Raw genomic sequence first — 72,089 nt, 5'->3', positions numbered from 1 at the left:
AACTAGTTACTTTTAAAAGTATGAATTATTAATAAGCAACAATTTTTTTATAATATAGGACAAACAAAATCAAGTGTGATTTAAAAACCTCATTTTATTTAGTATTTCCTTAACAATTTTCAAAAATTTATCTTGGGTTTTTAATTAAGTGAAAAATTCACGTCTTCCCCCCACACTTAAAATCATGCAATGTCCTCACTTGCATGAATTTATACTACAACGATAAAATAAAGGAAGATAAAATGTAAATAGGGAGAAGAAGATGTTACTTGGAAGTAGATTGTAGTTACAGGATAGTTACAGTAGTTGAATTTGAAGAACACTCGCTCAATCACCCAATTTATTCAAATAATCACAAATAAAAAGGAAATAAATACATTCTTCTTTATTAACGAGTCATAAGCTTGACTCGACCCCATTTAAATTTTTCCTTAGTGGGGTTTAACTTCCCCCACACTTATCGGACGACATATAAAATTGGTGGAGAATGTTCCACGAATCAGTAAGGTTAACCAATCATTAACACCTCGGGTTGAATATATGTACTTCGGAAATTTTCCTTTCTCTTTCACGTAGAACGCTTGTACAACCCTACTTTTGGAATTTGTATCATACTTAAAATCTGACTGGGACACCCGAATGTACCCCTCGGTTATGCTAATATCGAATGGATCACAACAAACCATCTTCTCCGAACTATATACCTTGTGATACCCACTCGCATACAAACAATCATTTATCTCAACATCGGGAACCTCAAAATGTGCAGTTGATTCGCTATAAATTTCTTTAATGTTGTGGGAGTCAACCTCTATCCTTAATTCAGCTAGTTCCTCAGTTGTCAGCTCATAACCATTAGCAATCAAAATAGCTAACAAATCCTCTTCTTTATTATCTCTACCATTAAGTGATCAAGTTTGTAACTCGGGAAATTCTTGTAATTGTTCAGAAAGTGGATCTAAATGAGTAGTTTCTTTAACAACCGGTGAATCTGTCCTTAACATGGCAGCATTTTCCACTAACCTAGTGTTTTTTAGCAATCCGTACACCTCAAAATTAAGATAAGAATCATCTTCTTCATCATCAGAAGAATCCCATTTTATTGGATGGAACTCATCATTATCTTCGGTATCTGAAGGATCCCAATCTATACCCGGTGATTCTTCATCTAAAATTTCATCACAAAATATACTATCTGGTTCTACTAACATAGGTGGTGGAATGGTAGGTTATGGTATTGGAATAGATTCTGTGTTACTTAATTGTTCTATGTATGAATTGGTAGGTAATTGTGTATTAGATGGGGTACATGAATGTTTTACGTCTGGATTTGTGGAACATTGAAAAGGTCCATAAAAACAAGGGCAAAATCCTTCGGCTATCATCATCTCTTCTATCGACATGTTTCTAACACTAACCCCAATCTCCTCTACCTCTTCTTTGACTGGTTCGAACTCCTCATTAACCAACTCTTCCACATCATTAGTCCAATAATACGCATTGGAAAGATATTGTTCGATAGTTATCGTATGTTGAGTTTGAGCATTTTCTTCTTTTTCTTTTATTTGTCTCATGTATTCATTCCATTCTAACATCGATTGTATTTGTTTTGGTGTATATGGATTAGCCTTATATTCATCCTTATTCTCTTTAAACATTTCCATAAAATTTATATCTTCTTCTCTCTTTGTTGTTGTTCCATATTTTTAAATAAGATTTGAGATTTAGATTTTAATATGGAGATTTTAATTATAGGAGGAATTAACATTTGAATAAGAAAATAATTTAAGTAATTAACTAATAACTAAATAGATTAAATTTGAAGTAATAAAATAAAAATAACTTATAAATAAATTAAATAACAACTTTTATCGCATAATAACGAATAGTCAAACATACACGGCCTATTGAATCTTTCAATACTTAAGTGACCCGTCATCGTCTAGGTTTGAGCAGGAGCCTTTAAATCGGAACCCCTAGCAACCCTCCCCTAAAGGAAGATAGTCATCACCCATTTTCAAGAAATATCAATAACTAAAGTATATCTAACTTCCGTATTTACCGCACTCCCCGACAACGGCGCCAAAAAGTTGATGTGCAAAGTGTGCAGTGCTTAATTTGCCTTTCAAACTTTTAAATTTATAAAACCTTTATTAATACACTTTTAACACTCTAACGAGCAATAAAACCCGGTCAGCTGTAGTATTTTAGGTTATCGTCCCAAGAGAGCGTGGAAGCAGATAAGAGTTGTTTATTATATAGCTTAGCTCTTATTAAAGAACTAAAGATAGATTTTTATGTGTTTTTAGGTTGTTGGTTTTTATCTCTTAGGAAAGAGATGATTAAAGATAAATAAAATAACAAAATATAAAGAAGGAAATAAAGATTTAAAATAAAGAATTATAAAAGAGAAGTGATTACAAGGACATGTGAATCATAAGGGAAATATATTAATTATTTCATAACTTATATTAACAAATAGCAAGATAACAATCATAGACCAATCATTATTCATAAAAGGTTAAGCTAAATGTCACATATCATTCATAAGGTAGGACCTAAAGCATACATTAACTAATTGATGTTCATAGCTAATGTCTTCATTCATGACATTCAAATAATCACATGATAAATATTACCTAAACCTGATGTGGATCCAAGGCAACATTTAATTAGACTGACAAATTATATACGCTAATAAACTTAATCAGATCAACTTAAGTTACTAGCTGAAAGTTAATCTTAATCAGGTTCTCATGCAATTGACAATTAAACACACATAAACAAAGGTTCTTTGATTAAGCCTAACAATAATGAATTCTATTATATAAGTGTGATTCAAGTTCAACTAGTTGTATAACTACCGATGATATTTACCTAATTTGCATGCAATCCAAACACTATATTTGATGGACAAGATCTAAACAAGTGATATGAATCGAATATAAGATCATAGAATCAATGACTAATTAATCCTAGATTCATAATATTTAATCATTAAGCATGGCAAACAAGTTATTTAATCATGGCAGATATAAATAGTTTAAATAATCATCACAGAAATATAAACATACAGATCTGGAAAAGAACCAAAAACTATACGGACTGAAGCACGAAGCCGACAGCTTGGCTTAGTCAAGCCGGGGGCTTGGACTGAGGAAGCCGGCGGCTTCATCTGTTTTCCCAAATGTTCACATTTTTCGTCCAAGTAACCACTATGATCGTTTAGTTCATAGTTGGAGACGAACAGAAAGAGATAACAGTAAATAAAAACATAATTAAAAAGATGCGATAAAGTAAATAAGATTATAACTTACAAAGTAATACAGAGGAATAAGAAAACTGCATTAATCTTGAATTTAAACTTGAATCCAATGCAAGATAGTAACTTCACATTGAAAATAAAACCTAAACTAACCCTAAACTAACCCTAAACTACAGAATTTCATAAGTTGAGAGTGAAATAATGAAAAAGTACATTGAAAACTGTAGGATTCGGCCAGTATTTATAGACCTCGAAAACCGTGCCAAGCTGGCGGCTTCGTACAAAGCCCCTTGGCTTCCTTAGGCGGTGAATTTTTCTCCACTCAATACTTGATCGTTACGCTCAACAAAATGCATTTTAGCTCCAAGCCAGCGGCTTCGGATGTCAAGCCGGCGGCTTCCCTTAGCCAAGCCGGCGGCTTCCCATTTAACCAGGTCAGAGGCTTCCTCCATATTATTGTAGAATTTTCTGTTACGGTAGTTTTGACAGGTGGCTCGTCGAAAACGGAGTCCGGATGCTCAAGATATGGCCAAAACGGTGACAGCGCGCAGATTTTCGGCATTGCTTCAACACTTACTTCCTTTTTCCTGTTTTTAATCCTGTTTTAACACATTTCTCAAACAAAACATTAAAATATATTTTTCCCGTTTTTAGCCATTTTTGTGTGTTTTAGTATCAAAATGACTATAAAATACCAAAATAACTCCTCAAAATGTATTCAAAAACATGTATAATTTAGGAGTTATCACAGACCAATTTCAATGTGTTTTCAAATGGGAACTTCTAAAATATCCTTCACAGAGGAATCTTCCCTCCTACACACCTCTACCACAAAAACAATTTTCAATGAAGACACTTCACTTATTGCAGCCTGCAGTTTAGCCTCAGCATCAGGCTTGATGTGTTTTGAAATTATGGTAGGTAAGGGATCTGGTTTGTCAGGAAGGGCATTTAAAATCTCTTCAGTAGCATCTAAAAGGTCCTTCTCAATGGAAGCCTCCAGATACTTGTGGAAAGTTTGGCCAACAAGCCCAGAACTCAACACCCTCTACACAAGGGCAGGAATACCAACCTTCAGATCAATAAAATTCTTTTTAAAGGCAGGAGCAGTAATAGTATTTTATTCAACAACACGCTTCTCAATCTCCAGCATTTTCTTTAGGTCTTCATTTTCTTTCAGCAGAACTTCCTTTTCATCCATCAACTTTTCTTTTTCCACCTTCTCTGAAACACATTTTGCTTTAACAAGATGCATCATTTCATCCTTTTTCTGCGCCACTTCCACTGCAGTTTTCAACCTCAAATTTGAATCTTGCAAGTTGATTTCAAGCTTTTTTAGCCTCGAGGAATTGTGGACAGCATTGACTACAATAGACTCTTGAGCCTCCTACATTTTTAGACCATGAACCTCATGCTCAGATAGAAGTATCAAGGCTACAATGGTAGATTGACAACTCTCCTTATGAGTCATGGTGGAAAGAGAGGAAGATAATTCAGCAACTGTGTTAGCCTATACAAAAAGCATATAAAAGACATGTGTTATTTATGGGGAATCTGATGATAAGTTTCAGTGTTTTAAGTAAAAGATATACCTTTATGAGATCAACAAATTTATCAAACTTATTTAGGGGGTCTTCAAGAAATGTTTTCAAACCAGCCAGGGGAATTACAGATGGTGGTTGGGAAGAGGATGAAGATTGAGTGGTACCAATACCCTTAGATAATAGTGGGTTGGTAAAAGGTGGTATTTTAAAAGTATCATCATCCTAGGTTTCTTCATCATTTGTTTCATCATCATCATCATCATTATCATCATCATCATCATCTTCAATATCAACGGCCTTATTGCCTTCATCAGCAGTAGTTTCAACATTTTCTTCTTGTAAAATCATTCCTTTGAAATAAAGGAACGAATAAGTATGCAACATAGCATCAACATAAATTGACAGTATTATTTACAAAAGTACAGATGAGAAACATACTTCTCCTTTTTGGCTTCTTAGTAGCTTCACTCACTGGGCGCTTCCCTTCACGTTTTGAGCACCTGACAGACTTCTTGGTGCTGGACGGTCGAGGGGTAGTTTCAATAATCTCGACATCAGAAGATGGCTGAGTAGCACCACCATCTCCACCCTCAGCAGGCCACTCTGGGCTCTTCAACTGTTGTTCAAATTCAGCATCCTTTGCTTTGTCAGCTTCAACTTCTGCAGGAGTTTTTGGCCGCTCAGACACAACAAGGGGATCCAAGTTGGTTTTCTTAAAGGTGATGTAAACCTGCATCTCTCCTTCTACAACAGATAACATACACATAAGTGAAAAAAAAAGTATATAAGGATACATATAACTCATGATAACATAATTCAAACATAGTATATTCATAAAGGTGCCTACCAAGGCCTTCCCAGCGTAGCACCGGCACATATCCAATACGCCAGTTGTCACTCATTTTGCAGAGGACTAAGATGGCTTCATATTCACCATATGACCTTTGTGGAAGTTCCAGTGCCTTTCAGTCTTTAACCGTTGCCCTCTCATCATCAGATAAAGTGATCGACTTACTCCCTCCTATTTTTATTTTCCTCCACTTCATCTTTAATGACCCTTTCATTAACAAATAAGTAGGGCTTTTTCTAATTTTTTAAAGAAGATTCCTTCGTCTTAGTAAAAGCCTTATTTGGCTTGCAGTCAAATGTATACCAACACTTGCAAACTAATCGGGTTCTAAACAACTCATGGAAAATATTTACATTCGGTATTTCCTATACGGCATTACAATATATTTCAAAAAGTATATACCCTAGGGGATGAACTTGACTAAGACCTATTTCTTAATGGGTAAGAATTTTTTGAAGAAAGGAAGAAAGAGGAATACTTAGATTATCTTTTACCGTTTATTATTTAACGTCCGTTAATTTTTATTCATGCCACGTCATTTCTATGACTTATATTATTATTTTAGTAATAATATATTATTTACTATGTGTTATATGAATATTTGTATTCGTATTTAAAATTGTGCGTTTCTACGTGTCGTGGATTTCTATCCGGCGAATCATTTCGGTTTTCAAACAAATGATCAGACTTTTGAGATTTTTAAATCTAAATTATTTTATTTATGATATTTTTATATCATATGAATATATATAGCATTTCTATATTTTATTTTCCGCGCGTGCGTATTTCCTTTGAAGATTTAATCGCGTAACCGTGTTTTCGCGAATCGGGCTTTGTTAGGACTTTCGGGCCACAAACTTTTTATCAAATAATAAATTTGGGTTTTGGGGCCAACTCCCCATGGAAAATTAGTCCAAGTACCCCCCACATAGCCCGTCTATTTCATATTTGGTACATAAACTTCATTTTACACTCATTTGATCACTTTTCCTTTTCCAAACCCTAGCAAAAACTCTCTCCTTTTTCCCTCCCCACTTGTGGACGACTTTATACTCTTCCACCTTCAAAATACAGCCAACAACAATCATCATACAATTATTCTTCATCTCTCAAAATTAATTGCATAAACGGATTCTCCTTTTCGCGATCTACAAGCTTCATCTTCTTGATTCTTGATTAGGGTATAATCAAAAACCCTGGATTTTTCATTTTAATCTATTTTTACTAATTTTGATGTTTAATATGATTGTATAGTGCTTGTATGTTGTTGGATTATTGATTGTATGCATAGAATCACTCGTTATTACATGTTTTCGGTTTGATTGATTGTGGACAGCAGACTATTCGACCATTTCAGTACCTTTAACTGATGTTTTTGATAAAATAAAGTATTTATATGAGTTCCTCTCATCTAGAAATTGATTTTAGACTCCGGATTCATGTTATTTCGATTCCCGGAACATAAGATATGATTAAAATGGTGTTTTCATGAAATTAAAATGTAAAAACGAATGTGTTCAGGTTTGGTCCGACTTTGTGACCATTTTTGGAGTCTCTAGGGTGTACTAGTGTTTTAGAATTGATGATTGGATAAACATTCATGTTCGGGTCATCGAAATCCAGGCCACGGATCACCCGTTATGACTAAAACATGTTTTTGAACGGATTAAAGGTCCAAGTTGAATGGTGGCTATTGGTCATGATTTGGTGGCTGTTCTTGGGGTGTTCTTAAGTACACTAATATTTCAGGTGGGTCAGTTAGGCGAAGATATATATAAGACTCGCCGAAAACTGATTCCCGGGGCTCAAGTTATGACCCGATGAACCTTTAATTAGAACTTATGGTTATTTAATAAGACTTATGATATAAATAATGAATTTCATTATTAATAAATTACTTATAATATAAAAAGTAATTATTTTACTTTAAGACTTATGATATACATATTTATTATATCATTTAGTAATTAATTATGATTAATTAGACTTTAATCAAACTTATGATTAATAATACTTTTATTATTAATGAAAAATACTTATGGTAAGTATTAAAATTATATTATGAGATTATTTTAGTAAGACTTATAATAAGGATTAATTAATTATTTAATTATTATAAGGCTTAGTTATTATTTAATTATAATTTAATTATTAAATACTTATGATTTAATGATTATAATTGGAAACTTATGATATGATTAATAATTCATTATTAATTAATAATACTTATGATATGATTAAAATTTATTATTAATTAATAATACCTATATTATGATTAATATTTAATTAATTAAATACTTATACTATATTAATTATATCATTTAAACTTATGTTAACTTTAATAATTCATTTTAATTTAATTAAACTTATGTTATGACATAATTATACATATATTACTTTAAATAACATTATAACTTATATTATTATTATGACTTACACTTTTAAAATTAATGTTGACTATGTTTGACCAAGGTTGACTTTTGAGTTGACTTTGACTTTCAGTTGATTTTTGTTGACTTTCTAATTAAGGAAACTTTCATAACTTAAAAACTTTTCAAAAATAGCAACTTTCTAAATATCAAAACTTTCTAAAAATAGAAACTTTCTAAAAATAGAAACTTTCCTAAAATAGAAACTTTCCAAAAATAGAAACTTTCCAAAAATGGAACCCTGCTAAAAATAGAAACTTTCTAAAAATAGAAAGTATGTGTCCTTACGCTGTTCCGATCAAACCGAAGCATACTGAGTGTTGTTCTATGTCTACTTGCAACAAGTACTATAGCTATCATACTAAGACTTGACCTAAGTTAGTTATTTATATCGACCTGCTTTATTTATAGGTCGGCGTTGTGATCATTCTTAATCACTTTACTTCACTTGCTGTTCACATATTTGTCTGGTTACTTCATTTGCTTTAAGGTGAGTTATAGTCCCATTTTTCTATTTCACATCTTTTGGGATGAGAATACATGCAATTTATTTTATATTTTGGACACAAGTGGAAGTTGGTTTAAATTATTCATTGTGAGTCGAACAAAAATATTCCCTAATCTGGTAATTGTAATCACTAGTTTCTACTGGTGAACGCGAATCCTATGGATAGATCTATCGGGTTTGACAACCCCATTTCGAGCTAGTCGAGCTAGCAATTTATAATCGGAATGTTTAGTACTTCGTATTTAGTTGAAGATACACTTGTTCAGTGTATATTATTTATTGTGTTTGGCAAGGGTAAATAAAGGGTTAAGTGGTTACCAGGTGGCTCACAGAAAATAGAATAATATTTTTATATGTTTTTGAGCATATAATTTTGTGGTCCAAAAAGGGGTTTTTATGTTTTCAAACATAAATTTTTATGTTTTAAATTAAATATTGTTTGCAATATTAAACCTATAATTCACTCAATATTTTTGTTGACAGTTACTCGCATATTTTATTCTCAGGTTCTTGATTGATTGCTTCCGCTATGCTTAGAGAGTCTGCATATTTATGATGACAGCTTTTATTATACATTAACTTATATTCTATTTTGATACATTAAATAGTGGGTGTTGTTGACTTTGTTTTGGTCAACTTTTGATTAAGTAATAATGTATGATTTTTCTAAACTTACATATTTTGGTAGGTTTCCTTTATAGGAAATCATTTTTAAATAAAGAATGCAAGGTTATTTATCAAATTCATATAGAGTTATGATCAAGCTGTGGGACCAAAATAACGATGGTCGTCAAGTGTACTTTGACGGGTCGTTTCAGTTGGTATCAGAGCGTTGGTTGTAGGGAATTAGGCTGCATTGATGTCGTTACCCGAGTCAATAGGGTACATTAGTGAGTCTACTCTACAGCCCGGCCTTTAATATATTATTATATGTAATTATTTGTATCGTATTGGTATGTATATTGTTATCATACATACATCTCTATTATGTTCTGAATCCGGGAGGAACTCCCATTCCGATTAAACGTATTCTCCGACTCATGCAAATTTATCCTTATAGGAACACCTCGGGTAGTGAAACCGAGGGATGTCATTCTTGACTTCTGAAATTCTCTACATTTCTATGTCATCCATTATAGTTATGTATATAACGTTTGAGTTATATTACGCGAGATGTCATTCTTGACTTCTAAATGCTCGGCATTTCAATGTCAGCTATTATGTTTTGGTATATAACATTCTTGTTATATTACGTGCCTTTGAGCCGTTGTGCCTATGTGCTTTGGTTTTTGAACCAGAAAACGTCATTCTTGACTTTTAGAGATTCTTGGTACTTCGAAGACATTTCTATGTCATCGTTACTGCTATTCATTACTTTGGATATTTTGTCTCTTGTGCTATCCTTAGTATACTGGTTAAGAAATTGTTAGAGAAATTGTGTGGAAATTTGAGGTTGATCGCGTGTCCTGACCTCATGTAGTGCTATTGGAATGGAACTATGAATTAGTGAAATATAATTGCGTCAGGCCAACGTGATTATATTACGCTAATTCAGAAAGAAGTCCCAATATTGTGACATGAGGAATAGAAAGCGAGTCAAAGAAAATCTTTACACTATTCATTAAGGAATTCCGATGTATTACATGGGTAAGGAAAATATTCATTATCTTATTTGTCGATATACGAGAAACTCGTTTTAGCCAGATTATCTATCTCATGCTCTATCATTCATAACTCGCTTGTTAGTAATAGCTTTGCTCGGGAACAGTTTTGGCCCAAGGACTTATGTCCTGATAATAGTCAAAACAATATTTAACTCATTGGTTTTCATGACCTCGTAACATTTGTTGGTCAAATGTCGCACGATGATTCAAGTCCTTTACTCAATCTTCCACGATCTTACTTCAACTTGTAACCTCTGAAATACAGATGCTCTGTTATCATCGAGAGTTTTACACATTTGTTTATTTGGGCGGTTCTCACGAGATTATGGGCGAATAGAAGTAATGAAATATTTTTTCATGTATACAATTTATAAAATCATATATATACGTATGGATTCAAATGAATAAATTTACCCTTACCTATTTTGGCTAGTATATACTAAATCATACCTTCAAATTTTTTTTTTTAAACCACTAAATTATTGAGCTGTTTGACTAAGTCAATTTCTTTTATATAAAATGGTACACTTTGTACATACTTCTAAATTTACTAAGAACTTCGTTCTGTTTATGTTGTCACATCAAACGTTTAAAGCTTTTTCAAAACTCCTTTGATTGATTTTATCAAATTTTCGCATTACCCTACAGAGTATTTGGATCACAGTTCTTCTCATCCTCCGTTTAAGGATGAAACTTATCATTAAGTTCATTGATAGAAACTCTTACAACACTTTGGGTGCCGGTTTTATAAAATTTGTTGGAAAGTCCTGGCACTCATAAAATTTCCCCTCTTATGGTTGGACATGGCCGAAACGTGGACCGATAAATCAGTTTTCTGAGATACGTATAGTGGTCACCCTATTCTCAGGAAAGGTGCTAGGTGGGTTTCTACCCCAACTGTCGTTATAGTGGGTATCATGGATATATATTACACTAGACCGTTTAAGGAGTTTCTACACTCAATATTCGCTGTTAACCGCAACACCCTCATAAACATCAATCCTAGGATACAATACTTTGAGGTACACGAAATTAGTTTTGAAGATTCATCTCACCTGGTGTCGACCATTCTTTATAACCCATGATTCGCGTTCTTTTCATCCACACATAAACTTAAGATTATGGATGAATCCAAGATTTCCTCGCTCATTGTATAAGGAATTTCACTCTCGTTGAAATATCACACGTTTCGTACGTCTTCCTTTCCAAAATGTAATGAAAATTTATTTTGAAGTCCATGATCCTCGTTATCTCCTTTGAGAGAATTGCCTTATATATCTATGCCACCGATGTGACTACTCCATATATTTCTTCCTTCATTGTTACAACTATATTTCATTCGTCCCAGTTCGTCCCCTTGAGGAGCTCCTGTTTTGTTCGTTAAGAAGAAAGGTGGTTCGTTTCGATTGTGTATTGGTTATCCCGAGTTGAACAAGCTTACTGTTAAGAATTGTTATCCTCTTCTGAGAATTGATGATCTGTTCGGTCAACCCTAAGGTTCGCCCATTTATTCTAAGATTGATCTTCATTCCGGTTATCACCAACTGCAGGCTAAAGAAACTGATATTCCGAAAACCGCTTTCCGTACCCGTTATGGTCACTGCGAATTTCTTGTTATGCCGTCCGGATTGACTAACACATCTGATGTGTTCATGGACCTCATGAATCGGGTGTGTAAACCTTATCTGGACAAGTTCGTTATCGTTTTCATCAGTGATATTCTTATCTATTCCAAGAGTGATCAAAAACACGAAGAAAATTTGAAGACGGTCCTTGATTTGTTGAGGACGAAAGAGCTGTACGCTAAGTTCTCTAAGTGCGTGTTCTGGTTAAAAGAAGTTTAATTCCTTGGACACGTTGTTGGTAAGAAGGGAATTCAAACTGATCCTGCTAAGAATGAGGTGATTGAGAAATGGGAAATTCTGAAAACTCCTACTCAGATTCGTCAGTTCCTAGGTTTAGCAGGCTATTATAGAAGGTTCATTCAAGATTTTTCATGAGTAGCGAAACCTCTGACTGCTTTAACGCATAAGGGGAAGAAGTATGAGTGGAAGGATGAGCAGGGGACTGCTTTTCAAGCTCTGAAGAAGAAGTTGACTACCGCTCTGATATTATCACTACCTAAGGGTAATGATGATTTTGTTGTTTATTGTGAGGCATCGCGTCAGGGCTTTGGCTGTGTTTTGATGCAGTGAAAGAAAGTTATTGCGTACGCGTCACGTCAGTTAAAGATCTAGAATTATACAACCCATGATTTAGAATTGGGAGCTGTTGTGTTTGCGCTTAAGATTTGGAGACATTATCGGTATGGGGTCAAAAGTACAGTGTACACTGATCACAAAAGTCTTCAACATATCCTTGATCAGAAACACTTAAATTGAGGCAGCGTAGATGGGTTGAGACGTTGAATGATTATGATTACGAACTTCTGTATCATCCGGGGAAGGCCAATGTTGTGGCCGATACGTTAAGTCGTAAAGATAGGACTGAACCTCATAGGTTTAGGGCCTTAAATATGACCATTCGAACAAACCTCGCAAGGAAGATTCTTGCAGCTCAACAAGAAGCCTTGAAGGAGGAGAATTTCGTAACATGAAGGTCCGAGGCTTGAGTAAACAGTTAGAGGTACGAACCGATGGTACTCGGTATTTTGCGGGGCGTCTTTAGGTTTCGAAATTTGGTGATTGACGACAACTTGTTTAGATGAAGCTCATAAGTCAAGATACTCTATTCACCCTGGTTCAGGGAAGATGTATCATGATCTTAAAGAGTTATATTGGTGGCCTAATTTGATAACTGATGTGGCTATATGTGGCTAAGTGTTTGACATGTGCTAAGGTTAAAGCTGAACATCAGAAATCGTCCGGACTTTTGGTGTAACCCGAAATTCCCGAGTGGAAGTGGGAAGGTATTACGATGGATTTTATTACGAAATTATCGAGAATAGTGGGTGGTTATGAAACCATTTGGGTGATTGCTGACCGACTCACAAAGTCAGCTCATTTCTTGCTGGTTAAGGAAACAGATTCGATGGAGAAGCTTACTCGTTTGTATTGGAAGGAAATTGTTCCAAGACATGGTGTTCCTGCATCTATTATTTCAGCCCGAGACCGTCGATTTACATCGAGGTTTTGGCAATCCTTACAGGAAGCTTTGGGAACAAAAATGGATATGAGCACTGCTTATCATCCACAGTCAAATGGTCAGAGTGAAAGGACCATTCAAATGTTAGAAGACATGTTGAGAGCGTGCGTGATTGATTTTGGTAATGGTTGGGATAGATATTTGCCAGTAGCTGAATTTTCTTATAATAACAGCTATCATGCAAGTATTAAGCCGCATCGTTTGAAGCTCTGTATGGTAGAAAGTGTAGGTCTCATATCTATTGGAATGAGATTGGGGATGCTCAACTCAAAGGCCCAGAAATTATTCATGGGACTACCTAGAAGATCGTACAGATTAAAGAGAGAGTGAGAACCGCCAGAAGTAGGCAAAAGAGTTATGCCAATAAGAGAAGGAACGATATTGAATTTCAGGTCGATGATCGTGTTATGTTGAAGGTATCACCTTGGAAAGCTGTGATACATTTTGGTAAAAGGGAAAAGTTGAATCCTCAATTTATTGGACCTTTTGAGATTATTGAGAGAGTTGGACCCGTGGCTTATCTTCTAAAGTCTCCACAAGAACTCAGTGCTGTTCATGACGTTTTTCATGTGTCGAATTTGAAGAAGTGTTTGGCCGAGGCCGATGATACCATTCCTTTGGAGGAGCTTCATGTTGATAAACAACTCCATTTTATTGAGGAACCTGTTGAGATTATGGATCGAGAGGTTAAGGCTCTCAAGCAAGTAGAATTCCTAACGTCTGAGTGAGATGGAATGCAGACGCGGACCCGAGTTCACTTGGGAACGTGAAGATCAGATGAGACAGAAGTACCCGCATTTGTTTCCAGATATCGAGTCAACCTCTACACCTGCTTAAATTTCAGGACGAAATTTCCGTATCGGGAAGGTACTGTCACGACCCAACTTTTTCCGTTATCTTTTACCATTTATTATTTAACATCCATTAATTTTTATTCGTGCCACTTCATTTCTATGACTTATATTATTATTTCAGTAATAATATATTATTTACTATGTGTTATATGAATATTTGTATTCGTATTTAAAATTGTGCGTTTCTACGTGTCGTGGATTTCTATCCGGCGAATCATTTCGGTTTTCAAACCAATGGTCAGACTTTTGAGATTTTTAAATCAAAATTATTTTATTTATGATATTTTTATATCATATGACTATATATAGTATTTCTATATTTTATTTTCCGCGCGTGCGTATTTTCTTTGAAGATTTAATCGCGTAACCGTGTTTTCGCGAATCGGGCTTTGTTAGGACTTTCGGGCCACAAAATTTTTATCAAATAATAAATTTGGGTTTTGGGGCCCACTCCCCATGAAAAATTCATCCAAGTACCCCCACATAGCCCATCTATTTCATATTTGGTACATAAACTTCATTTTACACTCATTTGATCACTTTTCCTTTTCCAAACCCTAGCAAAAACTCTCTCCTTCTTCCCTCCCCACTTGTGGCTGACTTTATACTCTTCCACCTTCAAAATACAGCCAACAACAATCATCATACAATTATTCTTCATCTCTCAAAATTAATTGCATAAACGGATTCTCCTTTTCGCGATCTACAAGCTTCATCTTCTTGATTCTTGATTAGGGTATAATCACAAACCCTAGATTTTTCATTTTAATCTATTTTTACTGATTTTGATGTTTAATATGATTGTATAGTGCTTGTATGTTGTTGGATTATTGATTGTATGCATAGAATCACTCGTTATTACATGTTTTTGTTTTGATTGATTGTGGACAGCAGACTATTCGACCATTTCAGTACCTTTAACTGATGTTTTTGATAAAAAAAAAAAAGTATTTAGATGAGTTCCTCTCATCAAGACATTGATTTTAGACTCCGGATTCATGTTATTTCGATTCCCGGAACATAAGATATGATTAAAATGGTGTTTTCATGAAATTAAAATGTAAAAACGATTGTGTTCAGGTTTGGTCCAACTTTGTAACCATTTTTGGAGTCTCTAGGGTGTACTAGTGTGTTAGGATTGATGATTGGATAAACATTCATGTTCGGGTCATCGAAATCCGGGCCACGGATCACCCGTTATGACTAAAACATGTTTTTGAACGGATTAAAGCTCCAAGTTGAATGGTGGCTATTGGTCACCACTTGGTGGCTGTTCTTGGGGTGTTCTTGAGTACACTAATGTGTCAGGTGGATCGGTTATGACCCGGGGCTCAAGTTATGACCCGATGAACCATTAATTAAAACTTATGGTTATTTAATAAGACTTATGATATAAATAATGAATTTCATTATTAATTAATTAATTATGATATAAAAAGTAATTATTTTACTTTAAGACTTATGATATACATATTTATTATATCATTTAGTAATTAATTATGATTAATTAGGCTTTAATCAAACTTATGATTAATAATACTTTTATTATTAATGAAAAATACTTATGGTAAGTATTAAACTTATATTATGAGATTATTTTAATAATACTTATAATAAGAATTAATTAATTATTTAATTATTATAAGACTTATTTATTATTTAATTATAATTTAATTATTAAATACTTATGATTTAATGATTATAATTAGAAACTTATGATATGATTAATAATTCATTATTAATTAATAATACTTATGATATGATTAAAATTTATTATTAATTAATAATACATATATTATGATTAATATTTAATTAATTAATTAAATACTTATGCTATATTAATTATATCATTTAAACTTATGTTAACTTTAATAATTCATTTTAATTTAATTAAACTTATGTTATGACATAATTATACATATATTACTTTAAATAACATTATAACTTATATTATTATTATGACTTACACTTTTAAAATTAATGTTGACTATGTTTGACCAAGGTTGACTTTTGAGTTGACTTTCAGTTGACTTTTGAGTTGACTTTCGGTTGACTTTGACTTTCAGTTGACTTTTGTTGACTTTCTAATTAAGGAAACTTTCCTAACTTAAAAACTTTCCAAAAATAGCAACTTTCTAAATATGGAAACTTTCTAAAAATAGAAACTTTCTAAAAATAGAAACTTTCCTAAAATAGAAACTTTCCTAAAATAGAAACTTTCCTAAAATAGAAACTTTCCAAAAATAGAAACTTTCCAAAAATGGAACCCTACTAAAAATAGAAACTTTCTAAAAATAGAAAGTACGTGTCCTTACGCTGTTCTGATCAAACCGAAGCATACTGAGTGTTGTTCTATGTCTACTTGCAACAAGTACTATAGCTATCACACTAAGACTTGACCTAAGTTAGTTATTTATATCGACCAGGTCGGCGTGGTGATCATTCTTGATCACTTTACTTCACTTGCTGTTCACATATTTGTCTAGTTACTTCATTTGCTTTAAGGTGAGTTATAGTCCCATTTTTCTATTTTACATCTTTTGGGATGAGAATACATGCAATTTATTTTATATTTTGGACACAAGTGGAAGTTGGTTTAAATTATTCATTGTGAGTCAAACAAAAATATTCCCTAATCTGGTAATTGTAATCACTGGTTTTTACTGGTGAACACGAATCCTATGGATAGATCTATCGGGTTTGACAACCCCATTTCGAGCTAGTCGCGCTAGCAATTTATAATCGAAATGTTTAGTACTTCGTATTTAGTTGAAGATACACTTGTTCGGTGTATATTATTTATTGTGCTTGTGTCATAACCCGTCCTTAACCATAAGAACGAGTTAGATAACGTATGATTTCATTGCGAGGTATTGACCTCTATATGTGACATTTTTAAAAGAACAACTGCATTTATTTTACATTACAAACCATAACTCTTATTTTAATACAAGCTTTAGACAATAAAAAGATGATTATCGTTTAGCGATAATCTTAGACTTACAAACTTTACATGTGATGATAACAATACGATTTCTAGCATATTTTACATTACAAATCCTCCGGTATGCAGTTTTATTTTTGACACAAATATACATACTCAAGATCTTGTTTAAATTCAACATGTTGCAGCGGAAGCTTCTAATTATCACCTGAGAATGAACATGCTTAAAACGTCAACATAAAGTTGGTGAGATATAGGTTTAATGCCGGCAGCAATATATATATAGACCACAAGATTTCATATATAAACATTTTAATAAAAATATTCTAAGTGGTTGAGCACTTGGTAACCATACTTAACATTTAATCACGTCGCATATTCCCTTTATTATGAAATCTTACTACACCGTACCAAGTGTAGTCACGAAACGAAGTACTGTACAACCGTTGAATACTGGTCGTCCAGTCCGGTTGGGGTTGTCAGGCCCGATAGATCTATCAACAGGATTCGCGTTTACAATACCGCTGTAAATAGTAGTTACCAAGCTACAGGGAAGTATGCCAGTGGTACAACTCAACGTAGAATATATTTTTCAGTTACTTGTGTCCATATCGTAAAACATAAAATACATGTATTCTCATCCCGAAATATTTAGAGTTTAAAAGTGGGACTATATACTCACTTTTGCCTTGAAGATATATATATATTTTGACTTGGTCTCCGGTTGATATCACGAACCTATCCATATATAATATATATCAATATATTTTCCTTTTAAACAATCGTCACGTATATATACTTGTAATACTTTTAATGTCTTCTTAGTCCGTAGTTAGCAATTCAATTTTAATGGTTCATATTTAGGTGTTAAATAAATAAATAAACCCCCAATGAAATAAATAAAACCCCCATCGTATTCGTATTGGTCGGGATTAATCTTGACCCACGGTACCGGTGTTGTCAAATGACGTGTTGCGTACATAAAGTACCGGTGTTGTCAAATGACGTGTTGCGTACAATCATGGGATCTTATGATTAATCTTCTCGTATTGTTTACGGGTGATCCTGAAATATATAAAATTAAATTATGAGTACATATATATAAAATATCATGTTATTTTAGAAAGATGTGATTTATTAAATTTTTCTCCAATTATTTTCGTGGCTAAACTAGTTTTGGATATCCGATTTTGTTTTGGTCATAGTTTCTTCGTTACAACTCCGTTTTCGTTGGTTCAACTTGCCACTTCCTTGGATCGAGTCCCTCTTTAAGAATATGAACTGTAAATACCTTAGTTTGTATTCAAAATCACAGGTCATAGGTCAAACTTTGGTGAAACTTATGAAGTTAATCATTTTCCATCATATAAACAACCTTAAATGATTATTTTTCTAAAAATACTTATACTTTGAGTTAAATCATGAAATTTTTATGTGTTATCATATTCATAGTAAATATCAATTTTCCAGAAAATAAGCCTCCAACTCAAAGTTCAAGATAGTTTTTAATTATCCAACCCAAAACAGCCCCCGGTTGCACTCCGACGTCGTAAATTCAGTTTTTAAGGTGTTCTTTGAAAAACCAAGTTTTACCTTGTTAAGTTAGCATATATTTATGATATATTACAGGTCTTGAAGTATTTTAAAAGTTAAGTTAGAAGGATCTATTTAGTTTGCAAACAAGTTTGAAGTCATTCAAACTATGTTCTTGTTGTTAAAATTTTATACCATATAATAAGATAGCTATATATATATATGAATCGAATAAGGTTATGAACAAAGTTACTACCTCAAGTTACTTGGACAATATTGCTGTAAAAGAGGAGTAAAAACCTAGAACCAAAAGAGTGGTGGAGTTGGATGAAAGATTGGAAGTAAACTTGTGTTCTTGGAAGGATTCTTGAAGTGTTTTTGTAAGGGTTTTCTTATGGTGTTTAAGTGATGTTCTTGAAGCTAGATTTTCATGGTGATGGGCTGAGATGGTTAAGGTGTTTAAGGGTTATGAAATGGTGTTCCTAACAAGCAAAATGATGTAGCAAAGTTGAAGATGGATGGAGTACTTAAGGTGGTGGTGGTGGCGTGAATGATGAGGAACAAAGACATGATCTTTGTTGTATTTTTGTGTAATAATTCATGCATGCATCCAAACTCTAATTACCTCTCATCTAGGGCAGTAATAATGGCTAGTTAGGTGGTGATTTGATGTGTATATACTAATAGTAGATACGTATAGAAGCTAGGTATGATACGAGTACATATACTCTAGATATACGTATAGAAATCTTGTGAAAAATGGAATGAGAATTCAAATATAGCTATCTTTTATGAATACACTTATATTGTTTTATGTATTTAAGTCCTTAAAAAGTGATTAAATACATTATATATACGATATATGTATAAACATTATAGGTCATAAGTATTTATATCAAAAAACGTTACGTATGGTTATTGTTTTGAAAACTTAAGTTAGTAGTTTCAAAATATACTTATAACTTATTGTTATTAATACAAAATGAGATATTAAAACATCCATAAATCATGTTAAATATGTATATATACATATATATACACAAACGTATAATTATCATATATTATATAGTTCGTGATATCATCGGTCAAACTAGACGGTCAAACGTTGTGTAAAACTCTTTTCAAAAACATAAGTCTCAACAATTTGGATTGCTTATCATGTTGGTAAGGTTTAATTTATGTAAATATTAATCTTATAAGTATAAATTGATCGAAAAAGTCCGGGTCATTATAGTACCTACCCGTTAAATAAATTTCGTCCCGAAATTTTAAAATCGTACCTATTTTGCGTCACCGGGAAACAAATGCGGGTATTTTTGTTTCATTTGATCCTCTCGCTCCCAAGTAAACTCGGGACCTCTTCGTACATTCCAATGAACTTTAACGATCGGTATGTTGCTCTGCTTGAGCCGTTTAACTTCACGGTCCATGATCTCGATTGGTTCTTCTATGAATTGTAGTTTCTCGTCAACTTGAATTTCTTCAAGAGGAATGGTGAGGTCTTCCTTTGCAAGACACTTTTTAAGGTTTGAGACGTGAAATGTATTATGTACTCCGGCGAGTTGTTGCGGTCGAGTCGATAAGCTACCGGTCCGATGCGTTCGATAATTTTGAACGGGCCTACATACCTTGGGTTTAGTTTACCCCTTTTTCCAAAACGTATTACACCTTTCCAAGGTGACACCTTTAGCATAACCATGTCCCCGATCTGAAACTCTAATGGTTTCCTTCGGACATCGGCGTAGCTCTTTTGGCGACTACGGGCTGTTTTCAATCTCTCCTTGATTTGTACTATCTTCTCAGTCGTTTCGTGTATGATCTCGGGACCAGTTAATTGTCGATCTCCTACTTCATTCCAACAAATAGGAGATCTACACTTCCTTCCGTACAATGCTTCGAATGGCGCAGCTTTAATGCTCGCATGATAACTATTATTATACGAGAATTCTGCTAATGGTAGATATTTATCCCATCCGTTTCCAAAATCGATCACACATGCCCTGAGCATGTCTTCAAGAGTCTGAATTGTTCTTTCACTCTGCCCGTCGGTTTGCGGATGATATGCGGTACTCATATCCAAACGAGTTCCTAGTGCCTCCTGTAGTGATTGCCAGAACTTTGAGGTAAATCTACTATCACGATCAGATATAATGGAAATAGGTATTCCATGCCTTGAAACTATTTCCTTTATATATAATCGTAATAATTTCTCCATTCTATCTGTTTCCTTTATAGGCAAGAAATGTGCAGATTTGGTAAGACGATCAACAATTACCCAAATGGTGTCGTATCCCCAGGCAGTCTTTGGTAACTTCGTGATGAAATCCATGGTAATACTGTCCCATTTCCATTATGGAATTTCTGGTTGTTGAAGTAACCCTGACAGCTTCTGGTGTTCTGCTTTGACTTTGGAACAAGTTAAACATTCCCCAACATATGTTGCAACGTCTGTCTTTAAATTAGGCCACCAATAATGCGTCTTAAGATCTTGATACATCTTTCCAACTCCAGGATGTATCGAGTATCTTGTCTTATGTGCCTCATTCAATATCAACTTCCTTAATCCACCCAACTTTGGTACCCAAATACGGTTTGCAAAATATCGAATTCCATCTTCCCGTATAACGAGTTGTTTCCCATACTTCTTCATTATTTCATTTCCTATGTTTTCTTTAGTAAGAGCTTCTCGTTGAGCCTCTTTGATTTGTGAGTTGAGATTCATGCGAATTTTTATGTTCATCGCTCGAACTCGAATTGGTTCTCGTTCCTTTCTGCTTAAAGCATCGGCCACCACGTTCGCCTTCCCGGGATGATAACGAATTTCACAATCATAGTCGTTTATTAGCTCGACCCACCTACATTGCCTCATGTTCAACTGTTTCTGATCAAAAATATGTTGAAGACTTTTATGATCAGTAAACACAGTGCATCTAACCCCATATAAGTAGTGTCTCCATATCTTCAACGCAAACACGACTGCTCCCAGTTCTAGATCATGCGTCGTATAATTCCGCTCGTGAATCTTCAATTGTCGGGATGCGTATGCAATAACTTTCTTTCGTTGCATAAGAACACAACCAAAACCTTGTCGTGAAGCGTCACAATATATTTCAAAATCATCGTTCCCTTCAGGTAACGATAAAATAGGTGCCGTGGTCAACTTCTTCTTGAGTAATTGAAATGCACTCTCCTGCTCAAAGGTCCATTCGTACTTCTTCCCTTTTTGTGTTAACGATGTCAATGGTTTAGCTATTCGGGAAAAATCTTGAATAAACCTTCTATAATAACCGGCTAAACCTAAAAATTGGCGTATCTGCGTTGGTGTCTTAGGAGTCTCCCATTTTTCAATGGCCTCAATTTTAGCCGGATCAACCTGAATTCCTTTGCTACTAACAACGTGACCAAGAAATTGCACTTCTTTTAACCAGAAAGCACACTTAGAAAATTTAGCGTATAGCTGTTCTTTTCTCAACAACTCTAATATTAACCTTAAATGCTGCTCATGCTCTTGCTCACTCTTGGAATAGATAAGAATGTCATCAATGAAAACAATAACAAACTTATCTAAATATGGACTACAAACTCGATTCATGAGGTCCATGAATACAGCTGGCGCATTCGTCAATCCAAACGGCATGACCAAAAATTCGTAATGACCGTAACGTGTCCGAAAAGCAGTTTTCGGTATATCTTCTTCTTTGACGCGTAATTGATGATAGCCCGATCTTAGGTCAATTTTCGAGTACACACATGATCCTTGGAGTTGATCAAATAAGTCGTCAATTCTCGGTAGTGGATACCGATTCTTGATAGTTAACTTATTTAATTCACGATAATCTATACACATCCTAAAAGATCCATCTTTCTTTTTAACAAATAGAATCGGAGCTCCCCACGGTGAAGTACTTGGTCGTATGAATCCACGATCCAGTAATTCTTTTAACTGACTCTGAAGTTCTTTTAACTCGGACGGTGCAAGTCTGTATGGAGCACGGGCCACTGGTGCAGCTCCTGGTACTAAATCTATTTGAAATTCTACAGATCTAAATGGAGGTAATCCCGGCAACTCTTCCAGAAAAACTTCAGGAAAATCTCTTGCCACAGGCACGTCGTTGATGCACTTCTCTTTTTCTTTCTTTTCGACTTTATTAACATGTGCTAAGATAGCATAGCACTCTTTCTTCAAGCACTTTTGAGCTTTCAAATAACTAATGAGTTTTAGCTTTGAGTTACCCTTCTCTCCATAAATCATTACTGGCGTTTTATCCTTACGAGGAATGCGAATTGCCTTCTTGGCGCACACAACTTCAGCTCCTATTTTGGACATCCAGTCCATGCCGACTATTACATCAAAACTTCCTAATTCTACGGGTATCAAATCAATCTTAAATGTTTCTCTGGCTAAATTTATTTTACAATCACGGCAAATTTTATCGGCTTTAATTAGTTTACCATTAGCTAACTCAATCATGTACTTAGCATCTAGAGGTAATGATGAACAATTCAATTTAGCGTAAAAGTCTCTACTCACGTAACTTCTATCGGCACCAGTATCAAATATAATAGATGCGGATAAGTTATTAATGGTAAACGTACCCGTAACAAGCTCCGGGTCTTCACACGCCTCTCTAGTATTAATAACAAATGCTCTTCCACGTGCAGATCCATTATTCTTCTCTGGATTCGGGCACTGGCTCTTATAGTGACCTTGTTTTCCACACCCATAACAAGTAATGTTAGCCAAAGCAGTTCTATTTGCATTGGTGGCAGGAGTCTTGGTACCATTTGTATTTGTAACGAGAGCCCTACAATCTTCAGCAAGATGACCCTTTCGATTACATTTGTTGCATACCACATTACAGTAGCCAGAGTGATGTTTGTGGCATCGGTTACATAAAGGATTTTGTCCTTTGTAACCAAAGCTTAAACCACTACCCGCACCTTGCGTGATTTCTTGTTTCTTAAAAGATTGTTGTTGGTTACCTCGATCATAATTTCCATTCCACTTTCTTTTGTTACCTGATACCTTCACATCAGTATTGGATACTTTCTTATCCATGATGACCTGATCCATTAGCTCATTTGCCATGGTTATAGCTTCATGAATTGTCTTAGGTTTCGATGCTGTAACATTTGCCTTGACCTTTTTGGGCAAACCATCTTTGTACATTTCAATCTTCCGTTCTTCGGTTGGAACCAATTCAGGACATAGCAAAACTAATTCCATGAATCGCTGATTGTAGTTGGTGATTTCAGTACCAACAACCTTCAGGCTTCGTAATTCATCTTCCAACTTCCTAACCTCGTTCCTTGGACAATACTCGTTGATTAACATTATTTTGAATTCTTCCCATGGAGTATCATAAGCTACATCTCCTCCTACAGCCTTCACATAATTTTTCCACCACGTGAGTGCACTATCTTGTAAAGTACATGATGCATACTTGGTCATGTCCTTTTCAACACAACCACTGATTTTAAATACAGTCTCCATCTTTTCTATCCACCGGGTTAAACCGATCGGTCCTTCTGTTCCACTGAATGATGAGGGCTTGCAAGCTTGAAAAGTTTTGTAGGTGCATCCTACACGAGGATTTGGGTTAACTGCAGCAGCTCTTGCAGCCTCGACCCATAACATTCTGTCGTTCACTCGCTGGTTGATGAATTCCTCGACTTCTTGTTCCGTCATTCGATTCAATCGCTCCATATTCTTCTATAAGAATGAAAAGAAAATAATTATTCACATGGAATATTATAGATGTAGTGTATATTTACAGTACATTATAGCTTATTAATAATATGAACTAGGTATTATTATAAAAGCCTTTTCTTCTTATTAGCGTTTTATAATTATATCTAGGGTAGTACCTACCCGTTAATGTCCATACTTAATAGCTTAGTACAGAACCAATTACTACCATCTAAATAATACTTAACCATGGAAAATTATTGCATTTCATACTTCACTATTTTACATATGCTTATCTTACATCGAACATTAAGTGTAACGACCCGGAAATTTCTGACCAAATTTAAACCCTAATCTTTATATGTTTCCGACACGATAAGCAAAATCTGTAATGTTAAGTCTAGAAAGTTGAAATCTATTTTCGGATAATCAGTTACCCTTTGACCAAGCCTGACGATTCACGAACCATTAATTATAAATAAAAAATGTAAATATATAAATAACAATATATGTAAATAAATATACATATAAAGATATGGTTATACAAATAGAAATATAAACATATATATATATACAAGAGTAGATATAGTTAATTTTAAAATATGGGAGTTTTCAAACGACTTTTATTCCGCCACTGAGTAACAAAGGAGCATGAAGTCTAGTCCGTGAAAGAAATAGTTGTGCAATAATTCACGGCTGCTAAAATTTTGCACATGTTTTCCTTTCTTAATTATTATTATTGTTACTTAATATTATATTAATTATATTACTATTTTGTTTGAATTCTGTAAACTTCACTTAATTATGATTATGAGATTATATAGATACATTCATTGAACCACCACCTAAACCACTAACTATACGAGATATATGAAATCTCTTTTTGTCTGATACATCCAATCTATCTTAATCTATTCTATTTAGTCTATATTCCTATCTAATATATATATACCTAATACATATGGATGAAGGATACAACTATCATTTTTTTTAAAACAAACTCACCACCCTCGCCATTACTCTCTAATTTTTCCTCTCCTTAAAAATCGAAGACTATGAACACCCATCAACCCCTTATCTCCATCCGTTTGACACCCCAACTCTCCATCACCGCCACCTCTTTCTTTCTCTCCATCTCTCCCTCTATTCTCTTTATTTTTAGGCGTGAGCAACCAAACAAAGATCACCATAACCATTGTGTTGTTACTACTATTCGGTTGTTATGAACGCCAAGAACACCACCCTTGTTAACCACCTACGATAACCATGGTAACCTACCACCTTATACCATCGAAACCCCACCATCGACTACTCAAACCCACTACAAACCATCACCACAACCACCACGATCACCATATCTTTCTCCCTCGTTAACAACCCATCATCACCTTCTTTCGTTACCATTAATCACCACTGCACAATCACCTCCATGAACACCACCTTGAGATAACCTCTACCGAATCTTGGTTGCTCCGGTTACTGTTATCTGGTCTCAGTTACAATCGCTAACAAACGCACACATCTATCGAATGTGTATTTTTTTTTAAAAACATGGAAGGTTATAATAATAAGATGATGGAACAAGTGAGGGACATATTGGCCGACAAAAGAAAAAGCTTAACCAGTCGTTGTACCTAACGCTGTATTGCAAATCTTTTTCATATATATGATTTCATTTTTTTAAACCCCACTTGCGAATAAACTATCATATATATCCCATACATGTACTCGAATGGTTGGGCCAGAGATCACAAAATTTGTTTGATGACGGGCTTGAGTTAATTGTTGGGCCGATTGAAGAATATAATTGGGCCGTGAACCGAAGGCCTGTTTAGGTGTTTGTTTTGGCCGAGAGTTCTGTTCAAGTAGAGCAACGTGTGTATTTTTTTTAGATGATGGTGTTAGCGAGATCGTGATAATGGTTTCTGTTAATTTAAAACACCAAAACCAGGATTTAACCACTTCTGTTTAATACTTAAACTCAATGATTAAATTCAAAAATATAATCGCTTTGGCCTCTGGATGAATTAAACTATGAAGAAGATGAAGTAATGATTAAATGAGTTAAATTTAAATGGTATGGGAGTAAAACAGAAAAACTGAAATGGCGTATGGGTTTAGAGTGTTGATGGGTTATCAGGAGGTCTCGGGTTCGAGACCCGGTTGAGACATCTCTTTTTATTTTTAATATTGGAGGTAGTTCTCATATTTCAATTTGATTATTATTATTATTATTAAAATTATTATTATTATTATTATTAAGATTATTATTATTATTATTAAAATTATTATTATTATTATTGAGATTATTATTATTATTATTAAAATTATTATTATTATTAAAATTTTCATTATTATTAAATTATCATTTTAATTATTATTATTATTAACAATATTTCTAAATACATATGAAAATAATTGATACATAATACTACATAAAATATTAAATAGACATTAACATTTATTATATAAGTATTATATAATTAATAGGTGAAATTATTTGACTTCAATTATGTGTTAATATATATATACGTGATATAGGTTCGTGAATCCGAGGTCAACCCTACACTTGTTCAATGATGTTATATGTATTTTTACTACAAAATACAGTATGGTGAGTATATAGTCCCTTTTAAACTTTAAATATTTTGGGCTGAGAATACATGCGCTGTTTTTATAAATGATTTACGTTATGGACACAAGTGATTAAAAATGATATTCTGCGGATTGATGTGCTAGGTAATTTAGTTATATGTTATAATAGCATGTAAGCGCGAATCCTAAAGATAGATCTATCGGGTTTAACACCCCCATCCAGTAGGCTGCACTAGACATAAGAACTAGTGGGCGGATGTTTAGTACTTCGAGGATTATTTATACACTTGCGAGTGTACATATCCATCTTTGCGAAGATGACTTATTATATTATTGTTAAGGTTGGTTACTGAGGCCTCAACATAAGCAGAATGATTTTATACACTTGCGGGTGTATTATATTTTTATATATGAAATCTTGTGGTCCATAGTTATAACACTGCTAGCATCAAACCTATATATCTCACCAACTTTATGTTGACATTTTAAAGCATGTTATTCTCAGGTACGAATTAAGCCTTCCGCTGTGCATAAACTCATGTTAAGGACATTACTTGGATTCGATCATCGCGATGGGACCAACTGTTGAAGATTCCGTCCGGGAGGATTAGTCGCGGACGCTTCAGTTGGTATCAGAGCGTTGGTCTTAGTGAACCAGGTCTTGCATTAGTGTGTCTGACTAGTAGTTGTTGGGATACATTAGTGAGTCTGGACTTTGACCGTGTCTGCATGATGAAAAGTTTTGCTTATCATTCCTAGTCGGAAACTATCTGCTTATCATCTTTAGGAATTGCCTGCTTAAGTCTAGACACGTCTTATTGCATTTACTGCATTGATAATGTATAGACAAATTCATATCCTAGCGTATCTATTACGGTAAACTTTGCCTAATATTTTCCGTAAATTTCTCCGTAATTTAAGGAATCCTAGTACTATATATATTTATGCATATTATGCATTGAGTCTACCATCCAACTCTCATTGCTCTCACTAAGCTTTTCATACCAAAAATCTTTCTGTGATCGCGTACGATGGCCCCCACGAATCGACAAAGTTCCTCTGACTCCGAAGATAGTGTGACGGGAGCACATCAACCGATCAACTATCGAGATTTCTTTAGAAAGTGGGGATGGGTTCGCGAAATACTTACTCTATGGAGAAATGAAGAAGGTACTCTATATCATGAGCCGAATCTACCGCCCAATGTCGGAGTACTCGACCCGCTCACCGGCGAACCTGTTCGCAATACTGTTTATACCCTCGTTGCAAGAATTTTTTGTCTTGAGGCTACCATTAACGGAACTAGAGAAGATATCCAACCTCCATCTCACACTAATAACCGGCCAGGGTTAGTAGAAGAAGTCAACGAACTTCGCGCTCGAGTAGTAGTTTTGGAGAATATGGTGCAAAACTTAACAGCTCCAGCAACATCACTGGCACCAACATCAACACCAGTACCACCAACAACCCAAGTTTCAACATCACCTGCCTCAACATCTCATTCTGTACCTCGAGCCTAATCATCGTTTTACGTATCGTTCTATCTACTTTATCTTCGTTCTACCTATCGTTCTACATCGATTATCTTCGCTGTACGTATCATTCTACCTCATGTATCTTCGTTCGACATGGCAATTATGTAATCTCTAATGTTTTAGAGATCATGTAATCAAGTGCTAACAATAAATCAAATGAGTATAATATTTTACTGACTCATTAAATCCATAATTACATCTGAAGAAAATATATATGCAAGTATATTTTCATAAAGATTGTAATTAAAAATTCTTTTGTACAAACTGTTAATGATGAAAATATTTTAACGGGTGGGTAGTACCCGAGGAATATTTAGAATTCACATTAATAAGTTACACTGTACATTCTTCGAATCTGATTCAACGATGATTTACTATCCTACTTACAACTACCGATATACGTATCCGTTCACCACAGAATAACCATTTCTATTCAAATTTCATATTTGGATTTTGACCTATCAGAATCCAACAAGTGGCATAACGAAGAAAATATTGGACAAAAATAAAAAGTGTTAGAAACAAACGATTTAATTAATTGAAATTGTGATAGGATTTCACGCTAACTGTTCCGGCTAACTGTTCCCAGCTAACTGATTAACATTTAATTTATCGCAATTTACATTCTCGCACTTTTATTTATTGTCATTTAATTTCTGTTATTTACTTTTACGCACTTTAAATAACGGGACACGTATGCAAGGTTTCGACTTATCATATCGACTCATCTATATATATATATTTCGGAACAACCGTAGACACTTTATATGTGAAGGTGGGAGTTGGCTATACAGGGTCGGAGTTGATTCCAAAATATATATATACTTTGAGTGTGATCGACACCGAGACCGGTACACGGGTCACGATACGTATTATTTAATTCGAATATTATATATTAAATTATATATGAATCATTGAACCATCGGACTATTGGACTGCTAACTTTGGACAATTAAAATGAATAAAATTAAAATGTTGATTATAACATATGAAACTAAAAAAAAAAAAAATTCTTCAAGTTTGCCACTTGATTCTATTTTAAACCTCATTCGTATCTTGACGATTACAATTCGCATTCACAATTTTTCATGATTCTTGAAAACACCTCGATCGGAAAGACGAACCAATCGCATTTCATCTACGGAAGAAAAGATTTATGTACCTGAAGAACTCCCGAACCTAAATTTATAGTTTAACACATACCGTGTTGAATCTTTTGCCAATTATTAGCAAAAACAACCCTACAATTCCTTTTCAAGAAGCTAATTTTGTCAGAGCTCCACTTCGACTTCTCAGTGAAACTACTCCTATTATAATCTCGATATTTATACCTTGTCCTTTCGCCGTCGTTACCGGAGAACCTTTTATATTTCACAACATCATCAGCAGACGTACCAGCAACTCGGCGAAATCCGCAATCAGTATTTTGAAAATCTCGCAAAACTTCTTCCGTTATACCAAAAACGTCTATCTCTAAGAGTTACATATTTTGAACGTGAAGTTTCTGAAAAACACCCTGGACTATGAAGTAGTTCTTGAAATGCTGATGAAGTAGCAAAAACTGTAAACGACTTTAACGGTCAAAAGTTTGATGATAAAGTACAGTGTATTGGTAAAGCTCCGAAAAAGAAGGTTGAGGACTGGAAAAAGGTTTGAGCAAAGTATGAAGGAGGCTGTGAACAAACCGTGAAAACAGAACCTGTCTTCAAAGGATCCAAATAATTCAGTGCCTGCTGAAACCGTTAGTAAGAACTCTACTCCTTATTCTAAACTTTTCAAGACGATATTCTTCATCATCATCTTATCTTAGATATTATAAGATATCTTTATATCTTTCGTTATACATATTCTCCATATTTCTGGAAATATTCACACAACTAATCTTATTTGAGAACATTCATCTCTCTGCAAAATCTGCGTTACAACATAAAAGAAACTGTGTTCGTTTCTAATTTCTGAAACCTTCAGGTTTAAAATAGGAATGTTCTGAAGCAGTGTTGGGAATTGATGCATGAATTATTATAATATAATGAAACTTGATCAACTTCATTATATTACAGTAAGTCATGTTGAGTTTCTAATGGGATGTGATGATTTACAGTACCATCATCATATGCCATGATACACGGCTCTTACAATCTATCCAATCTCTAAACATATCAAGAAAATATTTCCTTGATGATTCGGTCTTTTCCCAAGATATTCTGGTAATTTGACAGATCAGAATCGTGTCATTACCATTTCCTTCTAAGAACATTAGCTATGTGCATTCTGAATTACATACCTACGATTTCCGGACCATTACAAAAGATGCTTAGTTGAAAAGGATGAAAAGAAAAAGAATGAAGCTCTGAAATAAAAATTGTAGTAAAGATCGCAGCAATTAGGAAAGAACATTAACTGTGGATGACATTGATTATAGAAAACAAAAGCAAGGACATCGAAGTATAAGGGAAGATATAAAACCCAATAATCATCCAGAAACTACAAACCGTGTATATCAATACGTATTGCGACGTAAAGACACGGGAAAATTAGAAACATTATAATTCCAAAGAAATCATAAAAGTGAATAGATTTTTCTGGCGGCAAATGAAAAAGAAGAATGAAAGATATGAAAGTTAGAAGTATAATAAGAATCAGGATTGGATGGAGCATATTAAGAATGAGTAGAGGAAGAAAGAATAAAAGGTGTGGAGAATAAGGAAACGAAGGGGGTGGATTTATAGCAAATGTCCGACAGAGAAATCGAAACAGATTGTCATATTAAAACAAAGAAGATCCTGATCGCCGAAAAACCAAATCTTATTACGTAAGATTTTCTTAAAATTCCATAAATTTCGGAAATCAAACCTAACCACGTCATCGGTTAAGAACAATTCCATATTTACTCATTTCACTCTTTTGTGATAGTTTCACTCGTGCGCTTCACATGATCGAATCGTTTTAATCATATCTTCCGATAATAATAAAACTCTATTATTACCTCATATTCGTCATGAAAACATTCTTATTGTTATTTATGACAACCTCTACCAAATTTCGGGGACGAAATTTCTTTAACGGGTGGGTACTGTAACGACCCGGAAATTTCCGACCAAATTTAAACCCTAATCTTTATATGTTTCCGACACGATAAGCAAAATCTGTAATGTTAAGTCTAGAAAATTGAAATCTATTTTCGGATAATCAGTTACCCTTTGACCAAGCCTGACGATTCACGAACCATTAATTATAAATAAAAAATGTAAATATATAAATAACAATATATGTAAATAAATATACATATAAAGATATGGTTATACAAATAGAAATATAAACATATATATATATATATACAAGAGTAGATATAGTTAATTTTAAAATATGGGATTTTTCAAACGACTTTTATTCCGCCACTGAGTAACAAAGGAGCATGAAGTCTAGTCCGTGAAAGAAATAGTTGTGCAATAATTCACGGCTGCTAAAATTTTGCACATGTTTTCCTTTATTAGTTATTATTATTGTTACTTAATATTATATTAATTATATTACTATTTTTTTTGAATTCTGTAAACTTCACTTAATTATGATTATGAGATTATATAGATACATTCATTGAACCACCACCTAAACCACTAACTATACGAGATATATGAAATCTCTTTTTGTCTGATACATCCAATCTATCTTAATCTATTCTATTTAGTCTATATTCCTATCTAATATATATATACCTAATACATATGGATGAAGGATACAACTATCATTTTTTTTAAAACAAACTCACCACCCTCGCCATTACTCTCTAATTTTTCCTCTCCTTAAAAATCGAAGACTATGAACACCCATCAACCCCTTATCTCCATCCGTTTGACACCCCAACTCTCCATCACCGCCACCTCTTTCTTTCTCTCCATCTCTCCCTCTTTTCTCTTTATTTTTAGGCGTGAGCAACCAAACAAAGATCACCATAACCATTGTGTTGTTACTACTATTCAGTTGTTATGAACGCCAAGAACACCACCCTTGTTAACCACCTACGACAACCACGGAAACCTACCACCTTATACCATCGAAACCCCACCATCGACTACTCAAACCCACTACAAACCATCACCACAACCACCACGATCACCATATCTTTCTCCCTCGTTAACAACCCATCATCACCTTCTTTCGTTACCATTAATCACCACTGCACAATCACCTCCATGAACACCACCTTGAGATAACCTCTACCGAATCTTGGTTGCTCCAGTTACTGTTATCTGGTCTCAGTTACAATCGCTAACAAACGCACACATCTATCGAATGTGTATTTTTTTTTAAAAACATGGAAGGTTATAATAATAAGATGATGGAACAAGTGAGGGACATATTGGCCGACAAAAGAAAAAGCTTAACCAGTCGTTGTACCTAACGCTGTATTGCAAATCTTTTTCATATATATGATTTCATTTTTTTAAACCCCACTTGCGAATAAACTATCATATATATCCCATACATGTACTCGAATGGTTGGGCCAGAGATCACAAAATTTGTTTGATGACGGGCTTGAGTTAATTGTTGGGCCGATTGAAGAATATAATTGGGCCGTGAACCGAAGGCCTGTTTAGGTGTTTGTTTTGGCCGAGAGTTCTGTTCAAGTAGAGCAACGTGTGTATTTTTTTTAGATGATGGTGTTAGCGAGATCGTGATAATGGTTTCTGTTAATTTAAAACACCAAAACCAGGATTTAACCACTTCTGTTTAATACTTAAACTCAATGATTAAATTCAAAAATATAATCGCTTTGGCCTCTGGATGAATTAAACTATGAAGAAGATGAAATAATGATTAAATGAGTTAAATTTAAATGGTATGGGAGTAAAACAGAAAAACTGAAATGGCGTATGGGTTTAGAGTGTTGATGGGTTATCAGGAGGTCTCGGGTTCGAGACCCGGTTGAGACATCTCTTTTTATTCTTAATATTGGAGGTAGTTCTCATATTTCAATTTGATTATTATTATTATTATTATTATTAAAATTATTATTATTATTATTAAGATTATTATTATTATTAAAATTATTATTATTATTATTGAGATTATTATTATTATTATTAAAATTATTATTATTATTAAAATTTTCATTATTATTAAATTATCATTTTAATTATTATTATTATTATTAACAATATTTCTAAATACATATGAAAATAATTGATACATAATACTACATAAAATATTAAATAGACATTAACATTTATTATATAAGTATTATATAATTAATAGGTGAAATTATTTGACTTCAATTATGTGTTAATATATATATACGTGATATAGGTTCGTGAATCCGAGGTCAACCCTACACTTGTTCAATGATGTTATATGTATTTTTACTACAAAATACAGTATGGTGAGTATATAGTCCCTTTTAAACTTTAAATATTTTGGGCTGAGAATACATGCGCTGTTTTTATAAATGATTTACGTTATGGACACAAGTGATTAAAAATGATATTCTGCGGATTGATGTGCTAGGTAATTTAGTTATATGTTATAATAGCATGTAAGCGCGAATCCTAAAGATAGATCTATCGGGTTTAACACCCCCATCCAGTAGGCTGCACTAGACATAAGAACTAGTGGGCGGATGTTTAGTACTTCGAGGATTATTTATACACTTGCGAGTGTACATATCCATCTTTGCGAAGATGACTTATTATATTATTGTTAAGGTTGGTTACTGAGGCCTCAACATAAGCAGAATGATTTTATACACTTGCGGGTGTATTATATTTTTATATATGAAATCTTGTGGTCCATAGTTATAACACTGCTAGCATCAAACCTATATATCTCACCAACTTTATGTTGACATTTTAAAGCATGTTATTCTCAGGTACGAATTAAGCCTTCCGCTGTGCATAAACTCATGTTAAGGACATTACTTGGATTCGATCATCGCGATGGGACCAACTGTTGAAGATTCCATCCGGGAGGATTAGTCGCGGACGCTTCATTAAGCAAACCACACTAATAATATTATACAAAACATTATATGATCCCATGGTTTAATACGGCAGCGCATCGTTTGGTCTATTTTCTAGGACGTTTAGGTTCAAAGAATCGCTTAACGCTTATCCTGGCTGTCTGCCTATATTTTGGCGGTGTCTTCCTATATTTTGGCTGTGGGGCTGAAGAACTGGATGCCGGGATAGAACGAATAGGAATAGCGGGAATAGGGGTGGTAGTGTCTAGTGGAGTTGGTGCCACATCATCCTCACTAAACTCGGGATTTGAATTTTCTAATTCATTAGCCTTTCGTTTCTTTCCTAGTTCGAACTTGTCTTTTGTAATTTCCTGTATTTCTTCCTCGGGTTCACTTTCCTCCTCGAGTTCACTTTCCTCCTCGGGTTCACTTTCCTCCTCGGGTTCACTTTCCGTGTTCTCTATAGTCGGTTCATCCGGAATTTGTGAGTCTTCCCCAAAGATATTATTTTCGTCATCGGATAGGTTAATGACTGGAACACCATCTGAAGATTCTGGTTCGGAGTCGCTGAATGTGATAACAAGTTTTGAGCCCGACATCTATCACACAACAACTAACCCATTAGTACTACATAATATTTACATATAAATTTTAACCAACAATGATAAGCAATGGTTTTTAAATCAGACCCGGTCAAAGTCCAGACTTACTAATGTATCCTAACGACTTATCAGTTAGACACACTAATGCAAACCTGGTTCGCTAAGACCACTGCTCTGATACCACATGTCATAACCCGTCCTTAACCATAAGAACGAGTTAGATAACGTATGATTTCATTGCGAGGTATTGACCTCTATATGCGACATTTTTAAAAGAACAACTGCATTTATTTTACATTACAAACCATAACTCTTATTTTAATACAAGCTTTAGACAATAAAAAGATGATTATCGTTTAGCGATAATCTTAGACTTACAAACATTACATGTGATGATAACAATACGATTTCTAGCATATTTTACATTACAAATCCTCCGGTATGCAGTTTTATTTTTGACACAAATATGCATACTCAAGATCTTGTTTAAATTCAACATGTTGCAGCGGAAGCTTCTAATTATCACCTGAGAATGAACATGCTTAAAACGTCAACATAAAGTTGGTGAGATATAGGTTTAATGCCGGCAGCAATATATATATATAGACCACAAGATTTCATATATAAACATTTTAATAAAAATATTCTAAGTGGTTGAGCACTTGGTAACCATACTTAACATTTAATCACGTCGCATATTCCCTTTATTATGAAATCTTACTACACCGTACCAAGTGTAGTCACGAAACGAAGTACTGTGCAACCGTTGAATACTGGTCGTCCAGTCCGGTTGGGGTTGTCAGGCCCGATAGATCTATCAACAGGATTCGCGTTTACAATACCGCGGTAAATAGTAGTTACCAAGCTACAGGGAAGTATGCCAGTGGTACAACTCAACGTAGAATATATTTTTCAGTTACTTGTGTCCATATCGGAAAACATAAAATACATGTATTCTCATCCCGAAATATTTAGAGTTTAAAAGTGGGACTATATACTCACTTTTGCCTTGAAGATATATATATATTTTGACTTGGTCTCCGGTTGATATCACGAACCTATCCATATATAATATATATCAATATATTTTCATTTTAAACAATCGTCACGTATATATACTTGTAATACTTTTAATGTCTTCTTAGTCCGTAGTTAGCAATTCAATTTTAATGGTTCATATTTAGGTGTTAAATAAATAAATAAACCCCCAATGAAATAAATAAAACCCCCATCGTATTCGTATTGGTCGGGATTAATCTTGACCCACGGTACCGGTGTTGTCAAATGACGTGTTGCGTACATAAAGTACCGGTGTTGTCAAATGACGTGTTGCGTACAATCGTGGGATCTTATGATTAATCTTCTCGTATTGTTTACGGGTGATCCTGAAATATATAAAATTAAATTATGAGTACATATATATAAAATATCATGTTATTTTAGAAAGATGTGATTTATTAAATTTTTCTCCAATTATTTTCGTGGCTAAACTAGTTTTGGATATCCGATTTTGTTTTGGTCATAGTTTCTTCGTTACAACTCCGTTTTCGTTGGTTCAACTTGCCACTTCCTTGGATCGAGTCCCTCTTTAAGAATATGAACTGTAAATACCTTAGTTTGTATTCGAAATCACAGGTCATAGGTCAAACTTTGGTGAAACTTATGAAGTTAATCATTTTCCATCATATAAACAACCTTAAATGATTATTTTTCTAAAAATACTTATACTTTGAGTTAAATCATGAAATTTTTATGTGTTATCATATTCATAGTAAATATCAATTTTCCAGAAAATAAGCCTCCAACTCAAAGTTCAAGATAGTTTTTAATTATCCAACCCAAAACAGCCCCCGGTTGCACTCCGACGTCGTAAATTCAGTTTTTAAGGTGTTCTTTGAAAAACCAAGTTTTACCTTGTTAAGTTAGCATATATTTATGATATATTACAGGTCTTGAAGTATTTTAAAAGTTAAGTTAGAAGGATCTATTTAGTTTGCAAACAAGTTTGAAATCATTCAAACTATGTTCTTGTTGTTAAAATTTTATACCATATAATAAGATAGCTATATATATATGAATCGAATAAGGTTATGAACAAAGTTACTACCTCAAGTTACTTGGACAAGATTGCTGTAAAAGAGGAGTAAAAACCTAGAACCAAAAGAGTGGTGGAGTTGGATGAAAGATTGGAAGTAAACTTGTGTTCTTGGAAGGATTCTTGAAGTGTTTTTGTAAGGGTTTTCTTATGGTGTTTAAGTGATGTTCTTGAAGCTAGATTTTCATGGTGATGGGCTGAGATGGTTAAGGTGTTTAAGGGTTATGAAAGGGTGTTCCTAACAAGCAAAATGATGTAGCAAAGTTGAAGATGGATGGAGTACTTAAGGTGGTGGTGGTGGCGTGAATGATGAGGAACAAAGACATGATCTTTGTTGTATTTTTGTGTAATAATTCATGCATGCATCCAAACTCTAATTACCTCTCATCTAGGGCAGTAATAATGGCTAGTTAGGTGGTGATTTGATGTGTATATAATAATAGTAGATACGTATAGAAGCTAGGTATGATACGAGTACATATACTCTAGATATACGTATAGAAATCTTGTGAAAAATGGAATGAGAATTCAAATATAGCTATCTTTTATGAATACACTTATATTGTTTTATGTATTTAAGTCCTTAAAAAGTGATTAAATACATTATATATACGATATATGTATAAACATTATAGGTCATAAGTATTTATATCAAAAAACGTTACGTATGGTTATTGTTTTGAAAACTTAAGTTAGTAGTTTCAAAATATACTTATAACTTATTGTTATTAATACAAAATGAGATATTAAAACATCCATAAATCATGTTAAATATGTATATATACATATATATACACAAACGTATAATTATCATATATTATATAGTTCGTGATATCATCGGTCAAACTAGACGGTCAAACGTTGTGTAAAACTCTTTTCAAAAACATAAGCCTCAACAATTTGGATTGCTTATCATGTTGGTAAGGTTTAATTTATGTAAATATTAATCTTATAAGTATAAATTGATCGAAAAAGTCCGGGTCATTACAGTTTGGCAAGGGTAAATAAAGGGTTAAGTGGTTACCAGGTGGCTCACGGAAAATGGAATAATATTTTTATATGTTTTCGAGCATATAATTTTGTGGTCCAAAAAGGGGGTTTTTATGTTTTCAAACATAAATTTTTATGGTTTAAATTAAATATTGTTTGCAATATTAAACCTATAATTCACTCAACATTTTTGTTGACAGTTACTCGCATGTTTTATTCTCATGTTCTTGATTGATTGCTTCCGCTGTGCTTAGAGAGTCTGCATATTTATGATGGCAACTTTTGTTATACATTAACTTGCATTCTATTTTGATACATTTAATAGTGGGTGTTGTTGACCTTGTTTTGGTCAACTTTTGATTAAGTAATAATGTATGATTTTTCTAAACTTACATATTTTGGTAGGTTTCCTTTATAGGAAATCATTTTTAAATAAATAATGCAAGGTTATTTATCAAATTCATATAGAGTTATGATCAAGCTGTGGGACCAAGATAACGATGGTCGTCAAGTGTACTTTGACGGGTCGTTTCAGTAATCATCTTCTCAGGAGGATTATTGGCCCTATCACTAGAGGAAGGAACCATCGGATAATCTATGATTTCTATGCTCTCTGCATAACTGGTCTATTTCAGCTTCGGTGATGCTGGAAGGAATATTACTCACATCGCGATTATCTTTCTGGGAAGAAGTGCTGCTGGATTCGGCCATGGTAGTGCACCAAATAAAACAATACAGACAGAGAAGAAGAATAAGTGAGAACTGACCTTGCATAAATTAATCGCTATACGAGTAATTGTAGATATCTTCAAAGCAAATGATCAGTTTTAGAAAAAGGAAAATTGAAAGGGGAACGGATTATTTATAATCAAATTGGTGGACGAGGAAAGGATGTGATCGAGCCACGTGTATAAACCAGATTATTTGGGCAACAATTTAAATTTCAAAAACAAATCAAAAAGGTTTTTTGGGGAAAATTCATAATTAGGAACATGATGTCAACACAGAAAAACAGACGGCTACAGCAGTTTTTTGTCTTCGAGGAAAAATGCATCTTTTATTTTTAGTTTAATGACTTTATTTTTTATAAAAATAAAGACATTAAACTGGGGGGACTTAATGGTGTATCATAGAGGATACACGTATAATAACACTATTTTATACAGAAAAATGGATCAAAGAGCACAAAAAATAACAATATTTGGCAATTTTTAGCATTTGTCGCTCAGCGTTCAGTAGGCCATCCAGCGTCATGCATAAGCCCTGTAGGTAGCTTCTATGCTTAAGCCCTTATACTAGGTGCGTGAGTAGCACGCAGCCACATCAGCCACCTCAAAGTCGGTTCCGGATATCTCGCACAAAAATTTAATCAGTGATTGACACGTGTACTGTGATGACCCGGGAATTTCTGACCAAATTTAAACCTGAATCTTATTTGATTTCGATACGATAAGCAAAGTCTGTAATGTTGAGTATCAAAAACTTTTGAACTTTGTTCATGTAATAATTTAAACCTTTGACAATTCCCGACGATTCACGAACAATTGTGTGTAAATAAATATGTAAATATAAATGTAAGTATATATATAATAATAATTGGAAAGAATAAAATATAATATAAACATTTAAGTTAAATATGTAAAATAAGATATAAAATAATTAAACTGATTCTAAATATGTATATAGGACTTTTTATACATAGCTGATATTGTATGTATATACTAATAAATATAAAATATATAAATATTGACAAATCAAATATAAATTCTATGGATAATTATTATTATATTGTTGTAAGATATAAATTAAATGCTCAAAATATGTTGTTATGTATATATGTATATATATATATCTTAAAGAGGACATATGTAATATTATTATATTAAATTTAATTACAAGTTGAATATAATTGTTATATTAATGTTATTATATTACTTTCATTATCAATTTTGATATCTGTATTATTAATAGATTAGTTTAATATATAATTTTATATATATATATATATATATATATATATATATATATATATATATATATATATATATATATATATATGAAATTCGATATGTATAAATTGTTATATCAATATTATTATAGTAATGTTAATATCAATATACAATTATTTAATATAATAGATAAGTTAATACATTTAATTTATCATTAAAATTAGTAGTAAAATTATAATTTTAAGTTATTATGATTATTTGTTATTATTATCTTTATCAACAATATTATTATTATTATTAATATTAATAGTATTATTATTATCATTAATATAATTATTATTAATTAGTATTATTATTATTAATAATTTAATATTATATATATTATATGTAAATAAATAAACGAGTATATACTTCATATCAGCTTTGTTTTCTTCTTCTATTTCTTTCTGATTCGTGACTCTAGGTAGACCTATACATCAACTCCACAACAAACAAATCAATCATCTATTATTCTCTACTTCTATCCTTCGATTCTTCCATCTTTAATATCAATTATCATTTATAATCGCTATTGTCGAGGGAATTAAACAGAAAAGAGGTAGAAACATTTGCGTACGTGATGGGTTCCAAGCAATAGCTCAACTTTCGATCAATTATTAAAATCTAAGAACGCGGAGGTGTTAGGAATTACATACTTAAACTACCTGTAAGTTTTCAAACATTAATTCTTTCAATTAAGCTTAAATTTTGAAGTCAAAGTTAATTACAAAAAAAGTCAACAGAATGATTATTCATGAAATTTGAATTCTAGTTGATGTTTTCGGATTAATTAAAGATTTATAAAGATTCTAGGAACGATTTTGAGTCTATCTCATGTTGTAATTATTAACTATTACGGTCTAGAATTCAAAATCAAATGTTGAGTTGTCTTCGCGTTTTCAACTACACAGACACTTCTGTATTTTTTTATTTATTTACTTATTTATCTGTTAATTTAAATCCTCATGAATCCATTGTGTTTTGATTAATTATCCTAAAACCGTTTAGATGGTCAGTAGTTGTGTTGAACTGACAATTGGGTCGTGAGGTTTGGGTGAAGAAGAAGAAGAAATAGGAACAAAAAAATAAGAAGGATTGAATATATGAGAGTTCTGATAAAATTTAGAAAATAAGCAGCAGAGCAGTGGTCGTGGGTGTTGGGGTGGTAGCAAGAGGTCACGGGTTCGAGCCCGATATGGGGCTATTCTTTTTACAGAAGTTCTTAAAAGGGTATAAAGCTTTTATTTTGTTATGTCTATTATTATTATTATGATTATTATTGTTATTAGTATCATACTTACAATTATTATTATTATTACCATATTAAGCATTATAATTATTACTATCATTAATATTAATATTAGTATTTAGTATAAGTATTAATTATATATGTATAATTATTATTAATTTTATCATTTAAAGTATCGTTATTAATATGATTATTAAGATTGTTGTTATTACTAGTATTATAATTATTATTGTTAATAACATCATATTTATATTTACAAGTAATAGAAATGTCATTAACATTAGTATTTTGTAAGTATTATTGAGATTGTTATAAATTGTACCCTTTAAATATTATTATTATTATTATTATTATTATTATTATTATTATTATTATTATTATTATTATTATTATTATTATTATTATTATTATTATTATTATTATTATTATTATTATTATTATTATTATGATTATGATTATGAATATTAATATTAGTACTATTATGAAAATAATAAAACTTATTAGTTTTTTCGTTAATATTAGTATTAGTATCATTTTAAAATTTTTAGTATTATTAATATTGACGTAAGTATTATTATTAATATTGGGATTTCCGTTAATATGAATATCAGTAACAAGTACTATTATTATTAAAAATTAATATAATTATTACTAAAAGTATCATTTCTTTAAATCTATATTTTTATAAAAACTATTATAAATACTATCAATAATATTATTAGTACTATGAAAATTATTATTATTACGAGTATAATTATTCTAGTGTTATTATAATTAGTATTTTTGTAAACAAAAGAGTAATTACATAAAAGTATATTTAATATACATAACTCAACTATATTAATATTTTTTATATACAAAATGAATACATTTGATTAAATAATGAAATATATATAAGTTAATAATATAAAAGTTAAATCACTAATAGTAAATACATATATATTTGTTCGATTACAATTATGTATATTAATAAATATACAAATGATATAGGTTCATAAATCCGAGGCCAACCCTGCATTGTTCAATATAGTCATATGTATTTTTACTACAAAATACATTAGGTGAGTTTCATTTGCCTTTTTACCCTTTATATTTTTGGGCTGCGAATACATGCGCAATTTTTATAAATGTTTTACGAAATAGACACAAGTAATCGAAACTGCATTATATGGTGGAATGATCGAAGCCGAATATGCCCCTTTTAGCTTGGTAGTCTATGAATTAGGGAACATCACTAATTTTGAGAATTAGTGCACGCCTAATTGACGCGAATCCTAAAGATAGATCTATGGGCCCGACGAACCCCATCCAAAGTACCGGATGCTTTAGTACTTTGATGTTGTTTTATATCATGTCCGAAGGATTTCCCGGAATGATAGGGGATATTATTATATGCATCTTGTTAATGTCAGTTACCAGGTGTTCAATCCATATGAATGATATTTTTGTCTCTATGCATGGGACGTATATTTATGAGAAATGAAAATCTTGTGGTTTATTAAAATGATGCAAATGATTATTTATGTTAAACTAATGAACTCACCAACCTTTTGGTTGACACTTTAAATCATGTTTATTCTCAGGTATGAAAGAAATCTTTCACTGTGCATTTGCTCACTTTAAAGATATTACTTGGAGTCATTCATGGCATATTTTAAAAGACGTTGCATTCGAGTCGTTGAGTTCATCAAGATTATTATTAAGTCAATTATAGTTAGATATATTATGAAATGGTATGCATGCCGTCAACTTTCGATGTAATGAAAGATTGTCTTTTCAAAAATGAATGCAATGTTTATAAAATGTATCATATAGAGGTCAAGTACCTCGTGATGTAATCAACTGTTGTGAATTGTTTATAATCGATATGGACTTCGTACGGATGGATTAGGAAGGGTCGCTTTAGTTGGTATCAGAGCGGTGGTCTTAGCGAACCAGGTCTGCATTAGTGCGTCTAACTGATAAGTCGATAGGATGCATTAGTGAGTCTGGACTTCGACCGTATCTGCATGTCAAAAGTTTTGCTTAACATTTCTAGTCGGAAATCATCTGCTTATCATCCTTAGAAAATTACCTGCTTATCATTATTAGTTTAGACATGTCTTGCTACATTAATTGCATGAGTAGTGTATAGACAAAAATTCATATCTTAGCGTATCTGCTAAATCATATCTTATCGTATCTGTTACTTTAAACTTTGCCTGACATATCCCGCAAATTCCTCCGTAATCTACAAAATCGTTTGATCTATATATATAGATATCCTATGTAAATAGAATACCACCCGATAGCTGGAAAAATCACTTTATATCGAAAAGTCCTTTATCCAATTGTACGAAATGGAATTCGTCGTTAGTTCAAGTCACTCGAATTCCGAAATAGAATCTCACTCAAGCGCCGAAAGCAGTGTGACCGGAATGGATCAACCAATCAGTCATCACCTATTCTGGATGAATTGGGGATGGGTTCGTAGCCTCCTCAATCATTGGAGACAAGAAGAAGGCAATCCTTTCCATCCACCACATTGCCCTCTTGACAAAGAACCTGAAGCACTTACCGGCGAACCTGTCTGAAACACCATTTTCTCTCTCATTTCCAGAGTATCTACTCACGATTATATAATACATCAAATTCTAGATTTTATTTATCCGCTCGTACGAACCGACAATCACCCCGGTGTAATAGAAGAAGTCCACGAGCTTCGGGATAGGGTAGTGGCTTTGGAGAATATGGTGCAATGGTTACAAACACCAGCACCAGCACCAGCAGCATAACCAGTACCATCATCATCAATGCCAACAGTACCATTACCCCCTCCAACCACAACCGCGTCGTAAACCTCAACTTTACAATCTATCCCACGAGCACTCATGTCATACGCTCTATAGACATCAAGGAATACCAATAACAACAAACGATGAAGTATTGATTCATAACTTCATTAAAGAAACCTTCTGCAGCGATTATATAATCTCTAAAGTCTTATAGATTATCTATTCTAACCCTAACCAGAAATCAGGTGAGTGAACCAAAATGATAGAAGGAAGAGTAGAAACCCTGACAAGAATGTTGCATGATTCGCAAGATAGACTTGTTTTACTAGCAGCATCAACAGTACCGTTAACATCACCAGCACATTTAGTGCCATCAGCATCGTCAGAATCAGCAACACCTATAACATCAAAAGCTCCGTCAGTTCAAGAATCACCGTGGACACCATTACGAATCAATAACACAAACCTTGTATCAACGAGTTATGAAGTATTAACTCATTGCCACTGAAGAATTTATATGTATATCTTATATATATAAAATTTTAAACCATAATAAATCTTTCCGTACTAAGCTATTATGTGTGAATCTTAACTACTCGGTTAATTCATACTACTAATATGCTATAATGTACATCCTTCGACAACGACTTAACCATTGTTAACTACAATCTCTGTTTCAATTTAATGAATTCCATTTCATAATAATCAAGCGTATTATTCAAATATATGTTTGATTTTGCACTTTCATCATCGATGTACTCGAAACTTTTCAGATAACATCATTCGTATCTTGCGAAGTTAACAAGAATTTCACGAATACCAACATCTCGCAAAGTATAAATTCATAATATTATTGAAGAAATACTCCGTAAAAGTGATGTAATTTCTAAAGTTTTTAGAGATTATACAATTCTAGTTGCAACCGTAAATCAAATGAGTTTAATATTAACTCATTAAATCTATATTACATCTGAAAAAAATATATATGTAAGTATATTTTCATAAAGATTGTAATTAAAAATTCTTTTGTACGAACTGTTAATGGTGAAAATATTTTAACTGGTAGGTAATACCCGAGGAATATTCAGATTTCACATTAATAAGTTACACTGTACATTCTTCGAAGCTGATTCAACAGTCGTTTACTATCCTATTTATATCCACCGATATGCAAATCCGTTCACCACAGAATAACCATTTTCAACCAATTTCATATTTGGATTTTGATTTATCAGAATCCAACAAGTGGCATAATGAAGAAAACATTTGACAAAATAAAATTTGTTAAAAACAAACAAATTAACTATGAGAAATTTTGTTAAGAATCCAGGCTAACTGTTCCTAGCTAACTGTTCCTATCTAACTGATCACATTTTATTTATCGCAATTTACATTCTCGCAATTTTATTTATCGACATTTAATTTCTGTATTTATTTTACGCACTTTAAATATCGGGACACGTATACAAGGTTTTGACATATCATATATATATATATATATATATATATATATATATATATATATATATATATATATATATATATATATATATATATATATATATATATATATATATATATATATTATTTGGAATAACCATAGACACTCTATATGCAGTAATGATCGAGTTCTCTATACAGGGTTGAGGTTGATTCTATAATAATATATATACTTTGAGTTGTGATCGAGTCTGAGACATGTACACGGGACACGATATGTATTAATTAATTCGAATATTATATATTAAACTATATATGAATTATTGGACTGTTAACTGTGGACTATCGACTGTAGACTAATAACATTGGACAATTAAAATGAATTAAAATATTGATTAAAACATATGAAACTAAATAATTCTTCAAGTTTGCCACTTGATTTCATCTTAAACCTCATTTGTATCTTGATGATTACAATCTGCGTTCAAACCCTTCATGATTCTTGAAAACACCTCAATCTAGAGGATGAACCAACCGCACTTCATCTACGGAAAAAAAGATTGATGTATATAGTTCTGCACCTGAAAACACTCAGAACCTGAGTAAACGTTTAACACGTATCTGTACTAGTTCCTTTGGCGTTGTTATTACCGAAATTAACTTTGCAATCCCTTTCCAAAGTAGTCAATTGTGTCACAGCTTCAACAAATCAATTTTGACTTTTCGTTCGAAATAACCTTATTATGATCTTGATATATATGCGTACTCTTTTATTGGTACCGGGGAACCTTTTATATTTCATCTTATTACCAACAGACGTACCAGCAACCTCGTTGCTCTTTGGCTTAAATCCCTCCGACAAATCACTACATTTATCTATTGAAGTCTCATCATATTCTCATCCGCATCTGGTAACGAGAATTGCCATACCAATTACTGAGAATCAGCAATCAGTATTTCGAATCTCGCAGCGTTTCTACATCAACATTTATATGTATACATATAACATTTATCTCTTAAAAATTATGATCTTCCATTCTAAAATTGTGAAAAGCACCCAGCCTACAAATCAATACATTGAACTTTGAAAAAGCTGAATGAAGCAGTAGAAACTGTAGACAACCGTAAACGACCTTAATCGTCGAAAGTTTGATGATAAAGAATAGTATGTTGGAAAAGCTCAGAAAAGTTGGAACTGGAAAACTGATTGAGCAAACTACGAAGGAGTCTCTGAATAAAACACAAGGACTAAACTTGTACATTAAGAATCCTGATGATTCTATTTCTGATAAAATCTTTAGCGAATACCTTGCTTCTGACTCCAAACTCTTGCGGACAAATATTCTTCACCATCCTTCGATATTAGAAATTCCAAGATATCATCGTATCTTTCATAATAAATATCCTCCATATTTCTGAAGATGTTTTCATAACTTTTCTTATACGAAATCATTAACCTTTTCATGCTATCAGTGTTACATCATATAGAAACTGTTAGTTTCTATATTCTGTAAACTTTCGAGCTTAAAATATGAATGTTATGGAAGTAATGTTGGGAACTGATGCAAGAGTTAGTATAATATAATGACACTTGATCAACGTGATTATATTACAGTAAGTCATGCTGAGTTTCTAATGGAAAGTGATAATTCACAGACTATAACGTCATCTTGTGCCATGTTACACGACTCTTGTATTCTATTTAACCTCAAAAATATCAAGAAAATATTTTCTTGATAATTCGGTCTTTTCCGGATATTCTGGTAATTTGACAAATTAAATCATGCTACTACTTTTCCTTTCTACCTGGTATATTATGATAATTCGAAACTCCATACCTACGAATTCTGGACCATTACTTGCGAAAAGAAAACAAAAGCATGAAGCTCCAAAATAGAAAGGGAGTATAAATCGCAGCAAATAAGAGAGAGCATTAACTATGAATAATAATGATTATAGAAGATGGAAGTAGGGACTCCAAAATATAAGAGAGAATATAATGCCGGATAACAACACATAAATTACAAACTGTGGATATTAATACGAATAGCAATATTAAGACACGGTATAATTAAGAATAGTATCACCCAAGGTAATAGTGAAAGTAAACAGATTTTTCTGGTGGAAAAATTGAAAAGAGGGATGACAGAAATGATAATTAGGAAAATATTAGGAATTAGAACTGGACTAAGTATTTTCAAAATCTTTTGGATGTAAGAACTAAGAAAGAAAGTATAGGAATGATGAGAATAATGGAACGGAGGAGTTTAATTTATAATAGAAATATCAGACAGAGTAATCGAGGTAGATCACCATATTTAATTATAGAAATCTTAATCTCCTTATTTGCCGAAGAATCAAATCTCTCTGATTTTGAAGATTTTCTTTAAATCCCTCGAATTCCGGAATTCAACCAAGACGACGTCAAAAGTTAAAACGAAACTTCATTTATTCATTTCACTCTTTTGTAATAGCTTCATTCGTGCTCTTCGAATAATCGAATTATTTTATCGGTATTATTCAATAATGATAAAACTCTATTTATCAGCTCATATTCGTCAGGAAAACATATTTATTGTTAGCCATGATGACCTCACTCAAATTTCGAGACGAAATTTCTTTAACGGGTAGGTACTGTGATGACCCACGAATTTCTGACCAAATTTAAACCTGAATCTTATTTGATTTCGATACAATAAGCAAAGTCTGTAATGTTGAGTCTCAAAAACTTTTGAACTTTGTTCATGTAATAATTTAAACCTTTGAGAATTCCCGACGATTCATGAACAATTGTGTATAAATAAATATGTAAATATAAATGTAAGTATATATATAATAATAATTGGAAAGAATAAAATATAATATAAACATTTAAGTTAAATATGTAAAATAAGATATAAAATAATTAAATTGATTCTAAATATGTATATAGGACTTTTTATACATAGCTGATATTGTATGTATATAGTAATAAATATAAAATATATAAATATTGAAAAATCAAATATAAATTCTATGGATAATTATTATTATATTGTTGTAAGATATAAATTAAATCCTCAAAATATGTTGTTATGTATATATGTATATATATATATATATCTTAAAAGGACATATGTAATATTATTATATTAAATTTAATTACAAGTTGAATTTAATTGTTATATTAATGTTATTATATTACTTTCATTATCAATTTTGATATCTGTATTATTAATAGATTAGTTTAATATATAATTTTATATATATATATATATATATATATATATATATATATATATATATATATATATATATATATATATATATATATATATATATATATATATATGAAATTCGATATGTATAAATTGTTATATCAATATTATTATAGTAATGTTAATATCAATATACAATATTTAATATAATAGATAAGTTAATACATTTAATTTATCATTAAAATTAGTAGTAAATTTATAATTTTAAGTTATTATGATTATTTGTTATTATTATCTTTATCAACAATATTATTATTATTAATATTAATAGTATTATTATTATCATTAATATAATTATTATTAATTAGTATTATTATTATTAATATTATTATTAATTTAATAATATATATATTATATGTAAATAAATAAATGAGTATATACTTCCAATCAGCTTTGTTTTCTTCTTCTACTTCTTTCTGATCCGTGACTCTAGGTCGACCCATACATCAACTCCGCAACAAGTAAATCAATCATCTATTATTCTCTGCTTCTATCCTTCGATTCTTCCATATTTAATATCAATTATCATTTATAATCGCTATTGTCTAGGGAATTAAACAGAAAAGAGGCAGAAAGATTTGCGTACGTGATGGGTTCCAAGCAATAGCGCAACTTTCGATCAATTATTAAAATCTAAGAACGCAGAGGTGTTAGGAATTACATACTTAAACTACCTGTAAGTTTTCAAACATTAATTCTTTCAATTGTGCTTAAATTTTGAAGTCAAAGTTAATTACAAAAAAGTCAACAGAATGATTATTCATGAAATTTGAATTCTAGTTGATGTTTTCGGATGAATTAAAGATTTATAAAGATTCTAGGAACGATTTTGAGTCTATCTCATGTTGTAATTATTAACTATTACGGTCTAGAATTCAAAATCAAATGTTGAGTTGTCTTCGCGTTTTCAACTACACAGACACTTCTGTATTATTTTTATTTATTTACTTATTTATCTGTTAATTTAAATCCTCATGAATCCATTGTGTTTTGATTAATTATCCTAAAACCGTTTAGATGGTCAGTAGTTGTGTTGAACTGAAAATTGGGTCGTGAGGTTTGGGTGAAGAAGAAGAAGAAATAGGAACAAAAAAGAAGAAGGATTGAATATATGAGAGTTCTGATAAAATTCAGAAAATAAGTAGCAGAGCAGTGGTCGTGGGTGTTGGGGTGGTAGCAAGAGGTCACGGGTTCGAGCCCGGTATGAGGCTATTCTTTTTACAGAAGTTCTTAAAAGGGTATAAAGCTTTTATTTTGTTATTTCTATTATTATTATGATTATTATTAATGTTATTATTATGATGATAAGTTATTATTCTTATTATTATGATTATTATTGTTATTAGTATCAGACTTACAATTATTATTATTATTACCATATTATTAAGCATTATAATTATTACTATCATTAATATTAATATTAGTATTTAGTATAAGTATTAATTATATATGTATAATTATTATTAATTTTATTATTTAAAGTATCGTTATTAATATGATTATTAAGATTGTTGTTATTACTAGTATTATAATTATTATTGTTAATAACATCATATTTATATTTACAAGTATTAGAAATGTCATTAACATTAGTATTTTGTAAGTATTATTGAGATTGTTATAAACTGTACCCTTTAAATATTATTATTATTATTATTATTATTATTATTATTATTATTATTATTATTATTATTATTATTATTATTATTATTATTATTATTATTATTATTATTATTATGAATATTAATATTAGTACTATTATGAAAATAATAAAACTTATTTGTATTTTCGTTAATATTAGTATTATTATCATTTTAAACTTTTTAGTATTATTAATATTGACGTAAATATTATTATTAATATTGGCATTTCCTTTAATATGAATATCAGTAACAAGTACTATTATTATTAAAAATTAATATAATTATTACTAAAAGTATCATTTCTTTAAATCTATATTTTTATAAAAACTATTATAAATACTATCAATAATATTATTAGTACTATGAAAATTATTATTATTACCAGTATAATTATTCTAGTGTTATTATAATTAGTATTTTTGTAAACAAAAGAGTAATTACATAAAAGTATATTTAATATACATAACTCAACTATATTAATATTGTTTATATATAAAATGAATACATTTGATTAAATAATGAAATATATATAAGTTAAAAATATAAAAGTTAAATCACTAATAGTAAATACATATATATTTGTTCGATTACAATTATGTATATTAATAAATATACAAATGATATAGGTTCGTGAATCCGAGGCCAACCCTACATTGTTCAATAGAGTCATATGTATTTTTACTACAAAATACATTAGGTGAGTTTCATTTGCCTTTTTACCCTTTATATTTTTGGGCTGAGAATACATGCGCAATTTTTATAAATGTTTTACGAAATAGACACAAGTAATCGAAACTGCATTATATGGTTAAATGATCGAAGCCGAATATGCCCCTTTTAGCTTGGTATCCTAAGAATTAGGGAACATCACTAATTTTGAGAATTAGTGCACGCCTAATTGACGCGAATCCTAAAGATAGATCTATGGGCCCGACGAACCCCATCTAAAGTACCAGATGCTTTAGTACTTCGATGTTATTTTATATCATGTCCGAAGGATTTCCTGGAATGATAGGGGATATTCTTATATGCATCTTGTTAATGTCGGTTACCAGGTGTTCAATCCATATGAATGATATTTTTATCTCTATGCATGGGACGTATATTTATGAGAAATGAACATCTTGTGGTCTATTAAAATGATGGAAATGATTATTTATGTTAAACTAATGAACTCACCAACCTTTTGGTTGACACTTTAAAGCATGTTTATTCTCAGGTATGAAAGAAATCTTCCGCTGTGAATTTGCTCACTTTAAAGATATTACTTGGAGTCATTCATGGCATATTTCAAAAGACGTTGCATTCGAGTCGTTGAGTTCATCAAGATTATTATTAAGTCAATTATAGTTAGATATATTATGAAATAGTATGCATGTCGTCAACTTTCGATGTAATGAAAGATTGTCTTTTCAAAAATGAATGCAATGTTTGTAAAATGCATCATATAGAGGTCAAGTACCTCGTGATGTAATCAACTGTTGTGAATTGTTTATAATCGATATGGACTTCGTCCGAATGGATTAGGAAGGGTCGCTTCATGTACCCATAGAATTTCAGACATTCTACGCCTAGAAATAGACCCGCTGGGTCACTGCATTTATCATCTGAACTTTAGTCAGATAGAAGTACACTTTCTCTCTCACACAGTTCTTTCTCACTCTAAATGCACATTAGCCGCTTAGCAGCAATACGCTAGATGGATCAATTACATATTGATCCCCAGAATGATTGAGGCCACCCCACGGATCTCTCATCCGTGTTCCAGGTCTGCAGAGATTATTTCTCGAGGGCAAACATCAATCGCCATCATACGCTCCACGCTAAGTAGCTATTGTCTTGTACTGGTACCTTACAGCCGCTATACGGAAAATCGTACCAACATCGGATTCTCCTTCCAACATTTTTCTCTTATGTGTCCTTCCATCTCACAAAAATCACAATATTTTGCATCACCTGTAAAGGCGTTTGGCTTTATTTTCCTTAACTCCTTCTTTGAATAACTATTGTACAACCCATCTTCTTTCTTTTTGCCATCCATCATTGAACCACTAAATTTATTTTTTTTTGTTCGATTTCCGTGGCTACGTGCTGCTCATGCGCCTAGTAAAAGGGCTTAAGCATAGAAGCTGCCTGCAGGGCTTACGCTTGACGCTGGGTGGCCTACTGAATGCTAGGCGGCAAATGCTAAAAACTGCAAAATATTGTAATCTTTTGTGCTCTTTGATCCATTTTTTTGTAAAAATAATGTTTTTATGCGTGTATCCCTTAGGATACACCATTAACTCCCCCAGTTTAATGTCTTTATTTTTGCAAAAAATAAAGTCATTAAACTAAAAATTGCCTTTTTCCTCGGGAACTGCTATAGCCGACCTTTTCTCTGCTATGCCAGCTACTTTTTGATCATGGTCTGCAAAAAAGTACCTTTTCGAATTTCGAATTTTACTTTTCAATTAAATTTATTTTCCCGCATATTTGTTCACCCGACACGTGGCAACATATCATCCATGCGATTAACCATCAACCGTTTATCTTCCACTCGCTATTTAATATCCAAATTTTACTGTTTCGCATTTACTTCAACCTGAATTAACTTTTCTTCATCTACCTTAAATCTTCTGTCAATAATTCTCTTCTTAACTACCTAATCAATGGCCATCTTTAATGTTGAAAATATTCAGAGCAGAATTTCATCAACATATCTCGATCGCGTTAGAATTGCGTTCCCTAAGTTTTTTGGGGCTGACGCTGTTCTTCCAGGTTCGCATGATCGTGCATCTCGTCCCCCTTCTGGGAAAGTTGCTATTTACTGTCATGCTCTATATTTTTCTCATCTTCGTATCCCTTTTACAAAATTCTACTTAGATGTTTGTTGTTTTTATGGCGTTAGTGTTGGACAATTTGAGCCTATGTCCATTCGCAAAATTATGCTTTTCGAGATGTAATGTCATGCTCGAGATATTACACCTTCTATACGCCTGTTTTGTCATCTTACAACCGTAAAGTCATATGATAAAGGATGGTTATGTATTACTTTAGATGGATTTCTGCTTAACTCTGGTGATTCATCAGAGGACTGGCAAAGCACCTTCTTCTTTATAAATAGTGAAGTAATTCCCAACAACTGTTTAAAAGCCTGTTATTAACGTACATCGCTTGATCCTCCCAAAATTTCTCATCCTAGGATATCTAGTGATGAACGAAAGTTAGTAAATATGATGAAAAAAGAAAGAATTCCAAAACGGTGATATCCAGAACATATGCTTTTTTTATGCTCCCTTAATGCTGAATGAGATGAAGCAACTCGTGGCTGTGCTATTGTTATGTTAGAAAACAAAGGTATATTCTGATGATAAATTGTAGTTTGTTCATTAAGTTGTATTATGTGCTTAGTGACTGTTATTTTTTGTTCTTTTAGCAATTACTCCGCTCACCACCTTGCGTCATATCAAGTTTGATGACCTTCAATTTGCTTCTGAAAAGATGGTTGATGAGATACTTGAGAAAAGTTTGTGTGAAAATGAGCTTGTTGATGATGCTGCTTTAACTCGAGCAAATTCGAGAAAACGATGTGTTGCTGGTAATCTTTCTTTTGAATCAATAGCAGAAGAAAATCTTTTTTGCTTTTTCCATATGCCTAGTAATGGTGGCTATTATAATATTGATCCTGATAAATATCCAATATTGAATTGTGAATCATCCTATCTGGATTGGAAAAACTTTTTGAATAACAACTGTTATCTTAATTCTACCACGTCATCTGAAGGAGAAGCACTGAGAAAGCTTGCTCTTCCGCCCCCTGCTCAGCGTAGCAGAATAGGAGAAAGTAGTTCACAAATTAGCCTTCCTAACTTAGATATTGCTGGTTTTTCATCTATTCTGGCGGGTCCTCCTGGTAGCTATGAGGATTTTATGAAATATCTTGAAGCTATGGTGTCTCCTTCACTTCTTCATTTCTTTGAGAGTTTATCTGATGGTGATGCTCTAAAATATCAAGCACATGGCATTATCTGGAATATTGCTGCATAGTTTAATAATTTAAAATGTTTAGAACGTTCTGATCAGGTTTATTGTGATAAATCTGAAAGAGTTGAGAATGATTCAGAATTATTGAATACTGCAAGGCTTGAGTTGGATGCTGTTGTTGCTACTAAGAATGCTGCTGAGGCTCGCTATGTTGAAATGGCAACAAAAGAAAAATGGTATCTTTATAAGATTGAAACATTAACTCAATCTGAAACAGCATTAAAGGAACAACTGGAGGTAAGTAAGGATGAGACCAAGCGAATTATTGCAGGTGTTCCAAAGATAATAAAAAATGCCTTTGCTTCAGAAAAATTAACCAAGCCTTTTGATGAGTTTATAACCGTTACGCTGGACACTGAATGGATAAGATTTCTAGAATCGCTTCAGAAGGGTGTTCCTGATTTCCCTAAATCTTTGCCTGAAACCCTCACATGACAATTGAAACCAGATGCAGAAGATAGGCTTAAGGCAATAGGTGAGCAGATAGAGCATTTATCATTTCCTGAATTAGAAAAGTTGTGTAATAATGTTGCTACATCAGTAGATGATGTCTTAAATTTGAAATTGTAATGTGTACTGCATGTATTATCTGCTGGTTATTAATGTGTACTATATATGCAATTACTTTGTGTTAATTTTGCCAAAGCTTTATATGTTTGATTTGAATCAATCAAAAATGATGGCTAGCCATTTATTGGTTGTATTATTTTACGTCATGACGGTCGTAGATACAATATATTGCCTGGATGTTCAGCGGATTTATATATCATCCGCTGCCATTTCAACCTTTTGTTTATGATTGAAGTTCTGCCACCGAGAATAAACTTCTCTTCTGTGGGCAGGGATGACACACAGCTTTATGACATCTAATAAAAATCCTTGGCCGAATAAAAATTATGAATATTATGCTTATAAGAATTAACTGCTTGAATTCTTATAATTAAAAGAAATTTTTACATTTATGATTGCATCTCATATTCACAATAGTTGATCAGGCTATTTGAACATGCAATACTACGCATAAAATTTCATAAAATTTCTTTAAACGCATTGCATTCCATGTTCTTTAAATTTCCTCACCAGAGGGCGCTGTCAAGGGTATATGATCCATTAGGATGTGCCCCTATAATTTTGTATGGACCATCCCATAGTGGCCCTAACTTCCCTTGTTTTTCCTGTCTGTTTGCTTCATTTTCCCTCAACACTAAATCTCCTTCCTTGAATTGCACATATCTGACTCGCTTGTTGTAATATTTTGTCATTCGCTGCTTATCATCTACTTGACGGATGGCGGCCATGATTCGCCTCTCTTCCAATAAATTCAGGTTTTCACGCAAGATAGATGAATTTTTTTCTATATCAAATGCCAAAACTATCTGTGTCGGAACACAGATTTCAACTGGTATTACTGCCTCAGTACCATATACCAAGCTGAATGGTGTTTCACCCGTGCTTCGTTTTGGCATTGTACGGTGAGCCCACAAAACATATGGTACTTCATCTACCCATTTAGTCTGACTCAAACCCAATCTAGCCTTTATGTTGGCTATAATTTCCTTATTTGTTACCTCAACTTGGCCATTGGCTTGTGGGTGAGCAACTAAGGTAAATGTTTGTTTGATGTTTAATTCCTCACACCAACTTCTGAACGGATTATCTGCAAACTGCTTACCATTATCGCTTACAATTTGGTTTGGTAAACCATATCTACTCACAATATCATGCCATACAAACTTCTTTATATTTTCACCTGTTATCCGTGTTAACACCTCTGCTTCAACCCACTTACTGAAGAAATCAATTGCAACCACCAGGAACTTTGCATTTCCCACACTTCTTAGAAATGGCCCTACTATATCAATTGCCCACTTACAAAATGGCCATGCAGATGATACTGAAATTAAATCATATTTGGGTAAACGATGGACGGTTCCGTGCCGCTGACAAGCATCACATGTTTGGATTACTTCTTATGTATCTCTGTAAATTGTTTGCTAATAATATCCTTGTCGCATTATCCGTCCAACAACAGTTCTATAACCAGAATGATATGAACACAAACCTTCATGCATCTCTTTTACCACATCTATTGCTTGAAGTGGTGCTAAACACCTTAAATTTGGACCATTGAAAGATTTTCTATAAAGTACCCCATTTTCCAAGACGTAAAGCGGAACACTTACCTTTATCTATCTTGCTTCCGTGACATCAACTGGCAGTATTTCGTCCTGCAAATACTTTACATAGAGAATCATCCAACACGGTCCTCCCTCTTCAACTGTTACCACTACCGCTTTTTCATCATTTGATTTATCCTTCAAAACTTCCACCAAAACTTTCTTATGCAAGTGATCAAATGTTAGCATTGCTAACTTGCTTAAAAAGTCTGCCTTTTTATTCTTATCTCTTGATATTTGCACAACTTCCAAAGTTTCGAAATTTTTTGAAATTTTCTCAACCAATTGCAAATACTGTTTCATTGAGATATCCTTTGCTTCAAATACTCCGTTAACCTGTTGTGCTACAATTTGAGAATCTACATATGCACGCAGATGCTTTATTCCCATCTCAGATGCTAAGCGGAGGCCGGAAAGCAATGCCTCATATTCTGCTTCATTATTGGATGCATAAAAACCAAACTTTAGTGCATATGTATGTTCTTCCCCTTCTGGACTAGTAAGCACCAATCCTGCACCAACTCCTTCCTCACTTGATGCACCATCAGTGTGCAATTCCCACATGCAATTACTGCTTTTAACATCTTGCAAATAATCCACCTTTTCTGTTGTTTCTAAAAGAAAAATCTGCCAAAATTTGCCCTTTAACTGCATGTCGCGGTGAGAAATTTATTTCATAGTCCCCCAATTCAACTGCCCATTTCGCTAAACGTCCTGACGAATCTGGATGTTTCAAAATTTTCTTTATTGGTTGATCTGTCAGAACAAGAATTGGATGTGCTTGAAAATTACGTCTGAGGCGTCTAGCTGTGTGTGTTAAAGCATATACCAATTTTTCAATTGGCAGATAGTTAACTTCACTTTGCTGCAATATCTTACTGACAAAGTATACTGGCATTTGTACCCCGTTCCATTCTGCGATTAAAACTAAACTAATGGCTTCTGCCGACGCTGCCATATATAAAAATTAATGTTTCTCCTGCTATTGGTGCAGTTAAAGTAGGCAATTCTTTTAAGAGCCGCTTAATATCCTGAAAAGCTATTTCATCTTCTTCCGTCCACATAAAATCCTTTTTGTTCAAACAACTTTTTAAGACCCTCATAAATGGTAGTGATCGATCTGCTCTTCTAGATAAAAACCTTGTTAAGGCTGCCAATTTTCCATTCAAGCTTTGCACTTCTTTCTTTGTTTTTGGAGATACCATATCTTCAATTGCATGAATCTTTTTTGAATTAGCCTTAATTCCTCTCTCTGTAACAATATGACCTAAAAATTTTCCTTCTTCCACACCAAAAGTGCACTTCTTAGTATTTAATTTCATATTAACTCTTTGTAGTGATTCAAATGTTTTAAGAGTATCTCTGAGCATACTTTCTTCCGTATGACTCTTAATAACAATATCATCAACATAGGCTTTCACATTCCTGCCTATTTGATATTCAAACTCCTTATCAATCACACGCTAATAAGTTGCTCCTGCATTCTTCAATCCAAAAGGCATCATGATGTAGCAAAAAATTCTATCTGGTGTGTGGAATGTTGTTTTATCCTGATCCCGTATTGCCATGGGTATTTGATGGTACCCCTTGAATGCATCCAAAAAAGATTTAAATTGATATCCGCTTACGGATTCCACTTTCCAATCAATTTCTGGTAAAGGGTAGTTGCCCTTTGGGCATGCTTTATCTGGATTTCTGACCATCACTGGATTTGCTACCCATGTTTGGTATTTAACTTCCCTCAATATCCCAGCATCCACTAATTTTTTAACTTTTTCTCTAAGAAATTTGTTTCGATCTGGAGCCATGCCTCTTTTCTTTTGACATACTGGTGGGATATTGGGATTCACACCGAGCTTATGTTCAGCTATATGACACGGTACTCCAGTCATATCAGAATCTTGCCACGCAAAAACATCTAAATTGGTTGCTAAAATTTTGTAAAGTTTTTCCTTTGTTTCTTTTACTATCGTGTTTCCAATAATGATTTTCTGATCTGGGAATTCTGGATTTGGTGACACTGACCCATCTTCATGAACAATTGGATTGATAGTAGTTCTGTTTATTTGCACACATTCTATTGCTCTTCTCCGCTCAGCGTATAGCGTGGCAATGCCAGCCGGTGTAGGAAATTTCATCATTCCGTGCACTGTTGATGTCACAGCTCCAAATTTCATCATAGCTGATCAACCTAAAATGACATTATACTGTGAATTCGCTTTGACAACCAAAAACTTGATATGAGCTGTTCGTTTAAATGGTGTTTTTCCCAATACTACTTCTAAAACTATGCTTCCTTCTGACCATAACGAGTCATTATCAAAACTTGCTAAGGGAACAAATGTGTCTTTCAACTTCCCCTTAACTCTTTCTAGCAATTGTAAAAAACAATGCTCATACATGATATCTGCCACTGCTCCTGTATCAGTATATATTCCTCCAACAACACAATTTTCTATTCGGGCTTCAATCACTACAGGGGCATCAGATGGATTGGTATTAAACATGGAAAGAAAAGCAATCAATTCCTGTTTCCAATCTTCTAATGCTTCTGATTTCCTCCGTTGTCCGGCTTGCCATGAGTGTATCATATTTGCTTCAATAGGTGTTATCTTACGATTACACCTCTTGGTGCTCTTGAGAGTTGAGTGATCCTTTACAACGGATGGCGCCATTTGTTGGTAGGATTTTCTGTGTAGCAGCTGTAAGGTATAAGTACAAGACAATAGCTACATAGTGTGGAGCGTATGATGCCGACTGATGTTTTCTCTGCAGACCCAGAACACAGATGAAAGATCTGTGGGGTGGCCTCAATTGGTCTGGGGATCAATCTGTAATTAATCCTTCTAGCGTATTGTTGCTAAGCGGCTATTGTGCTTTTAAAGTGAGAAAGAACTATGTGAGAGAGAAAGTGTACTTCTCTTCGACTGAAGTTCAGATCAGATGATGAAATGTGATAACCCAGGAGGTCTATTTATAGGCGTAGAATGTCCGAAATTCTCGAGACACACGTGTCAATCACTGATTAATTTAGTTATGCAAAATATCTGGAAGGTCAGTGGCGTGTGCTGACGTGGCTACGTACTGCTCACGTGCCTAGTAAAAGGGCTTAAGCATAGAAGCTTCCTGCAGGGCTTACGCTTGACGCTGGGCGGCAAATGCTAAAAACTACCAAATATTGTTATCTTTTGTGCTCTTTGATCCATTTTTCTGTAAAAATGGTGTTTTTATGCGTGTATCCCCTAGGATACACCATTCATCCCTAATGATACCGCAAGTCTTCGAAATTCGATTGTATACTCTTAAACTTGTTGCCTAGTTATTGACGTAAATTGTGCCAATGTGTCCACCGATCTTGGGAATAACCCATCGGGTAGAACTCTTAACGCAACATTCGAGTAAACTCTGACCAACGGATACCATCATCTTCCACTGTTCTCAAATAAGAATTCCACCAAGCCAAAGCATGACTTGTGAGCTTCAATCTTGCAAAAGCGACTTTGTCGGCACTCTTAAACCCATAAAGAGTGAAGTAAGTCTTTAGTTGATCGATCCATGAATCAAGCTTTTCGGCATTTACAATACCATCGTAGGAAGTAATATCAATCTTAGCCTCAACTTTAAAAGGCTTGTTGAATTCTTTCTTTCTCGAAAATCCTGAATCACTTTCACTTTCCTCTTCAGACTCGCTTCCCTGTTCGGATTCGTCTACCTTTGTAATGACTCGACAAAATCGTCACTGACGGCACCATTAACTTAGGTCCCGTTACGTGGTCATAGTCCCTAAATGAGACGCGTTTGACCAAAATTATGTCGCATTCATTTGAAACGTACAAGACTTACAAAGTTTTAAGTTACCAAGCGGTTCGAAAACAAGTTTAAGTTTACAAAAGTGATAAAGTATAAATGAAATAACTTGCAACATAATTAGTTTTAAATCACGGTTGCTATAAATAGCATAAGTATGTATGCTATAAGTTTGAATCCAAAAGTGCTATCGCTAGCATATGCATGTATGCTTGACTCCAAGCAAGTAATCAGAGTGTATGCATGTATGCTTGACCCCAAGCAAGTATGAGTGTACGCGGAAGCATGTATCAAATAGCCATTCATGAACCTGAGAAACATATAGAAAACTGTCAACAAAAACGTTGGTGAAATCATAGGTGTATTTGTAAACGTTGTTTTTGAAACACAAGATTTTGTATTTCCATAACGTTGATTATCCAAATCGTTTGCATTTCAAAAGTACGTTCGCGAGCACCCAAATATAAAGACTTAACTATTTTGTACCCTGTTACGTAGTGTTAGAACACACACTAAACCCGAAAATATATTTCATCCACTAACGGTAGCGAACCCTCCGAATGAGGCTCGTCAAGCCCATGTGATCACATAATATAAGTTCTCGCTTACACCCTGCAAGTGTAACTAATGATAATTGAATTGAGGCTTTTTGTTCTAACTCGCTGTGGAATGTTTGTTTTCGTACTTGTGTTCAAAGTATAAAGTATGTAATATAAAACTGTATATGTTTCTCATCCCATGATTTAAAGGTATAAAAGTTGTTGAAAGATGGGACAATGATCTCACCTCGAGTGCACGAGTATAAATGTACTTTACAAAGTAAACGTGTGCATGAAAGTTATTTAGTCTTGACCTAAACAAGTAAGTTGTATCAATTAACCGGTTATGACACAAGGTCGGGAGAAATGTGTTCAATTAGTCCTGTGGTTCGTTACGACTCGAATATATATAGCATGTGAATCATGTTGTCAAGTTTCATGCAAGATATAAGTATAAAAGCACGTTAGAACGATTGCATAAGTGTTTGGTTAAGTTTGACTAAAAGTCAAAGTTTGGTCAAGGTCAAAGTCAACGAAAAAGTCAACACGTTCGGGTCAGGTCTCGAACAATTTTTTCTAAGCTTAGAAGTCATATATGAGCATGTTGGCCAAGTTTCATGTCAATCGGAGGTGCATAGCATAGTTGGAATTAAATGAAAAACGAAATTTTTGGGCAGTCTGCAGCTGATGCGCCGCATCCCTCCCAGATGCGCCGCATCAGTACCAGGTTAGGTGGATTTTGCTGAAAAAATACAAGTCTCGAACCAAACTTCAAACGAACGTAACTTATGAACCGTAAACATTCAAAACACGTATTTTATATCGTTGGAAAGGTATTTTGACGAGTAATACAACTAAATACATTTCATCAATCAAATCCATTATTAACAACAATGAAAACCTCGTCGATTGATCGTTAAATGTTTAAAATCAAAGTTTCAAGTTCTTAAAATGCATTTCACGATTCGGGAATCCAATTTACACATGTGATATGCCGTTTCGAAGGTAATTAAACATACAATACAACTAAACACTTACTAACAACATTTAATAGCATTCAATGCATCAAAAGTTCTTTTCAAAGTTCATCAAACCCTAACCAAAATCATGAATTCAATCATTTTGTAAATGAAGCTTTTCTAAATCAACCTACACATCAAAATAAAGCTAATGATGCTAGTAACACATTTAATACATGAACTATAACATTTAAATATCATTTAATCAACCAAAAACAAGGATTTAACAAACCCATTTTTCATATTCAAGCTAGTTACTCAAAACAACAAATCGAGCAAACAAATCATATATTCATGTTAGACTTGAGCCATAGACACTAACTAACACCATTTCAAGTTCATAAATCGAATTTGAGAAATCTAGAGTTTTTAGAAGCTTTACTCGAAGTAGTGAAATTGGTACCAAATTGAAGAGGATGAAGAGAGGATCACGAATATGTAGTCGGATTTGTTGTGAGCTTCCTAGATCCGAATTAGATGATGAATGAGTGATTTGGTGAGTTGAGAGAAAAATGAAAGTATGAAAAAGAGAGAAGAGAGAAATGAATGGTGGTGAAGCACTTTGACTAGTTGACCTAGTCAATTCTTTTCCCACTTGGCAAGTTTAGTCCCTCAAGTTTCAAAGCGGTTGCGGGAATTAACCGAACGAATTATTTTAAAATACACGAGAGTAAACGGAAGATGTTATAATCCAATAACGAAAAATATTAAGAACGTTAACTAATGGAGGATACGAATCTAGATACGAACGATATTATTTAAAAAAAAGACGGCGTTAAAATAAATTTAACGAAAAAATGCGGGATATTACATTACCTACACCTTAAATGAAATTTCGTCCCAAAATTTAGTTGGAAGTAGTAGTCGTCGTTTCTTCCTCAAAATCTTGCGTTGCCAATTCTACGAATGAGTGAAGGTACTTCCTTGGGCATTTCAACGAACTTCGAAAATCGGGGTTTTACTTTGTTTCAAAATTTGGTTTCACGATTCATAGTTTCAACCGGTCCTCCTAGGAAGTGAAGTTTATCATCGATAGTAAGTTCATCGAAGAGGATAACAAGTTCTTGTTTCACAAGACATGTCTTTAAGTTTGATACACAGAATGTAGGATGAACGGAATTTGTTTGAGTTGGGAATTCGAAATGGTAAGCAACGGGCCCAAAACGCCCCAAGATTTTAAAAGGATCAAAACATCACGGATTTAGCTTCCTACATTTCCCGAAATGGATTACACCTTTTCAAGGTGCGACTTTTAACATCACGTGACTGCCTACTTAGAATTCGAGAGGTTTACGTCTAACATCGGCATAGCTCTTTTGGCGACTACGGGCCGTCTTGAGCCTTTCTTGGATTTGAACGAATCTTAACGGTTATTTCATGAATGAGTTCAGGTTCGGTGGTTTGCTTGTCACCTACTTCGGTTCAACAATTAAGAAAATGACAATTTCAGGCATATAAAGTTTCGAAAAGGTGTGGCGTTAATACTCGAATGAAAATTATTGTAGTACTAGAATTCGGCTAAAGGCAAATACTTTTCTCAAGTAAATTTGAAGTTGAAAATGCAAACTCGTATTATGGTTTCCAAGGTTTGAATCGTATGTTTGCTTGGTCTGTCGGGTTGTGGTTGATGTGCTGTACTCATGTCTAAACGTGGTCCCAAGGCTTCTTGTAAGGCACCCCAAAATCTAGAAGTGAACGAGCATCTCGATCCGAAACGGGGTACATTTCTTTAAGGTATATTTGAACAAGGTTGCTAGGAATTAAAAATGTTTGTTAGAACAAGCTTATTATCTGTTTCTGAAAACGTTTGTTAGGATTATTCACCCTCATGGTAAATACTAGTATAACGTGAAGAGTCTCTCTCTCCATTGAGAAATTTAGATAAAAGATTTCCTTGTACGAAAGTACGAGTTTAATGCGAGAGAAGTTTCCGCCTCGATGTGAGAATATCAATCATGTTCGTAGTTCGTCAATAAGACTGTGTGAAAACAAAATAGTATACACGTGTAACATATGTTTTGAAGTTGAAAGAATTGGTCGTTTATTCAGAAGCATAAATATGGTTTGACAACAATCAAAGGCATGTCCTTGGTATGGTTGTTATCGACATTCTCGGAGTTTTCGGATGTTCAAACAAGAAAAATAAAGTCGTGTACATGGCACATGGTGGTGATTAGGTTGATCGAGTCCAATCACCATCACGAGTCATTAGAACTTTGTTATGACTTACCATAATATAACCACGTTGATCGAGTGTCGTTATATTACGCTAACTCATACCTCCATTCCCACATCACTCCATAGAATCAAGTTCGTGTGATCGTGAAGTTTTAAAATGAACAAAGTGTAACGACGTCTTTAACGTGACTCATATTGAATTGAAAGAATTTGTGCAACTCTGAAGAAGCATTTCCCGAGGGAAGTGTATAAATGATTTTTCACGTCAATGCGGTTCAAGTCAACCAATAATTTCCTTAGGTACAAAAGGAGTGACGAATTATGATAACGAGTAGTACGCAACTGTAGTGACAAGTATTGATGACGATACTCTCCTAGAGTATTGGGGGTAGTAACAAGAAGTGGTAGATAGTGAAGAACACCGGTGTAACATCGGTAGTGGCTAGTGATTTCCATAGTGGTGGAAACTTTATAGTACTCGTGGATAGTAAGCTGGGACGGTGGTGAATAACAACTCGGGAGACAAAGTTCCCAAACTAGTGTAACGAATGAAGTCGTCGTCATCCTTATGAGTATGTGAAATGTCCCGTTCATATTGATTATAAACGTTCCATATTAATTGATTTCGTTGCGAGGTTTTGACCTCTATATGAGACGTTTTTCAAAGACTTCATTCGTTTTTAAAACAAACCATAACCTTTATTTTATCGACAAGGTTAAAAGGACACCACCTAGATTATCAGAAATGATAATCTAAAAATATCACACTTACACACTACCAATACATATTGGTTTACAATATTAATATGTTACAACAAAGTAAATCTCGAATGCAGTTTTAAACAATATTATACAAGCATGCTGACACCAAATCTTGTCCATATATTAGCATGCAACAGCGGAAGCTCTTAATAATCACCTGAGAATAAACATGTTTTAAACGTCAACAAAAATGTTGGTGAGTTATAGGTTTAACCTATATATCAAATTGTAATAATAGACCACAAGATTTCATCTTTCAATAACATGCAATCTGCATAAAAATCATTTGTATGGTTGAACACCTAGTAACCGACATTAACAAATTCATCTAGCATATCCCCATATATAAATATCGAAGTACTAAAGCAGTTCAAATTCTCTGACTGGGGCTTGTCAATGGCCCATAGATCTATCTTTAGGATTCGCGTCAATTGGTGGCAATTATAATAAATACATTTACAACATTTTTAATACGTTTTAATGTTTTAATTTTATTAAGTCAGCTGTCCTTGTTAGTAACCTACAACTAGTTGTCCACAGTTAGATGTACAAAAAATAAAGCAATATATATTATCTCGAATCAATCCACGACCTCGTGTATACAATCCTCAGGCTAGATCACAACTCTAAGTATATATAATATTTTGGAATCAACCTCAACCCTGTATAGCTAACTCCAACATTACTGCATATAGAGTGTCTATGGTTGTTCCGAAATATATATATATATATATAGATGGGTCGATATGATATGTCAAAATATTGTATTCGTGTCTATGGTATCCCAAGATTACATAATATATTAGAATACATGTATAATACAAAATGAGTTAGCTAGGATATGATTAATATAGATTTGTTACCAATTTTCACGTAGCTACAATCAATAAAAATTAACCAATCTTGTTTTACCCATAACTTCTTCATTTTAAATCTGTTTTGAGTGTTTCAAGTTGCTATGGTTTCATATTGAACTTAAGTTTATGAATCTAAACAGAAAAAGTATAAGTTTATAGTCAGAAATACAGGTTACAAGTAATTTTTGTAAAGGTAGTCATTTAAGTCGAAAGAACGACGTCTAGATGACCATTTTGGAAAACATACTTCCACTTTGAGTTTAACCATGATTTTTGGATATAGTTTCATGTTCATAAGAAAAATCATTTTCCCAGAAGAACAACTTTTAAATCAAAGTTTATCATAGTTTTTAATTAGCTAACCCAAAACAGCCCGCGGTGTTACTACGACGGCGTATATCCGATTTTACGGTGTTTTTCGTGTTTTCTGGTTTTAAATCATTAAGTTAGCATATCATATAGATATAGAACATGTGTTTAGTTGATTTTAAAAGTCAATTTAGAAGGATTAACTTTTGTTTGCGAACAAGTTTAGAATTAACTAAACTATGTTCTAGTGATTACGAGTTTAAACCTTCGAATAAGGTAGTTTTATATATATGAATCGAATGATGTTATGAACATCATTAATACCTCAAGTTTAGTAGGTAAACCTACTGGAAGTGACAAGAAATTATCTAGCTTCAAAGGATCTTGGATGGCTTGAAAGTTCTTGAAGTAGGATCATGACACAAAAACAAGTTCAAGTAAGATTTTTACTCGAATTAAGATAGTTTATAGTTATAGAAATTGAATCAAAGTTTGAATATGAATATTACCTTGAATAAGAAAGATAATCTACTGTAAATAACAAAGGTTTCTTGATCTTAGATGATTATTTGGAATGGATTAGAAAGCTTGGAAGTAAACTAGTTAACTTGAAAGGATTTTCGAAGTGTTCTTGAAGCGTTCTTCCTAAGATGATTATAGCTTAATTCTTGAAGTAATTTTTGATGAAGATGATGATTAGCTACTGGAAAAATTCGTTCATAAGAGAGTGTGTGTGTGTGTGTGTGTGTGTGTGTGTGTATGTTGAGAGAGAATTAGAAAGAGAATTGGAAGTTAAATGGAGTGAATGATGAGTGGTAAGTGGTGAGTGGTGAGTGGGGTTAAAAGTAGTTCTAGTTAGTTGACTAGTTCATGGTAGAAGTTAAAATTGATTAGTCATGAATGACATAATCAAGAGTGGAATCCCATGCTAGTTCCTATTGGTATATACCCATAGTAAGTACGTCTAGAAGCTGTGTATAATACGAGTATGAATACGACTAGAATTCTTGATGAAAAAAGAATGGGAAAGTAACTGTAACCATTTTCGTTAAGTATGAGTGTTTTGATATATGTCTTGAAGTCTTCCAAAATTATATTAATACATCTAAATACACTACATGTATATACATTTTAACTGAGTCGTTAAGTCATCGTTAGTCATTACATGTAAGTATTATTTTGAAACCTTTAAGTTAACGATCTCATTTAATGTTGTTAACCCATTGTTTATTATATTTAATGAGATGTTAAATTATTATATTATCATGATATTATGATATATTAATATATCTTAATATGATATATATACATTTAAATGTTGTTACAACGATAATCATTACATGTATGTTTCGTTTCGAAATCCTTAAGTTAGTAGTCTTGTTTTTACATATGTAGTTCATTGTTAATATACTTAATGAGATACATACTTATCATAATATCATGTTAACTATATATATATATACATATATATGTCATCATATAGTTTTTACAAGTTTTAACGTTCGTGAATCGTCGGTCAACTTGGGTGGTCAATTGTCTATATGAAACTCATTTCAAATAATCAAGTCTTAACAAGTTTGATTGCTTAACATGTTGGAAACACTTAATCATGTAAAAATCAATTTCATTTAATATATATAAACATGGAAAAGTTTGGGTCACTACAGTACCTACCCGTTAAATAAATTTCGTCCCGAAATTTTAAGCAGTTGGAGGTGTTGTCGTATCTTCTGGAAATAAGTGTGGGTATTTCTTATTCATCTGGTCTTCTCGTTCCTAGGTGAACTCGAGTCCTCTATGAGCATTCCATCGAACCTTAACAATTGGTATTTTGTTTTGCTTAAGTCTTTTAACCTCGCGATCCATTATTTCGATGAGTTCTTCGATGAATTGAAGTTTTTCATTGATTTGGATTTCGTCTAACAGGATAGTGAGATCTTCTTTAGCAAAACATTTCTTCAAATTTGAGACGTGGGAAGTGTTTTGTACAGCTGCGAGTTGTTGAGGTAACTCAAGTCGGTAAGCTACTGGTCCGACACGATCAATAATCTTGAATGGTCCAATATACCTTGGATTTAATTTCCCTCGTTTACCAAATCGAACAACACCTTTCCAAGGTGCAATTTTAAGCATGACCATCTCTCCAATTTCAAATTCTATATCTTTTCTTTTAATGTCAGCGTAGCTCTTTTGTCGACTTTGGGTGGTTTTCAACCGTTGTTGAAGTTGGATGATCTTCTCGGTAGTTTCTTGTATTATCTTCGAACCCGTAATCTGTCTATCCCCTACTTCACTTCAACAAATCGGAGACCTGCACTTTCTACCATAAAGTGCTTCAAATGGCGCCATCTCAATGCTTGAATAGTAACTGTTGTTGTAGGAAAATTCTGCTAACGGAAGGTGTCGATCCCAACTATTTCCAAAATCAATAACACATGCTCGTAGCATGTCTTCAAGCATTTGTATTGTATTTTCACTCTGCCCATCAGTTTGTGGATGATAGGCAGTACTCATGTTTAGACGAGTTCCTAATGCTTGCTGTAATGTCTGCCAGAATCTTGAAATAAATCTCCCATCCCTATCAGAGATAATAGAGATTGGTATTCCATGTCTGGAGACGACTTCCTTCAAATACAGTCGTGCTAACTTCTCTATCTTGTCATCTTCTCTTATTGGCAAGAAGTGTGCTGATTTTGTAAGACGATCAACTATTACCCAAATAGTATCAAAACCACTTGCAGTCCTTGGCAATTTAGTGATGAAATCCATGGTAATGTTTTCCCATTTCCATTCTGGAATTTCGGGTTGTTGAAGTAGACCTGATTGTTTCTGATGCTCTGCTTTGACCTTAGAACACGTCAAACATTCTCCTACGTATTTAGCAACATCGGCTTTCATACCCGGCCACCAAAAATGTTTCTTGAGATCCTTGTACATCTTTCCTGTTCCAGGATGTATTGAGTATCTGGTTTTATGAGCTTCTCTAAGTACCATTTCTCTCATATCTTCAAATTTTGGTACCCAAATTCTTTCAGCCCTATACCTGGTTCCGTCTTCCCGAATATTAAGATGCTTCTCCGATCCTCTGGGTATTTCATTCTTTAAATTTCCCTCTTTTAAAACTCCTTGTTGCGCCTCCTTTATTTGAGTAGTAAGGTTATTCTGAATCACTATATTCATAACTTTTACTCGAATGGGTTCTCTGTCCTTTCTGCTCAAGGCTTCGACTACCACATTTGCCTTCCCCGGGTGGTAACGAATCTCAAAGTCGTAATCATTCAACAATTCAATCCATCTGCGCTGCCTCATGTTCAGTTGTTTCTGATTAAATATGTGTTGAAGACTTTTGTGATCGGTATATATAATACTTTTGACCCCATATAAGTAGTGCCTCCAAGTCTTTAATGCAAAAACAACCGTGCCTAATTCCAAATCATGCGTCGTATAATTCTGCTCGTAAATCTTCAATTGTCTAGACGCATAAGCAATTACTTTCGTTCGTTGCATTAATACACAACCGAGACCTTGCTTTGAGGCATCACAATATATCACAAAATCATCGTTCCCTTCAGGTAATGACAATATAGGTGCCGTAGTTAAGTTTTTCTTCAACAATTGAAACGCTTTTTCCTGCTCATCCTTCCATTCAAATTTCTTCCCTTTATGCATTAATGCAGTCAAGGGTTTTGCTATTTTGGAAAAATCTTGGATGAACCTTCTGAAGTAACCAGCCAGTCCTAAAAATTGGCGTATATGCTTTGGAGTTTTCGGGGTTTCCCACTTTTCAACGATTTCAATCTTTGTTGGATCCACTTGAATACCTTCTTTGTTCACTATGTGACCGAGGAATTGAACTTCTTCCAACCAAAATGCACACTTTGAAAACTTAGCGTACAGTTTTTCTTTCCTTAACAACTCTAACACTTTTCTCAAATGTTCTTCGTGCTCAAGGTCATTCTTTGAATAAATAAGTATGTCATCGATGAAAACAATGACAAACTTGTCAAGGTATGGTCCACACACTCGGTTCATGAGGTCCATGAACATAGTTGGTGCATTAGTCAACCCAAACGGCATAAACATAAACTCGTAATGACCGTAACGCATTCTAAAAGCAGTCTTTGGAATATCATCCTCCTTCACCCGCATTTGATGATACCCAGAACGTAAATCAATCTTCGAATAAACCAATGAGCCTTGTAGTTGATCAAATAAGTCGTCGATTCTCGGTAGTGGGTAGCGGTTCTTAATGGTAAGTTTGTTTAACTCTCCGTAGTCGATACACAACCTAAATGTACCATCCTTCTTCTTGACAAACAAAACAGGAGTTCCCCATGGTGATGTACTTGGTCGTATAAAACCACGCTCTAAAAGTTCTTGTAGTTGGCTTTGGAATTCTTTCATTTCACTGGGTGCGAGTCTATATGGAGCACGAGCTATTGGTGCAGCTCCTGGTACGAGATCTATTTGAAATTCAATAGATCGATGTGGAGGTAGTCCCGGTAATTCTTTCGGAAATACATCGGAAAATTCTTTTGCGACGGGAACATCACTGATGTTCTTTTCTTTAGGTTTAACTTCCTAGATGTGTGCTAGAATGACGTAACAACCTTTTCTTATTAGTTTTTGCGCCTTCATACTACTAATAAGACTTAATTTCGCGTTATTCTTTTCTCCGTACACCATTAAAGGTTTTCCTTTTTCACGCACAATGCGAATCGAATTTTTGTAACAAACGACTTCTGCTCTCACCTTTTTCAACCAGTCCATGCCAATTATTACATCAAAACTCCCTAACTCGATTGGTATTAAATCAATTTTAAATGTTTCATCAACCAGTTTAATTTCTCTATCTCGACATACTTTATCTGCTGTAATTAATTTACCGTTTGCTAATTCGAGTAAAAATTTACTATCCAAAGGCGTCAATGGGTAACTTAATTTAGCACAATAATCTGTACTCATATTGCTTCTATCCGCACCCGAATCAAATAAAACATAAGCATATTTATCGTCAATAAGAAATGTACCCGTAACAAGCTCCGGGTCTTCCTGCGCTTCTACCGAATTAATGTTGAAGACTCGTCCATGGCCTTGCCCATTATTATTCCCTTGATTAGGGCATGCTTTGCTGAAATGGCCCGGCTTTCCGCATTCGTAACAAATAATGGAATTATTTATTCTATTATATTTATATGCCTTTGGTCCATAGACATCACATTTCGTTACACTATGTCTGGTTCTATTACACTTGGTATACACTACTACACAGAACTTATCTGGATGAAACCCTCCACACCTTAGACATTTATTGTTCTGATTGTTGTTGCCATTGTTGTTATTGATTTGGTTGTTGTTGGGATTGTTATTGTTGTTGGAACGGTTGTTGTAGTTGTTGTTGTTGTTGGGACGTTTGTTGTAGTTATTGTTAGGATTGCGGTTATTATTGCAATTGTTGTTGCGGTTGTTGGGATAGTTGTTGCGATTGTTATTGTTGTTGTACTGGTGATTCTTGTTACCATTTTCCTCCTACTTCCTTTTGAGTTGTTTCGTGTTGGCTTCTTCGGCCGCATGTTCTTTAATTCTTCCCTCAATCTGATTTATGAGTTTATGAGCCATTCGACTTTCCTTTTGTATGGAAGCGGGCTCGTGTGAACTCACATCTTCTTGAATCCTTACTGGTAACCCTTTTATAAACGCGTCGATCTTCTACTCTTCATCTTCGAACGTTCCTAGACATAATAGGCACAACTCTGTAAATCGTCGTTCATATGTGGTAATGTCGAACTCTTGTGTTCGTAACTCTCTAAGCTCTACCTTGAGCTTATTGACTTCGTTTCTAGGACGGTACTGCTCGTTCATCAGT

The 72,089-nt window shown here is 33.3% G+C and overlaps 2 protein-coding genes across 2 annotated transcripts; both read right to left on the bottom strand.

Annotated features, from left to right (window-relative positions):
* Positions 1-56,764: 56,764 nt before the first annotated feature.
* LOC139854453 (uncharacterized) lies at positions 56,765-57,316 on the bottom strand. Its single transcript, XM_071843756.1, has one exon. The coding sequence runs from the start codon at positions 57,314-57,316 to the stop codon at positions 56,765-56,767; it is 552 nt and encodes a 183-aa protein (XP_071699857.1).
* A 368-nt stretch (positions 57,317-57,684) lies between these two features.
* Positions 57,685-58,932, bottom strand: LOC139854452 (uncharacterized). The gene is made up of 2 exons (XM_071843755.1): positions 58,337-58,932; positions 57,685-58,177 (listed from the first exon to the last, which is right to left on the bottom strand). The coding sequence occupies exons 1-2, from the start codon at positions 58,930-58,932 to the stop codon at positions 57,685-57,687; spliced, it is 1,089 nt and encodes a 362-aa protein (XP_071699856.1).
* Positions 58,933-72,089: the final 13,157 nt, after the last annotated feature.

Source organism: Rutidosis leptorrhynchoides, chromosome 6 (genome assembly GCF_046630445.1).
Source record: "Rutidosis leptorrhynchoides isolate AG116_Rl617_1_P2 chromosome 6, CSIRO_AGI_Rlap_v1, whole genome shotgun sequence".
Taxonomy (NCBI): domain Eukaryota; kingdom Viridiplantae; phylum Streptophyta; class Magnoliopsida; order Asterales; family Asteraceae; genus Rutidosis; species Rutidosis leptorrhynchoides.
The sequence above is the reverse complement of the archived record's forward strand: the minus strand, read 5'-3'. Positions and strand labels throughout refer to the sequence as shown.

Bases quoted from the DNA above. Each gene is read 5' to 3' on its own strand.
- LOC139854453 (XM_071843756.1), bottom strand. From the start codon at position 57,316: ATGTGGGAATTGCACACTGATGGTGCATCAAGTGAGGAAGGAGTTGGT.
- LOC139854452 (XM_071843755.1), bottom strand. From the start codon at position 58,932: ATGATGAAATTTGGAGCTGTGACATCAACAGTGCACGGAATGATGAAA. The intron at 58,178-58,336 runs GTACCATCAAAT...TCAAATAGGCAG, and splicing joins TTTTTGGATGCATTCAAGGG to GAATGTGAAAGCCTATGTTG.